This window comes from Marmota flaviventris, chromosome 16, assembly GCF_047511675.1.
Source record: "Marmota flaviventris isolate mMarFla1 chromosome 16, mMarFla1.hap1, whole genome shotgun sequence".
Classification (NCBI taxonomy): Eukaryota; Metazoa; Chordata; class Mammalia; order Rodentia; family Sciuridae; genus Marmota; species Marmota flaviventris.
In genome coordinates, this window is record NC_092513.1 from 72,441,490 (window position 1) to 72,513,578 (window position 72,089).

Here is a 72,089-nt window from a genome sequence, read left to right on the forward strand (position 1 = left end):
ACATAGGCCTATCCACAAGTATGGCTATATGCTGGACCGGTAGTCAGTGACGGGTATGATCTAATTGCAGTGGTATCAACCTAAGACAGGAGGCTGACGCCTAAAAGTCAGTTTTCCGATGACGGGTAAGAACCATATGTTGAATTGGACAAACCTAACAGGCACGGTCCCTAGCCAGATTGCTTGTTACTTAAACAGAAGGGGGGAGATGCTAAGAGCCAAGTATATGATGCATGGCATTTTTAGTCTAAAGGTGACGCCAGCTAGCCATTGAGATGATATGATTATGTTAAGATTTGCATTCATATGGATATTGGACTCCTGCTGTTCACCTAGGCCGGCTACAGGACTCCTGGAGAGTTTCCATTGGTTGGGGAAGTACAGTAGGAGGGAGTTCCGGGGGAGGAGCTCTCTGCGGGTCCGGGAGGAGGCCGCGTGGGTGGAAAAAATCTTCCCGGGCGCGTACCGGACATTGGCGGCAGTTTCAAAAAATAAACTTTGTTCCTGCTTGAGTGGCTCGTGATTTTGTGCCCGGCCAGACTGCGGCAAGCTTCCAAATCAATTAACTAGAAAACAGATCCTGAAGATCAAGGATAAAGAGAAACATGCCAGGAGGATAAAAGGATTAACCTCTGAATTAGACACAACAGTCTAATTCTGGGAAACAGAAAAAAAGGAATCAATAAGTATTCATCAGAAAAATCAATGAAATATTCAATCCTTTGAAAGTATCAATGAATTGAAAAAGCTCTAGCAACACAAGAATCATAAAAAGAGATATGATTCATGAATATCAGGAAAGAAGCAGTGAGGATCCTAAAAGGATCGGGAGAGAACATTACAAATAAACCCACACACATAAATTTGACAGCTTAGGTGAAATGGACTGATTCCTTAAAACACCACTGTTCTGTCCAACTGTACCTTCAGGGAAAGTCTCCCCAAAGGGTCAACGGGGTGTTTCTTGGATTATTAGGGGATCTTATGCACAGAGAATTGCAGCATGTGGGGGGAAGACATCAAGAAGGGAGCCGTTCTGCAGGGTACAACCTGAATGAGGAGGAGTGCTCTGGAGCCCTATGAGGGTTGCCCCTAGCTGGGGCTAGTCCCCTCTGTTGACCTGGCAGTGTTTGGGGCAACCTCTAACCAACTTCATCAGTATCTGACTGTTCAAGGCTCCTGCTTGGGTCCTGGCTTGCACAGGAAACTCGCAGCTGGCTGGGTCACAGTGTGGTCTAGACACTGGGTGTTTTCCAATCAAGACAAAGGAAAAGGAAAGGGGACAGAGGGACCCTAGACCTGCAAACTTGAAAAACTCAAGATAAAACTGAAAATTGGAATGGGAATCTATAACCATTACAGAAATGGGATCTGTGGTTACATCCAACCAAAAAAGGAATCTCTGGTCCCAGATGTTTTCAATGGCAACTTCTACTGAAAAATCTAAAGAAATAGCACTAATTCTACTCAGTTTATTGAATAAAAACAGGACAGGAGGGGACATGTTGGAAGGGTCAGGGAGGGCTGTGGTGACAGGGTGAAAAGACTGGTAGGGACCCAGTCTGGGAACCTCAAGGATATGCCCTGGAGCAGCAGAGTTTGAAGCTGAAGGTGGGCTGGACACTCACTTGTTGCTGGGGGCGGATTTGGGGCCAGGCAAGGAGAATCCCATCTGGAGTCTGTCCCCACAGGTGTCACAGGATGGGGGAGGGGGCAGACTGGGAGAGGGGGCACTGCAGGTGACCCTGAGGTGCATATGGATGAAATAGACCAGGGAATGAAGACCCAGGTGGGGTGGGGCCTGAAGCAATAATTCACTTGGAACATGTGAGGGTCCTCGGCCAGTCCTCCTGACCCTTTCAGAGTCCTGCAGAGATTCTAATCCCTCCTGGGATCAACACTGTGGGCAGAGAGCAGATGAGAGACGCCGAGTCAGAGGCTGGACACTGAGGTGGAGAGCCAAATGTCACGTGTTATGGCCACTGTAGTGGGAAGTGTTCATCTCCACATGCTAGAACTATAGCCACAGGTGTGTCCTGAGGACAGGAGGAGCTGTTGTCACCACTCACTGCCTGATGGCATCTCTCCAGCAGGGATCAGCTGCCCAGTGTAACAGTGGACAAGGCAGATGTTTGCCTGCTCAGCGTTTCTGATATTAGCCTTTGTGGTCTCTCAGGCTGAGCAACCTGGGTCTACCGGCCCCTCCACCATGATGCTTTGCCACACCTTAGGCCCAGAGCCATGGAGCCAGCTGGCTGCAGACCGAGACCTCTGAAACCCTGAGTCCCAAGTAAACTTCTCTAAGTGGCTCTTGTCGGGTGTTTTGGTCACAGTGATGCAAAAACTGATGAAAGCAGATGAGGATTGGCCAGGCTGCTTGGAGAGGGCGAGAGCTCCCAGCCTTGCACAATCTCTGTCCTCACTGCCTTCCTGGGGAGGAGTGCCCCACATCAGGGCTCTGGAGGGAAGGAAATAGCCTGACTCCACTATCCAGGAGGCCAGCGTGTGGAGGGGCAGCTGGGTGTGTGGTTTGTGAGGCAGACAGGACCCAGCTATGGGATCAGATAGTGGTCATTGGGAGCCACATGTGGTCACCAGGAGGAGCTATGGTTTCTGTGGAACCTAACCCAGAACTTTGTCCCAAGAGTTGTTTTACCAACTTACCATTCCTACAACTGCTCACCTGTCTGGGGGGTCACTGGGCTCTTCATGCCAGGACCCTACCTTAATGCTGAAGCCAGATTGGTTCTGTGGCCTGAGGACAGTGTCTCCTGTGATCAAAAAACAGGCCACCAGCACTCACTCAGAGGGTCTCAGGCTTCTTCCTGTTAGTCACATCATGACCTGGAAGAACCGTTATCGAGTGGGCAGCTTGCTAACTCCATCGTTTCTCATTTTCCAGCAAAAAATGTCAGGCGCTCAGCTGCACAGACAAGTAAGTGAACTGCTGGAGAACTTGAATACACACAGGAGCAGTGAGAAGGTAACAAGAGAGTCAGGGGGTCCTTGTCACTGCTCCCTGCAACCTTCTGGAGGCCAGAGCTTCCCTCCTCCCTCTGAAGACCCAGCTCTGAGTACCCCTGAGAACAAGTGAGCTCAGTATGGGAGCCACCGCGGGGGCTGGCATCAGGTCCTTGCTGTCACCCTGGCTGGCTGACATCAGCCACAGGAGGCCCAGGAGTGAGTCATCCTCTCTGGCTCCCCAAGGGCCTGGAGATGGGCTGAGCTGCCCCTGGGAACAGGTCATGGGAGGAACATTCCTAGAGGAACAAGCTCAGCCCCATGGGAACATCCGTTGTCATCCATGAGGACAGGCCCCTTGCACAAGCAGAGGTGAAAAGGGACAGTTGGGGGTGTGGTTGCTGGAGGTGGGGACTCAGCCCCAGGAGAGGAGGGCAGGAGGTCTAAGTGGGGGTGGCTTGGTCTATTTAATGGAGTGGGGTCCTGGAGGGGTCTCAGGTCTGTCCATCAGAAAAGCTAGTCCCCAACAGGCCTCTTGCCAGGACTGCTGGGCACAGGTGGTGACATGGGACCACAGGTGAGCTGGGATCTGGTGGCCCTCCCTGGATTCACTGGGAGGAGTGTTCTCAAGAGACACTCTGTTTCCTGCTGACAGTCTTGTGAGGGTGTTTGTGGCATTAGTTTCGTATGTTCCAAGCTGGTCCTGCCAAGAACTCTGGGGAGCTGGTCTGAGCAGGGCAGAGGGGTCTCTCTGTGGGCACACAGAGGCCCCTGCTGCCACAGTCCCCAGCTGGCCTGACTCCCATGGGCCCACCTCCCTGCATGGCCTCCTGGTGATGGCCAGCCTGACCCCACAAGGTCACCTCCCCCCATCAGGTCACTCCAGACACCCTCCTTCATCCCCCTCATCACACTGTGTCACCCCTCATCACCCTTGCCCTTTCCCCATATAAACTGGAAAAGCTATTATTTGAAAAACAGTGACCCATTGAAAATATAAGGTCAACTTAACATACAATGTATGAGCTAAACACTAAAGAAACCAGAGCCCTGAGAACATGGAACTTATGATTCTGCTCTAAGAAATTTTTAGAAACTGTCTGTAGAGGCAGAAAATTATGATTAATGAACGTCTAGAGCTGGTTTAGGGGGAGAATTCCAATGGGTTGAGGGATGGAAATATCTTAAAGATAGATTGTGATCATGATTACATAGCTCTGCAAATACTCGAAAAAAATCTTGGAATTACAACATGGTATAATTATGTTTTGTGAATTATAAAAAATAAAGACCAAAAATAAACGTGGCAAATGAGGAGTAGCATTATTTCTGGCTTTCAGAAACCCAAGTCACAGACTCTGCAAAACAAAACCTATCACTTGTCCCTTTCAGTGAATGATAAAGGCGGGGAAAGAGGCCAGGACACAGATGCATCTTGAAAGTCTGGTCCCATTTGCAAAACAAAACAGAAGTTTGTGCAGGGCATTTGTGGACAGGAATCTCCTGTCTGGTCCCCAGGCCACAGAGTAAAATAAGTGACCAAGTGACCATATGAAACTGACCCACAGGCTGCAGGGAGCATGCAGTGGTGCCCTCCTGGGGTTACGATGTCCCTGACAGACACCACTCAGGATGAAACAGAATTGCCTCTGTTGCTGAGGGCATTGATGTCTGTGCTGGCAGTTGCTTCTCTATCACCAGTTTAAATTCTCACAGGTGCTGGTCTGTCACCAACTCCACAGCTGCCCTGTCCTCACTCATTCCCAAGCAGGCGCCACACCCCATGATCCTGAACCTGTGAATTCACTACTATCACGTGTGAGGTTTGCCTTTTGTTCATTGCACAACGTGACTAATATCAGACATAAAGGTTTCCATAAAACTCTTTAAATTCTTAATTTAAATGTTATGAAAATATAAAATATTAATGATGCAGGAATAATTAGATAAATTCCATCACATGCTATCACCACAAGCCGCCTGCAATTCCCATTATTTTGCAGCTCATTCTCAAATGTGAACTCCGATTATTCTGGTGGAACTTCAAAGTAAATATAAGATAGCACACCATTAAGTTTATAGGAGTTGTAATGCCTCTAACTGAGGAAGAGAAAAATAATAAAAATACCATGTTTAAAATAAATAAAATAATAAAGTAACATAAATTTTGCACATTGTAGAAAAAATTTCCAGATTTTAGTTGTAGATGGACACAATACCTTTATTTTATTTATTTATTTATGTATTTTTATGTGGTGCTGATAATCCATCCCAGGGCCTCACACATGCAAGGCGAGCACTCTACCACTGAGCCACAATCCTAGCCCGCTTCCAGATTTTTCTATGTACAATAACTTTAGGATCCAACAACTTTCAAAGACTTTTCTTGAAATACCCCCATATTTTAAGTCTAATATTTAACCCGGAGCCCCAGAATGTCAATAGGTGACTATATCTTTGGTTACAGAACCTGAATAAAACCAGGTTTAAATATTTGCAGTGTGTTTGTTGCTGTGACCAATGCTGTCTTGGGGGAGGGGTGTTTTCTCTACCCACAGAGCCCATGGACAGGGGGAGGTGCTTATTGATCCCACCAGCACCCCATGTTCTGTTCAATCTGTGGCTCAGTCTTAGTGTACCAAAGAAAGAAGAGAGAGAGAGGAGAGGGAGTGGGGAGACAGGGAGAATGGAAAGAGGGGGGAAAAAAGATACTGATGGATAGGAGAAAATAGGCCACCATAAAACAAAATGACTTAGAGTAATCTTTTGAGTTCATAGCATCTCCTAAGCCTGACTTGGCTTCAGTGTTGGGTATTTTTCAGCCTTCTTGCATTTATATGCATTGTGCTGAATCATGGTTTAGGAAAAAAAATTGAAAATCCACCAGAATTTACTTATAAGGATGTATGTGCTTCCAGTAGAAATCTATTAAAGGTACTTTTGGTAGAAGGGTGCTTTGCCTTTTGTTTCTGGTTGGTTGGTGCCTAGGAAACTTTACAATCAGGGCCAGCCTACAGGTTTCCTTCTCATCCAATCAGAACAAGCTTTCCAGAAGACCTAATTTGAATAGAGCCTGTGAATGGGCTGCTCAGGCCACGCCTGCCGTTTTGTCTTCCCAGGCCCTGTTCCTTCCTTCTTGCAGACTGGGTTCTGCTCTCCCAAATAGCAGCATCCAGAGCACCCACCGGAATCCCAGAACAAAGAAGTAAGGAGCACAGGGTAACAGGGCAGGAAGGGCGGCTCAGCCTGTGTCTGAGGGGCTGAAGCTGGTTTTCCTCATCCTGTTCCTTTCCTGGTTTTCCTTTCCCTGTTCCCTGCTTCCCCATCATCCTTCAACATCCCATCCCTGCCGAGTCTTGTCCTCAAACTCTGTGAGTATATCACCATGAGTCGGTGACTATAGGTCTGCACTGTCCCCTGCTAGAAGACAAGAGTCAGGATGATGTATGCTTTCCTGGAAAAGGGAGCTGGTTTTTCAGGTTTCCTCTTATAGTAACTTCCTGGCCACTTTGGCCTCTGTAGGTGGAGACAAGAGTCTCAGGCCTGGCAGGGAGAAAGCATGGCTCCACAAGCCATTAACTGTCCCAAGGTTCCAGATGTATCTCCTCTGGACATAGGGAGCCACTTTGTATTTTCAGAGAATCAGGTGATCATGAGCCTACCTGGTCAGGAGCCTTTTGATTTCTGTTGGCCCATGAGTGAAAGAGCAGGAAGGTGTCCTGCTTCTGGGCGTGGGGTTGATGCCAGGCATTGGAAACTCTGGATGAAGACTGAAACAAAACTGAGGCACATGAGCACAAATATACAGTCAAAGCCTTTACTGGACTCTCCACTTGGGAAGGGAAACACAGTTCCCACAAGAAAGTGTCAGTCTGGCTCACTGGAACAAAGAAAGGATCTAGTTTTATTGGCTGCTTGCAGGGATGAGCCGGGCTTAGGAATTTCAATAGGCTTTAGGTGCACTTCAACCTGTGCATGCATTCCCAGGCTCCAAACCACATTTCCCACCAGACTTCACTAGGAACCTGATAACAGACATCCCAACATGTATGAGGTGACAGATCACCATGGCCTTGATTTGCATTTCCTTAATAATTAAAAATATTCAGCATCTTTTCCTCTACAGCTTGGCCACTGGCAATAATATCTGCATGGGTCCTTGCCTTTTTTTTTTTTTTTTTTCAATGTTCTAGGGATGGAACCCAGATCCTTGAGCTGCTAGGTAATTCCTCCACCACTAAACTATGTCTCCAGCCCTTTTGCCTATTTTTAAATCAGGTAATTTGCTTTTTTTCTATTGAACAGTATGTGCTCCTTAAATATTTCGGATATTACTCCCTTATCAGCTAACAGTTTCTCATTCCCAGCTTTGCCTTTTCATTTCATTGAATTTTTTCCCCTTTGCTGTACAGAAACATGTTAGTTTATTGTGGTATGAGTTTGTTTTTGTTTCCTGTGCTTTTGGGGCCACATCCAAAAAAATCATTGTTGAAACCCGTGCCATGGGATTCTCCCTTATGTATTTTTTAGGAGTTTTGTGGTTACAATTCTTATGAACACGTTTTTAACCCATTTTGAGTTTTTTGTTTGTTTGTTTGTTTATGTACGGTGTCAAGTAAGAGTTTAATTCCAATTTGGGGCATGTAGGTTTTCCGGTGGAGAGAGTGCACCTGGCAGCCCCCAGGGCATCAAGCCACACAGTGTGTCCTGCTGAACCCCAAGGCCCAGACACTGTGCCAGATCCTGCCCTAGATAGAAGCTGGCAGAAGCTATCCAGGCCCTTACCCACTGCTGCCCAGTGATTCCACAGCTCCAGAGATCCAGGCCATGCCTGCCCTCTGACCAAGCCAAAGGAGAAGAAAGGGGACAGAGCAGGCAGCAGACCCAGCCCTGTGGGACCAGCAGGGGGAGCAGGGAGCGTGGAACTGGGCAGCTGGGAGGGCTGTGCCCTAGGGTGGTAGTGGTGCACTGCTGGTGTGCCCTGGATGCCAGGGTTGGATTTGTTGGACTTTAGGCTCCTCTCTGACATTTCCAGCTCGGGACCCAACCTGCTGAGCCTCCTCAAGCACATTTTATGTGCACATTCCATACTTCATAGTATATTTGCAGTGTTATGTGATCATCATCATAGGCTAATTTAAGGACATTTCTCTTAATCACAAAATACTTCATGGTATTTGCAGTCCTTCCAGCCCTCGTCTACCTTTGATCTATACCATCCCTGGACATTTGCTTTTGGAATCATGTATGTGGTCTTTTCTTCTGGTCACTTTCTCTCAGCGTTTTTGAGTTTCATTCCTGATGTTGCATGATGTCCAATCACCTAACTCATTTTGATTGCTGAATAATATTCCAGTAAGAAATGCAATGCTACATGTTGTTCCTCCTTTTTCTTATTAACATGGGTTGTTTTCACATTTGTTGGTCATGACTAGTGCAGCAGTGACCCCACCTGTGGACAGGGGTTTTGATAACTTTTGAGAACATCACTGGGAGTGGAATTGCTGGGCTCACATGGTAATTCTATTTAAAGCATTTTGAGAAACAGCCAAATTGCCCTTCAGAGTGGCCACACTATTTTATCCTCCCATGTACTAGCTGTGTATCACATTTCCACATTTGTCCCACCAGCAATTATTTGTTCTTATATGTTGAAGTAGAGTCACTCTCCTCATTGTAAAGTGGTATCTCAATGTTTTGACTCACATTTTTCTTGGGACTAAGATTAAACACATTTTTACAAATTGGCAATTTGTACATGTTTTGGCAATGACAAAATGTCAGTTAAAATCATTACCACATTTTAAGCTGTGTTGTCTTTTTTATTATTATATTTTGTAATTTTCATTATAAGTTTAGAATAGCTTATTTTCTAAATTTCTTTTTTATTTTTTCTCTTTGATGCTTTTTAGAATGGTATTGTTTTCTTAAGTATGTTTTTAGAATGCTAACATACAGAAATAAGATTCATATTTTTATCTTAATCTTATATCCTGTGATTTAACTGAGGTCTTTTATTACTTTGAGTAGGTATTTAGTGGATTCCTCAAGATTTTCTTTATTACACAGGATTACGTGTTGGGCATTACAAGACAATTTTGCTGTTCCCTTCCTCTGCAATCTGAAGTCTTTTCTTCATTTTTCTCTGCATGGTTTTGTTAGCAAAATACTTTGGTACAATGTGGAATTGAAGTGGTAAAAGTGAATATTTTGTGTGGATCCTAAACTTTAGGGGAAAACATTCTTGCCCCACCATGATGTTTATAGTAGGGTTTCTGTAGATGTCCTCTCTCAAGTTGTGGGAATTCTCCTCAATTCTTAGTTCACTTAGAGTTTTTATCATAGTATGGGTTTCTCTCAAGTTGTGGGAATTCTCCTCAATTCTTAGTTCACTTAGAGTTTTTATCATAGTATGGATTTCATCAAATGCTATTGTCTGTATTGATGTAATTATCACATCTTGACTTTTCCATATGGCATGATATACTAATTTACTGCTTTTTGAGATATGATTGACAGGCAGAAAACTGTATGTTTAATATCTTTGGTTTAATAAATTTGGGCACGGACCCATGGTACCACACCACAACAAGGTAATAAGCATATCCCCATTAAGTGTTCTTACCATAAAACACACAGAAACACACAGGGACGGGAGGAAATGTGGAAGTATGGACTTAATGGGTTTTGAGATGTCTCGCCATGTTTTGTGGCACAATCCCAATCTGTCATAGTGTGTGACCCTACTCACATGTTGTTGTATTCCATTTGCTGGTTTGATGTTGAAGATTTCTTTGTCTACATTCCAGGGGGATTTTGTTCTGGTTTCCTTTTGATGCTCTTGTATAGTTTTCATATGACAATGATCCTAGCCTATGGAATGAATTGGGAAGTGTTTTCTTCTATTTTTCTGAAAGTGTTTTGAAGAATTAGTATTAATTTGTTTTTTCACTACTGAGAGTTGAACCCAGGGTGCTCTACCACTGAGCTACATCCCGAGCCCTTTTTATTTTCTATTTTGAGACAGAATCTCACTAAATCAAGCTTATAAGAGATAAAAGTCCAGTCTCTGATACGAAAAATCTTGATTTCGGTGTTTTGCACTTTCCAACTTCCTGTCTTGGTGTGGCTCATGTAAGTGGAATCCTACACCATCTGTCCTCTTATGTCTGACCTATTTCATAAGGCAACACTTAACATACTTAATGTTAATTCATCATGTGGGCTGAATTGGACACTCTTTAAATTCATGTGTTATAGTCCTGCCCCCCTTACCTCAGAATGTGACTTTATTTTGAGATAAAGCTATTAAAGAGATGATCAAAGTAAAATAAGGTCATATGGGCTGGCCTGAAGCCAACAGGACAGGTGTTCTTATAAGAAGAGGATATCAGGACATAGACTTACACAGGAAAGGACCAAGTGAGGACAGGGAAAAGACAGCCACCAATCATCTAGGAACTAAGGAGTCAGAGTTGGGGAGGGACATTTGTTAGCTTGTTACGGACACGAATGTTTCCTCAAATTCTTATGTTTACATCTTGACTTCTGCACCTCAGAATGTGACTATATATTGGAGAAAGAGATTTAAAGAGGTAAAAAGATAAAATAAAGTTATAAAGTGGGCTGTATACCAAAGACAGGCATTGTATTTATCAGAGTAAATGAGGACATAGTCACAGAGGAAAGACAATGTAAGATAGAGGGAGAAGACAGACATTGATAAACCCTGATAATACTTACAAGTTTGAACTTCCAGCCTCAGTCTATTTACAAATTTCTATTGTAGCCAATTGGTCTTTGGTATGTCAATATGACAGCCCTAGCATGAAAATAATTTTTTATAGTTGAATGATATTCCAGTGTGTGTGTGTGTGTGTGTGTGCGCGCGCATCACATTTTGTTTACTCATTCATCCACTAATGGACATGTACTTGTTCCTATTATTGGACACTGTGAATAATGCTGCTTTGAGTATTGGTGTACACCCATCAGAGTCTCCGGTTGTAATTCTTGGGGTATTTACCTAAAGGTAGAATTGCTGGATTATGGTATTCTATGTATAATTTTTGAGAAACCACATGCTATCATCCACAGCAGCTGCTCTGCTGATTTTAATATTCTTTCCTGTTCATCATAGCTGTCTTAGAGGGTTTGAAGTGGTATCTCACAGTGAGTTTGATTTGCATTTCACTAATGATTGGTGATGTGGAACATCTTTCTAAATGTTCTTATGGATTTTTGGTATGTCTATTTAAATCCTTTGCCTATTTTTAAAATTGTGTTGTTTTGTTGTCGAATTGTATGAGCTTTTATGTATCTTGGTATGAATGCTTATCAGTTATTTTCTGTCTGGACATTCCAATATCTTGGTCTTACCTGAGTCAGCTTTTGATGATCCCTTAGTCTCTTGGGACTTTTTTTCTTCTTCTTTTCTTTTGCAGCTGTAGTTGGGATCTGGAATGCCCCAAAGGCCCGTGTGTTAAAGGCTTGGTTCCCATCCTACAGCACTGTAGGGAAGAGGAATCTTTGGGAGTGGGGCCTCGTGGAAGGGAGCTGGGTTAGTGGGGGCATGTCTTGAAGGGGACATGGGACTCCGGCCCCCTCCTCTGCTTCTGGCCACCAGGTGAGCAGCTGTACAGCACCTTGCACTCCTTGCCATGACGTTCTGCCTCACTGCAGGTCCACGGGGGGAGCCAACTATCCATGGACTGAAATCTCTACATCCATGAGTCAAGATAAACCTTTCCTCCTTTTAAGTTGATCTTTCTAAGTATTTATCCCAATTGGTAAGGGACTAACACATATGGTATGCCTTATAATTTTGTTGAAAGACAGACAGGTCTTGGGTAGTAGAAACTGAAAGGCTTGTAATGTGGGAATTTGCAGCTAGGAGTGAAGCTATGTTTAATATTTGCTTTATAAGTACCAAAGCCTGCAAATTCCTCTGGTGTCCATATTTATGTCTCCCCTTGACTTTGGCTCTCTTAATTACTCCTCCTCAGAGTTTGTTCGTTATAACTCTTTGAGCTCATTTCATTATTAGATGGGAACCTGTTGGGGTACTAGTATTATCTAGGACAGGAGGGTGCTCTACAATATTCCAGTGAAATTCATTCTTGTAATGAGCCTATTTCCCAACACCACGAGTATTACAAGTATTTCTGACCCTTCTCCAAGGACACAGTTTTCCTTGTCCCCACCCCTCCAGGCTATAGAATTCCCAATCTATTTCATTAAAGTTCTGACATGATTTTTCTATAATGGTTCCTCTTCCCCTATCCTACTAGATTCATAAGGGATCCTTCTCAATATCCACCATAGGAACCTGTTGGAGTTCCTGGAAGTAAAACATATAAAAGTAGGAAGGTCACCCCAAACTGGGGCCCTTGAAAGTCAGAAGTTTTTCCTGCTCTAAGAAGCCTCCAGTGATTCACCAGGATTACCAGTCAGTGTCTCTACCAGCTCCTGGCTCTTGTAGCCCCTGCTCCAGGCAAGCAGATCTCAGCAGTGTATCTTTGTAAGTGCCTGATCCTCTAGGTTTTGAAGTGACAGTGTACCTGTGACCTCAGTTCTTTGGAAAAAAATTTTTAAAACTTCAATTTTCATTATTCTAGCTTTTCTTATTGAAATAAAGAAGTGACAACTCCTAAAGTCTTTACATATTGGAGCTAAAACAAAAAGTCCTACAATATTTTTTAATGTCCTGGTATACTATCATCTGTGTTATTTATGAGCCTTCGATAGTGATTGACTCTTATCTTCCTGAATCACATTTTTATCTTTCTTGGGATTCCTGGTGATTTTTCACTGGATATCAGACATTTTGAATTTTGGAATCTAGATATTTTTAAGTATTCTTCAATGAAACAGTCATAATTGGTTTAAAATAGCTTTATAAAACTCTTTTTCTTTTTATTAATTTATTTTTGTAACTAGGGATTGAACTCAGGGGTACTCTTATCACTGAGCCACATCCCCAGCCCTTTTTATTTTTTATTTTGAGACAGAATCTCACCAAATTGCCCAGGTTAGCTTGAACTTGAGATCCTCTTGCCTCTGTCTCCTGAGTAGCTGGGAGTATAGGTGTGCATTGCCATACCCAATTTATAAAACCTTTTTTATAAAGTCTCCAGAAATTGTCTTAAGTGTGTAAAGAAAACAGACTTCTTGGATTTCTTCAAGATCTACTAATATTAATAAGATCAGGGTAAGTTTCTGACACTTGGAGGCCCTCCACCTTCAGCTTTCACTTAAGAGTTATGGTATTTCCTTTGAAGGGCCAGGTTACCAGCAGAGCACACGATCCCATGTCCTTGGTATAGAAGTAGTGAAGGTCCAGGTAGGTGTAGCCAAGAGGTCAGGGGCTTCCTTCTGCTCTATCTACAACTCAAAGGACAAAGCCTCTTCCCAAACCTGGTAGGCTGAGGATCCTAGGACCTTGCTCCAGTTTGCTCATGGGCAGAACTAAGCTGAGAAGACCAAAGGCTATGACCTTTACCCAGTACCTTCCACATAAAGCAGAAGGGTCAGTTTGAGAGAAGTGGGCCACTGCCTCCACCCCCAGCTCTAGGGCACAGACCATAGAAACTGAGAGTTCTGTTATTTCTCCAAGAGTTTTGACATTATTTGGAATAGAGTTTAGGAAAATTCAAGCCCAGGAGACTCTTAAAAACAATGCAGCTGGGTGTGGTGGCACACACCTATACCCCAGCAGCTTGGAGGCAGAGGCAGGAGGATCGTGAGTTCAAAGCCAGCCTCAGCACTTAGTAAGGCCCTAAGCAACTTAGCAAGACCCTGTCTCTAGATAAAATATAAAAAAGGTCTGGGGATGTGGCTTAGTGGGTAAGCATTCCTGGGTTCTATTTCCAGTACCAAAAAAAAAAAAAAGGAGATTTTGTTGGTAGGCAGTTATGAAAAGCCTTGTAGATTCATGAAAGCAAAAAACTAAAATATAGGCCATCAGGTCTACCAGAGTGGACCAAGAAAAGAGCCAACCAGGCAGAGCTCTCCTAGAGTCAGAACAAACTTGATAGACTGGCCTCAAGAAAAACGGACAACTTAATTGGATTGAAGTACGGAGCAATTAATACTCAGAGCCACTGTCAAACACAGTCGAGCAATCAGCAGGAAATCAGGGGAAGCTAGTAGCTGTGTATAACCCACGGAGGCAGAAAGAGTAACAGAAAGATCAGGAGGAGACACAGCCTAAGGCTACAATTACTGCCTTCCCAGGGTGACTCTGCATATGCCAAAAGCTGTGCTCTCCAAGGAGTGACATCAGAGACAAATGTGGGGCTAATAGTAGTTAACCAAAATAATCTCTACTATCAAGGGAACAACGAAACTAGCCTCGTGGGTGGAGGAATCAGTATGCAGAGTTGCTAAATTATATCATTAAAATATCCAGTTTCCAATGAAGGGAAGGGAGCGGGGAGAGAAATAGGAAAGACAGTAGACTGAATGGGACCTAACTTTCCTGTGTTCATGTAGAATATACAACCAGTGTAACTCCACACCATATATAACCACAAGAATGGGATACTAATTAGAATAAGTTATATTCCATGTATGTATAATATGTCAAAATACACTCTACCGTCATGTATACCTAAAAAGAACAAATAAAAAATTAAACTGACAAAAACATCCAGTTTCCAACAATAATGACAAAAAGTAAGACATACAAAAAAACAATGAAGTGCTACCCAAACACAGGATGGGGGCTTAGCAGACAAAGATTACAAAGCAGCTATTGTAAACATGCTTAGGAAACTTGAGGTAATCATGCTTAAAGAGATAGAGGGGAAAATGACAGTATCTCATATGAGAATATCAACACAGAGAAATCATAAAAGTGAAACAACTGGGAATTCTGGAGTTGAAACAATACAGAATGAAAAATTCATTTGAGAGTCAACAATAGATCTGAACCGGTGGAAGAATTAGGAAAGATAAATGGACAGGAATTATGCATGTGAGCATGTCATTTTGGGTCCTGTGAGCCTTCCTTAGCAACTGACCTTGGATTAACTGGGCTGAGACAGTGTACACCACCTCCTTTTGTAACATGGCATTCTGTAGCTTTGGGCCTTGTGGCCGTTTCTCATGTGCAGCCTATTCCTCTCTCTTGAGTTATCCGTCCATAAGGCACATATTATTTTGTTACTTTTCATATTCAGTTGTCTTTTTTCCTTCCCTTATTTTCTCAGTTAATAGCCTTCTGTGTGCTTCTTGGTTTCTATTTCTCTTGGGTCCACCTGCACTTTAGTCTCCAGTGACCTCTGGTTTTCAGAGTAGCCTAGCAGTAAAGTCTTTTCCAGTTAATTTTAATAAAGGTGTAATTATATTCTTCCCAAACCGATGATTTATGATCTTCTATGATATCTATGTGCCTCCTGTTTTGAGAGCATATGCTAAATCAACAGTTTCTCACATGTACTCCCATCAGAATAGTTCTCTCCCATGGAAATGTTGCTTTTCTAAGGGTTTATATTAAACTTTGGTCTACATTTTTATCTAACAATGATGTGCATTCTGTGTGTGCAGTAATGTGTGCCCATGTATTCTTGCTTTACTAGTACCTCTTTCACATCTCTAAATTCTTCCATAGTCATCAAACTTTTTTTGTGGAGGGTGTGGCCATTTTCTCTTATATCCTTCATATTTCATGACTATCATTTGCCTATGCCTATATAGTCTAAATTTAACATTCTGTCTAGTGCTATCATATTTCTTTTAAATGCTTTTATTAGTACATAAAACTCATTGGTTTTGAAAATCCATATATAGGCATTTGGCTTCTGATATCCCATCTTTCTTTCATGTCTGACTTACTTCTACCATGGTCACAGATTTGTTAATTATCATAGTTGATCATATTACATACATCTCCTGTTATTTGAGTTATGTAATCCTCTCAGTTGATTGGCTCAGCAAATGCAAACTTTCTTTCATTGCTCAAAGAGCATAAGGATTAAGAGGTATAGAAGAAGAGGGTCTTCCTCTCACAAAGCAAAAATACTAAGTAAAATTATCTAGATAAAATAAATCCCAGGGAGCAAAGACAAAGGCAAGGATTCGTTCATATTCCAATAAACACCAAAAAGCAAAACTATAGATAATAAAATGGGTCAGCTTGAGGCAATTATCAAAATTTTGGGTGCTACAATTTTTAAGCTATCAGCATTAATATTGTTGCCAAAATTAAAATCAGATACTTGTAAGAGGGATATCGTCTTATTTTACAGAAAATTTATTAGACTAACAATTTATAAGTATTTATACCAAGCAGCAAGTACGGTGCTTGCCAACAAATCCTTTCTGAGAGCTAACACAGGGGAACTTTTCTGGTTGGTAAACTCAAGTCAAAAGATAGAGCCAATAGCAGCAGCAGAAAGAGAAGTTGATGTGCTTCTTTGGGAGCTCCTGAGCACAGGGGGCATTAAGGAAGTGATGAGGATACTGTCTGGGACTGAGAAGTAGCCCTGGTGATCCTTACCTTCTTTAGGCACCCACATCATATCTAGCTCTTAATATGGTTTCTAGCTGTCCCTTACTGTACTAAACAGGCTTCGCCAGAGGTTTTCAACTAGTGGAGTCCTAAACCCAAGAGCCCACTATCCTGTGGGGACGGACCTGCTAAGGATCCTTCACATTCCAGTGTTACATGCTCAGATTCCAGAAGTCCTGACCCAATGCTGCATTACTCCATGAAGAGAAGGGTTAGATGCCAGCTTATCAGTGCTATGTACTGATAATAAGGAACAATGGGCAAAATAGGCAAATGGGCAAAATAGGCTTCTATGAGGTTAGGCTCTTTGTGCAACACCACTTCCATGGCCATCAGAGAAGTCTAAATAGTGAATGAGTGTCATATCACACAATCCATTTGTAAAGTAGATACAACTGCTTATATATACAACCTCCCATTTGCAGACACAGTAGCTTGTTGTGTGAGCAAAACCTTTTAAGTGCAAGGAAAAGTTAACTTTACACAGAAAAACCTGGCACACGCTACCCCAAACAGGTGGTCAAGGTTGGTTAGCACCGTGACCCTTCATGTTGACAGCATATGGTCTTGCTGAGAATGACATTTACCTCTGTAGGCTTCTTACCAAAAGCCTGCTGACACCAGTATAACCATGACAAGAAAAAACTCAAGACTCAAATTGAGGGATATTCTACAAAATACCTGGCAAGTACTCCTTAAAAATTGCCAAAGGTAATCAAAAATATATGAGAGGTCAGAGAAATTGTCCCCGAGCAGTAGAGATTAGAGACACAACAGTTAAATACAGGATGGCATCGTGGAAGGGATCAGGGGACAGAAAAGGGATTAGGGAAAAAATAGTGAAAAGCTGAAAAAAAATTTACTTAATATAAATGTATCAGTGTGACTTTGTTATACAAACATACCATAGTAATATATGATGTTAACAGGGGAAACTGGATGAGGAGCATATCTGGGCTATAACTAGATATTCTGTACATCTAAGCTATTCCAAAATGTATTTTAAAAAGGGCTCTGGGACAATTTTCTTTCCGTCTGTGCTTTTCTGAAAAATCAAACATGTAGGAAGAGATGCTTTTTGGCTCTCATTTCCTTCTTGGCACTGTTCAGTAAGCACAAGTTGCATCCAGATGTCAGAGACTAAGGAAGAACAAAACTATTCCCTCAGCTGCTGACACCTCCTGCCAGGGTTAATGATGTATGCCATCAGTGATGGTACCATGACACAACTCTTATCCAATGGTGGGTTTTTATTCTTGCCTCTTGTCTTTGGCAGTGATGCCACTAAATTAACTGAAAACAAGCCAGTATCAAAGAAATACCTATTTCCAATCAAGGTTAAAGATATACCATCATTTTCCCTCACACTATCCTTTTACCCAATATAAACAAGCAATAAGGACTAGAGAAATTTTTCCAAGAGAAACTGACTTACTGTCCTCATGTTCAATCTACCTGATCAAACTTACAAAAAGAAACTTGGCCAGGGTTAAGAGAATTTTTTTATTTTTCCAGGTTTTCAAAATGATTCCACTTTCTTCTTCATGCTAAACAAACCATAAGCCTGAAATATCACAGATTAACCAAATGTTTTATTGGCCAAGACTATATTACATTACATATTTTCCCCCAAATGAGTCTGCTGCTCAGTACCAGTGCTGTGCTTCTGGCATGAAGTAGCCCTTTCCATTGCAATTCTAAAACGTGCTGTCCTAGCTGGTCCAAAACAGCTCTGATTTACAGAAGTGTACAGTGTGAGAAGCCATTATGTTTAAAAATTAAATTAAGAGGATACTCAGGTTATATGTGCACAAGAGGGCTAAGGATATTTGTCTTAAAATCACTCAAAAGTGTAACAACAACACAAGTACTGCTACCACCTACACATACACAATGTTAGATAGACAAAAACATAGAAAAATGCCCAAGAATGTCATGGGCCTTAGCAATGCAGGGCCAGATTAGCAGGAAGGCCAAAAATCAAAAGCACCAAGTTTAAGGAAACCAAGAGAAGAACAGTCACTCATTCTGACAATGGAAGTAGCCATGCGCAGAGCAAGTGTGGCTGGCTCCTACCAGAACTCACCAGCACTGATGAATCATCTGTTTGCATGTCGACTCACGGGTGCTCCACATAGCTCAGAGACAATTCAAACATTTATTAGTACTGTCCACAGAATTCAAGTTATTCTTACACTTTCAAAACTCAACAGTCTACAGTGACTTAGTCTATAGGTAAATACTATCTTATATATTATAAAATTTTTAATATTACACAAAAAACGCAGGTTTTGATGTCTCAGTTCTAGGTAAGGATGTTAACCTCAGTTCTGAAACTCATGTATTTCCTCAGAATAAATTATCTGAAGACAAACTTTCAATATTTGTTGAAAAATGCTACTTACTCAAAATACAAAATTTTAACCAAGTTATTTGATGTTTAATGCAGTTCTCTTTGTGGTAAAGGCTTTTTTTCCCCTGAGATTTCTCTGGCTCTTAATAAAGGCTTCTGGTTATTAAGATGTTGATGACAGTATTGTCCTGAGACAGCTCTGATATGCAGTAAGTTGAATTTGTATAGGTCTTCAGACATTTAATATGTTCATAGGGTTTCACTCCACGCTAACAAGAGAGTAGGCCCAACGATGTGCATTTAACAACAGACCAAACCTGTAAGAGCCTAACATAACACACTAATCTTTATTTAAAAAAAAAAAAAAAGGAAAGTCAAGTACTGAAGACCTGGAAGTGGAGAGTTGTCCCAGGCACTCTTGTTTCCTTTCCCTGTCTGCCACGTCCCAACGCGGCACTCAGGTTTGCTGTGGCAGTCGTCTCCACCCCACTAACCATGGACCAGGGAGAATGCAAGGTGATTTTTAAAGGACTGGGCTTAAATGTGATATTTGGTGTCACATTCCCTGGCCAGCCCCACCTGGACCAACACTATAGGGAAATCTCATCAAGCTATACCTTACTGTGCGTCATGCAGTAAGGCAGGAGTTCCCTGAGGGCTTTCCAAACTCATTCCACACTGGGGCTTTTGCTCTGGTGTGCATCCTGGTGCGATGGACCCTAAGAGCTGCCTTACGGACAAAAGTTTTTCCACACTCATCACATTCATAGGGTTTGTCCCCTGTGTGAATCCTCTGGTGCACCCTGAGAGTTGAATTCTGGGCAAAAGCCTTCCCACATTCATTGCACTCGTAGGGCTTCTCCCCTGTGTGAATTCTCTGGTGTGCACCAAGGTGCGATTTCTGGGAGAACGCTTTCCCACACTCACCACACTCGTAGGGTCTCACACCTGTGTGAACCCTCTGGTGCACCCTGAGAGTTGAGTTCTGGGCAAAAGCCTTCCCACAGTCGCTGCACTTGTAGGGCTTCTCCCCCGTGTGCACCCTCTGGTGGGCACTAACATACGACTTCTCGGAAAAGCTTTTCCCACACTGGCGACACTCGTACGGCTTCTCCCCCATGCGCGTCCTCAGGTGTGCTCTGAGGTGTGACGTCTTGGAGAAAGCCTTCCCACACTCAGTACACTCGTAGGGTTTCTCCCCTGTGTGAGTCCTGTGATGTGCTCGGAGGGCTGAACTATCAGCAAACGTTTTCCCACACTGACTGCACCCGTAGGGTTTCTCCCCCGTGTGCGTTCTCTGGTGGGCGCAGAGGTGTGTCCTTTGAGAGAAGGTTTTCCCACATTCGCTGCACTCATAGGGCTTCTCCCCTCTGTGAATTCTCTGGTGCACGATGAGGGCTGCCTTGTAGACAAAACGTTTCCCGCATATGTTACACCCATAGGGCTTTTCCCCTGTGTGGGTCCTCTCGTGTCCACTGAGGTACGATTTCTGGGAGAAAGTTTTTCCACATTCACTACACTCATAGGGTTTCTCCCCTGTGTGAATTCTTTGATGTGTGCTGAGGTGTGTTTTCTGAGAAAAGGTTTTCCCACACTCATTACATTCATAGAGTTTCTCCCCTGTGTGGATTTTCTGATGTGCTCTGAGGGCTGAATTGTGGGCAAAAGTTTTCTCACAGTCACTGCATTCGTAGGGTTTCTCCCCTGTGTGAGTCCTCTGATGCACTCTGAGGGCTGAATTATGGGCAAAGGTTTTCTCACAGTCATTACACCCATAGGGCTTCTCCCCCGTGTGAATTCTCTGATGGGCTCTGAAGGCTGAGTTATAGGTAAAGGATCTGCCACATTCATTACACCCGTAGGGCTTCTCCCCTGTGTGAATTCTCTCATGGGCTCTGAGAACAGAAACATGGGCAAAAGATCTCCCACACACATGACACGCATAGGGCTTCTCGCCTGTGTGAATTCTCTGATGTGCCCTGAGGGTTGAAGTGTCAGCAAAAGCTTTCCCACACTGGCTACATTCATAGGGTTTTTCCCCAGTATGAGTTCTCTGATGTGCACTGAGATGTGTCTTGTGAGAGAAAGTCTTCCCACATTCAATGCATGCATAGGGTCTTTCACCCCTGTGAGTTCTCTGATGTGCTGTCAGATGTGACGTTTTGGAGAACGTTTTCCCACAGTCAGCACATTCATAGGGTTTCCCACCCGGGTGAACTTTCTGATATTCCTTGAGATGTCCCATCACGGAGGTTTTCGCATACTCACGGCTGTGGCAGATCTTCATCTCTGTGTCTGTTCTCTGCTGTCCAATGGGGGGTGGTGTGTGACATTTCCTGCAGTCGTTGTTACCATAAGGTTTCTCCTTTGTGTGAAGCCTCAGATGTTCACTGAGGTTTGACTTCTCACAGAAAGTGTTCCCACATTTATTGCATTCAGAGAGTTTGGACGCCATATGAGTTCCAGGATGCTGACTAGGGTGTGAATGTGAACAAAAGAATTTCCCACATTCCTCACATTTGTAAGGGTTCTCCCCTGAGTGAGTCTTCTGATCCTGAATGGGGTGTGCTTTCTGGTAAAAGGATTCCCTGCATTTCCCGTACAGACCTGACTGAGTTTGCTGATGTGTGATAAGGCCTAATTTCCGGAAGAAGGTATTAGTACATTCAGGACATTCACAGAAGTTATCTCCAATTGGCTTCTCCTGATGTACTATGTGGGCCGGACTTTGGCTCAAGTTTTCTTCACATGGATTGCTTTCAAGAGCACTCTGTCCTGTAACAGGTCTCTGAGCTTGAATTAGGGGTAACTTCCCACATAAATTAATACCATTTTTATTACATTCCTGGTGTGTTACAGCCAGGTAAACTTTACTGTATTCCTCGATGGTGGATTCGCAGCAGAATTCCCCACAGTCACTAACATCAGAGCACTTCTCCCTTGGGTCAGCTCTCGTGTGGCTAAACAGAGTTGTCCTATCACAGTTTTTCCCAAGCTCATCATCCTGACAGCACTGCTCTTCTGTTGGAGAACTCTCAACTGTAAGGCAGACAGTTTTTTCATACAAAATTTTCCCAAACTCACTGCATTCAAACAATTGCTCCAATGTTTGAAATCTCTGATCCTTATCTTTCTTAACACTAACAGTTTTCACATTTTTATTATATTCATGAGATTTCTCTCCAGTATGAGTGTCCCTGTGTTTAATAGAAAGCTGCAAATTTTCACATACAGTCATGTAATCAGCCTTCTCTCTTGAATAGTCTCCTTCACTAATAATTAATTCAGAAATAACTGGAAAATTCATTTGACATGAATCATGTTTATAGGTTATTTTTCCTGAAAAACCTGAAGCTATGCCCAAATTAAATGGTTTTTCTAGAACATTCTGTCCTTCTTTACTCAGTGTTTTATCACCAATGAATATTACTTGCCACAGAGGCTTCCCTTGTTTGTCTTGATTTCCCTTGATGTGGACGTCTACTTTGTAATAACCTAAAATGAGAAAAAAATGGAAACATAAATCTTACATTTCTTATGTAAAGGAACTTTAACTATTTTGTGTTACATATTTTATTCTGATGTTTCTGGTCATGCATCCAAGATCAATTCACACACACAGAGACAGCCATTCTCCTCCCTCATCCATGGATGTTGGTTTTTTTTAAAAGCACGTATTACTTTCAGTGAGAGCCAAAACAGAATAGCCTCATTCCTCCAAGGTTCTTCCTTCTGACAACTGAAAACCCAACAAAAGAAAAGTAACTACATGTGAAAATGCTTCAAAAAATGTAAAGAAAGTGGACCTCAGAACTTAAGAAAATGACACAATGGAGAATTCCAAGGCTTTTTTTCCTACTTCTTAGATGTACTATACTGTACACTGAAGAAGCCAATGATATGAAGATAACAAAGATACAGACAAAAATATGCTCTAAGAAAAGTCTATTCATTCTAGTCAATGGTCTCAAAAGGTCTAATGAAATAGAAACTTTTTTGGACAAACTCCACCTACTCAAGCCAAACAAAACTACAGTTCCACAGAGGCTGAGCAGGAAGCAAAATCTTCCAGGGCCAGAGACACAGAAGACAGGCAGTTTTGTATTTCCCTTCGTGAGCCAAATGACGAGTTTATAGGAAAGATGATGAAGGATACAAAGAAAGTTCCATTTTGGGAATATGCTGGGAGATGGTGATAGCAGCCACTGACAAACCCCACCTGCAGCCATATTCTTACTAATTTATAAAATAAAGAATCTCAAGAACAACAAATATTTTGTTTTAGGGCACCAGTGGCAATTCACAAAAGATAGAGGAAAGAAAGAACAAAGAAAACTTAAAGCACAGAAACAACAGGAAGAAGTACATGGTAAGCGTGACCCCACAGGTAGGAAGATGAGGTTGCACTTAGATAACCACACTTTCAAGACCTGATGACACAATGCGTTCAATAACAGCTGGATTCACATTCTTCTCAAATGACATGAAACATCCTAGGATAAAAGAAAAACCTTCACAAATATAAAAGAATGGAAATTATACAAGGATGATTTCAACCTCCAGAGAAATTATACTAGGAATCAGTAAACAAAGGTATACGGAGAAATAAAAATATTTGTAAACTAGGCACTTTTGAATAACTCAGGAGTGAAAGTGGAAGCTTACAGAAAACATTTCTGAAGTGAATAGAAACACAAACAAAACATAGGAATTTGTGGGCTGCAGCTAAAGCAGTGCTCAGAAGTAAACTCATGGCTTAAAATGTTTCACATTAGAAAAGAAAGATCTACAGTCAGTTACCTAAGCATCTCCTCTAAGAAACTAAATAAAAAGAGGAAATTAAATCCAAAGAACAAAGAAGGAAGAAAATAGCAAAGATTAGAGAAGATATTGCAATTGAAAACAGAAAATAACACAGAAGGTTAATCAAACCAAACTTAGTTCTTTGAAAAGATTTTAAAGTTTTGATTAAAATTAATAGGAAAATCAAAAGATACAAATTATCAACATCAGAAAAACAAGAGGGAGATGTGCTTACTGACACAACAGACATTGAAGAGATCATAAAGGAAGGTTAGCAAAAACTCTTATATTAGTTCAGGTTACTATTACAAATCGCCATAAACTAGGTGACTTAAACAACAAATATTTATCACAGTTCTGGAAGCTGGAAGTCCAAAAAGAGTGCTAGCCTGGTCATGTTCTGTCAGCACTCTCGTGCACTAGACCACTGACTTCCTGTTATTTATTCACACAGTGCAAAGAGGTACTAGTTGCCTGGACTCTTCTTGTAAGAGCACTCTAAACTCTTCATGGAAGCTCCACCTGCATGACTTAACTACCTTCCAAAAGTTGCACCTCTAAATGGAGACATCAGGATCAGAGTTTCAACATATGACTGGAGGAAAGGGAACAAATATTCAGTCCACTGCAAACTCTATGCCCACAAACAATTCACATAAATAATAAGCAAATTCCTTAGAAAAAAACAAACTTCTAAATTCACTTAAGAAGAAAGATAACCTAACCTAAATAATTATACACACAAATGCAGAATATATATATAAAATATGCAGTTTACATATTATACTATATATACACATATGTAATAAACTACATAATACATATATGTAGCATGATACATAAATAAAGGAAATAAACAAAAAGTCTATAACATCAGGCTTGAGAGTAAGAGACTGAATGATTTCTAAAATTGGGAAAAATAAGAGTGGCATCCATACTCACCACCTTTACTCAAGACTGTACTAGAATTATCAGCTAGTGCAATATGACAAGAATAAAAACAAAAAGATGTGGAGTAGTTCTATTAAAAAAAAATCCACACAAACAAAATAATCTACAAACAAGTTCTCTGAACTAATAAGAATTTTAGCAAAATCAAAATACAAGGCCTGTATACAATCCTATGCCTATAAACAAACAATAATTAATGGGTTGGAATTTGAAATTACAGCAACAATATTATTTAGCATGTCATCAAAACTATTTTTAAAAATCTTGATATTGATAACCTGAAAGCTGCAAAACACTGAAGAAGGAAATCCTAAATAAATGAGGAGAGACACTGGTAATTCTCTTCAAGTAAATATAGAGATTCAACACAATTCCAGTTGAAATGCCAGCATGCTTGTCTTCCTTTCTCTTTTTCTTTTAATAAGGAAAGGAGATCATTTTAAATTCATAGAGAAGATGAAAATTAGAAAACTACCTGATTTCAAAAACTTCTTTCATGTGTGTGTGGTGCTTGGGATCTAAGCCAGGGTAGGCAAACACTCTACCACTGAATGCTTCTCTGGTCTTCTATACAGTAATCAAGATAATACAATGCTGGCATAGGACAGACATGTAGATGAATAAAATAGAACAGAGACTCCAGAAACACACTCACAAGTATACATTCACTAATATTTCTGTTTGTTTACTTGTGGTGCTGGGGATTGAACCAGGGCCTTGTGCATGCAAGGCAAGCACTCTACCAACTGAGCTACATCCCCAGCCCATTTTTATTTCTAAGTAATGCAAAGACACAATTTGATGGAAAAACAGCCTTTTCAACAAATAGAACTAGAATAACTGGACTCCCTATTTTAAAAGTTTAAAACGTGACATACAACTCATATTTTCTATGTAAGTTAATAATCAATGGATCATAATCTAAGTGTAGAAAGTTAAACTTTAAAATTTCTAAAAGAGAGCAAGAATAAATCTGTGTTACTTTTAAGTTCTGAAGGTTATAGACAGAAAAAACAAACCATGATCCATAAGATAAAATAATTGGACCTTATCAAGATTAATGCTCAGTTTTAGCCAGCCACTTTTGAAACCATACCAATAGGAGAAACAGGTGGCAACATCATTACCTGCCAAGTGGGAACAGACGTCCAGACTCCTGGCCGATCTCCACTGGCACCCTGGGTTAGGAGACAGCCTCCACATTAACACCAGGCAGAGGTGGGAGATCAGGCATCCCACAGGCATCTGCTGACACTAACTGTCTTCCATTTCATCAGGTGCCAAGGCCCCTAGTTCATCATCCTTCTCTCCACTTTGCAGGATTTCTGTGTGTGTGTGTGTGTGTGTGTGTGTGTGTGTGTGTTTTCACATAAATACATACATCTGAACTCGGGGTACAGTAGGAAGGAAAATGCTTACTCTACTTTTCCTCAATCCTTTCCTAAGAATAATCATGAACCTATTGTATATAGTCTTGTAGGACATTTCTAATTTACTTTGATAACCAGCTATTTAAGTCATTTGGATCCATTTTTTTGTGTTACTTTTAAGTTATTTCAAGATCCTATCCCCAATGTCCTAGAGTGCCACTTGAGACCAACTGTCTTAAAGCACGTGTTTGCTTGAGCTTTCCACCCTGTTTCTCTAATTTATTAGACGATCTAACTCCTGACCCAAGTACTCCACTGCTCAGAGCTTTGCCTAAGTCTCCATATCTGGTAGACCAAGCCCTCCTGTATCATTCTTCTTTATGAATGGGATCTTGTCTAGTATGGCATTAAATCTATACATATATATCCCCACTTGAGTTTACCATGTAGGTATTCCTTCTCTTTATCTTTATTAGGGTTACCTAAAGTTTGACCCATTCTGTTGTTTTTTATTCTAAGAAATTGTCCATTCCTTGGTTTTATAGTTTATTAATTTCTGATTTTACTTTTAAATTCTTCTACTTTCATTAGTGTATTTTTGTTACTCTTTTTGCTTAATTTATTAAGCAAACTTACTCCTGTTAACTAATTTAGCTATAGTTGAAGGTTCCTAATATACAACCACATATATTCAAAAGTATGCAATTTTGGATTTCCTTTTATATACATTGATTAATAAAGATAATTTTTTTAGTTTTCGTGTAGCACTTTTGTTTATTCATTTTATTAATTTCTAGATTTATCACACTATATTCAGAGAATATTTGTGGCGATTCTAATTAGTTAGAATAATATTACATTTTCATTTTCTTATGATTATTTCATGGGAATAATCTTTGCATTCAGCATCCATAAATTTATGGTTCACTTGAGTACAATGCTATTTATATTTCCTACAGTAGTACTACTGTTTAATCAGATGACATATATTATGATGTCCTAATTCTAATGAGTTTTAGTTTCTTAGGACTCCACTATTTGGTGATTTTTTGAATACTGATATTATTTTATTTGGTATAATCATTCAGATGCTTAAAACTTTTTTTAACCCATGTTTTTGAGCAAGAGAGGTTTCCTTTCTTTTTCAAGTCCAATGACCAAACGCACAGCCTTGCCAGTGCTAAGCAAAGGTCTGCCACTGAGCTAAATACCCAACCCCAAGGGGCTTCTTTTAATTCAATGTACTTTAACTTGCTAATGCCAAATCTGAATAACAATGGGAGATGAAACCTACATTATTTTATTCTTATTGACTTAACAACTTTACCATTCTTTTATGCTCCATCTAAATTAGGCCAACCTTTATGTTATTTGTTTACAGTCTTCTCTTTATAAGTTATTTTTCTGAGACATTTGTTACAGTGACAGATAGCTGGATTAGTATCCCACTCAGGGTTTAAGGACCCCAATTCTCTGATAATGCTCACTCACCTGGGTACTTGTGGCTTAGGAATCTGTCCTCTAAAGACCACGGTTCTTCTCCTTGCTCCAATTTGAATATCACCTTGGGCTTGGTAATGCAATACCCTATAAATAGAATAATTGAGGGTGCTTATGTACCAGATCCTCAGTCTTTTGGGTTTGCAAAAAATGGGTTAAAAAAAAACAGGCAAGTAAAGGTGCTCAAGTAAATGTGCTCAACTAAAGTGTACTATTTCTGTTTTGCTACAGGTTTCAATTACTTTAGACCTCTTAATCCAAAGCTTGATTACCAATGTTCATCTCGATAGAGTCCATGTGTTTTGATAATTAGAAAACAAAAAGGAAATATATTCTAGAGGGAGTCACATGGTCAGGTCTGCTCACCCACGGAGACCAGGTGGCTGTAGTTCTCCAGCATCACCTCTCTGTACAGGGTCCTCTGAGCAGGGCCCATGTGCCGCCACTCCTCCGGGGAGAGTTCCACAGTCACATCCTCGAATGACACTGATCCCTGTGTCAAACATTTTGTTCAAGGGCTCAGAATTAGATAACAGAAAAAAAAAAAAATGCCTTTGAGAACTACTTTTTCTATCTGTTCTGGAGCTCAAAACTGAATGGTTTTATAAAAGGCCTACCCTGGACCTAATTTTGTTGTAAACTTTGGTATTACTCAATTAGTTAGATAAGCTTTTAGTGTACTGTAATTCATTTATATACATAAATGAATTACAGATTTTCAAAGACCAAAAAAAAAAAAAAAAAAAAAGCCAATGTAGATAGACATTCTACAATTATTCATTCACATCCCAATGGGTCACCCTAGGTATTCTCTAGGATGTTCACATTTTCCTTGGACAGCATCATATAACTAATGGAAGCCAACAAAGAGATCCATATATGCTCTGTAGACCTTGCACCTGACAGAACTCAAGTAGAAAGATATATAAATCTAGAGCACCCGAAGAGGAAAGAACAGTTTACAAAGGAGTTGGAACCAGAGTTGGAACACTACCTATACTAAAATAATAGTAATGTGATAATAGGAATAGATCACACAGGAGGAAAAAAATCACCATGTGGTTAACAACGTTCTCATGTAGCTACCCGGTCCAGATGCTTAACCAGCTTTTAAATTTTTTAATTTTATTTAAAAAAATAGTGCCAAAAATTGATATGGTGGTGCAAAAAACTTGGTATCGGAGAAACAAAAGTAAAAAATGCATTAGAAGTTGTAGTGAAACGGATCTGTTCATGCAGCTACTAAGGGTCCATAGAACATAAAGACAGAAAGGTCTCTTAAATAAGTATGCACTTGATTTTAGGGCAGAGAACAGATAGCTAACTTGAAGGTGGTATTTTTAGAGTTACTAACAATTTAAGTGCTATCATCAGACAGCTCCCAGAGCACATAGGGATTAAGGAAGAAAAAATACAAAAATAACAGCTAAAGAACCAGGGTTATTAAAAAGGCTGGTAGAAAATGTACAGGTCACAAAGCCAGAAGAGTTTCCTGCAAACTAATAACAGAATTAGGAGAGGGTATCTTAGAAGCCAAGAAAAGGGAAATTTCCCACAACAAAAAACTTCAAATTCAAGCTAACAAGTGTTAAGAGTGAAATAGTAAAGATCCAAGAATATTCTCTCTTCACAAAAGCAATAAAAATCTAGTAAAAAGTGAAGAATCAACTTTTTCAGACCTCTGTAAGCTAATCCAAAATTCACAGCAATCTGAAGAGCTGTTATAAAAGAAAAACAGCAGCATCATACTAAGAACTGTGATCTTGGGACATTTTAACTTGTCCATCTCCATGTCTTTCCCCTCAATTCTGCAGTAGCTTCAACTGAGAACCAATGCTCTGAAATACAGTGAAAAATAGCAGTCTGGCAACTAGGAGGAGGCAGATCTGGGTTCACGTTCAAAGCCTCACTCCCAGACACTCACTCATCATTTGACCTGTCTGATAGTTCCCTGCAGAACACACTTGCAAAGCTCAGCTAGTTAAAAAAAAAAAAAAAAAAAAAAAAAGCCTTATCCTCAAAGGCCTTAGTCAAAGGCATTTAAAGCAATTGTTTAACTTAGCAGTGCCCTGGAATGGTGAGAAACAGTGGGAACGTCAGTTTCAGTTTTCAAAAAACTAAAAAAGAAAAAAAGAAGAATGACTTGTGCACAAAAGTCTTGAAAAGTTCCCTTATATTCCTGAGACTCTAGAAGGCTGCCAACATAGAACTGAGCAGCCGGTCGGGATTGTGAGCATGCTTAGGACAGACAGGAGAAGGCCCAAGGCTACCGTCTCTGCATGACCTGGAAGTCTACAGTAAGCAGAGCATGAAGGCTGGTGCAGAGGTGGAAATGGCCTGATGCTCCTAAAGGAGCAGAACCCTTTGGCAAAACCCGGAAGACATACTGATTTCAGGAATTAAAGAAATTTCTGCAGAGACTTCAGCTGCCTACCACTCACAACAAAAACACAGGCTCTTCAAAACTAGTTGTTAAAGTCACTGAATAAATAAATTTCAACCCTCACTCCTGTGGAGGGGAGAAATTCTTGATTTCTACAGTTGCCACAGTGTTTTATTTAAAATATCCAGTTTTCAACAAAAAAATTACAAAAGATAAAAATTAAAAAGAAAGTAATATCCATGTGGAAGGGGAAAAGTGCAATAAATAGGAATAACTCCTGAGGAAACAGATACTGGATTAACCAGACAAATGACTTCAAATCAGCTATTTTAAATCTGGTCAAAGACCCAGTGAAAGATGATGTCTAAGGACCAAAATAAAACATGAAAATCACATTTCACCCAATAAAGTATATGAACAAAGTGATAAATGTTATAAAAAGGAATCAAATAGAAACTCTACAGTTGAAAAGTACAATAACTGAAAAAAAATTCATATAAAAATTTGTTCAACAGTAGATGTGAGCAAGTGTGGGGGGGAGCAAAGGACGACATACATGTCTCTTAAGAGTATGCAATGAGGGAAACAAAGAAATAATGACAGAAAATGAGCTGTGGGACAGCATCAAGCTTGTTCTCAGGCAGGATGAGAGTGCCAGACAGAAAGAAGAGTGGGCCTGAAAAGAAATTAAAGAAAACAATAGCAATGAAGTCCCAAAATTCATGATTAGTCTACACCCTGAAGCAGCTCAAAAAACTTCAAATAGGATAAACTTGGAGTAAGAGGCCACAGCTGGACCCTTGATAATCAAAGTGTTAAAAAGCCAAAGACAGACAATCTTTTTTTTTTTTTTTTTTTTTTTTTTTGTGGTACTGGGGACTGAACCAGGGACATTCTACCACTGAGCCCCATCCCCAACTCTGTTTATTTTTATTTTGAAACAAATTCTCACTAAGTTGCCCAGGTTGGCACTGAACCTGCCTCAGCCTCCTGAGTAGCTGGGATTACCTGCCTAGGTCACTATAGGCAGTAACAAAGAGATAATTTTAAAATCAGCAAGAGAGAAATGACTAGTCATATTAAAGGTGATTTCTAATGAGAAACCATGAAGACAGAAGTTAATGGGATGACACATTCAAAGTACTCAAAGAAAAAAACTGTCAACCAAGAATCATCAACAGGCAACCAAAACCTCCCCAGAGAAACAAAAACTAAGAAAATTCATCAAAGGCAAAACTGCCCTATGAGAAATAAAAAGGGTGTGGTCCAGACAGAAAGTAGATTAAAGTTGCTTGGGACTTGGAAAGAACACAGTGAGAGTTGGGGGTTTGAAGGCAATGAAGATGTTCTAAAACTAATTGTGGTGATTCATTCATGAACCTGAGAACACAGTGAAAAATTCCTGAATTCTGCATTTAATTGGGTGAGCAGTATAATACATGAACTAAATCTCAACAAAGCTGAAAAATAAGAGAGGATGAAGTCATCAGAGACAACAAAGAAGACCAAAGGGTCAGGGATGGAGTACAGAGATGAGCCGCGTGAAAGGACAAGAGACGATGACTCCCTGAAGACACCGGCAGGGAAAGGACAGGACAGTGCAGAGAAACTTTCCAGGACAGAGTGAGAAGTAGAGGCAAGTGTTGCACAAAAGTTAAGTAAGGAACGGAGGAGGGCCACTGGATATATTACAACCCACAGGGCCCTGAGATCACAGGCAATCTTCTATGTTTTTAGCAAGTTATTAACTAAATCACCAACTTGAACCTTCCACAAGGAAGCAGTCTGCTTTACATTTCTCATCAATGTAAATCTTTAAGTATTATCTGTCTGACACTCTGCCATGACTATCAGAAACCTCAGAGAAGTATTGCAGCTCTTTTAGAATTTGTCTAGCAGGTTTTCTGGCTATTGCTGGAAGGCCCCCCACCAAAAAAAAAAAAAAAAAAAAAACCTCAGAAATAAACTGTAACTTGGCTTGGTAAATTTACAATATTTAAGGACCTGTGTCTATCCATGTGCTACTTTTGACTCTACTGTTGATCAATATTTCCATACCTTCTATGAAAGTCTTTCTACTTTTTCCACGTTAATGTACAGACACAGAAACCTTTATAAAATCAATTGTAAAACAAACTGGTTATTACAAACCAAACTCACCGGATATGTGTTCATTTTCTGCAGCTCCTGGAAGAGTGGAGGAAAATGAAGATTCAGCTGGAGATAAGAGAAACAGGGGTCATCAGAGACGTAGTTTGCCTTAAAACTGTAAAAATCTCATCATATCAGCTGTATAAAAGGGTTCCTGATGAGGAATAGCCCTTTGACTCTTAAAAGGGACAAGAAAGACTACATAGAGGCAGCAAGAACTAAACACGTGCATCTCGATATGATCATATGTCACCAAGGTGAAAATCGTTTTTTGTTGATATATCAAAAAAGTTAAAATAAAAGAACAGGATTGGCTAACAAAGCTCAACCACATAAGAAATGAAACTCTATCTTCATTAAAACTAGTGTCACAAAAACTATACGGGCTGGCTTATTAAATTCTTACTGTCTTTCCAAAGTTAGAATACACACAGAAAATTCCGAAATAAAGATGGGATGTTTTATGCAATATATTTTTAAACTTTCAATTCTAAATTGGTTGTTGACTTTTTAAAGAAAGACCTTTTGATAAGTTGCTATGGCACTCATCTGTGTAAGTGAACAGCACTCTGCTTGGCTCCTGGTTCTGCCCTGGGTAACTTTAAGACTCAGGATTTTTGAGCTTCCAATATAGAAAACTTCCTCTACTATCATTTTGTTATTCTCTATGTTCAGGAAAGAGGGAGCATCACATAACTCTACATGCCACATGAGATGACAGGCATGGTATGAGACAGCTCAGGATCTGGAAAGGCTGAGGGGAGGATGAAGGAAATGGGATGTTGAAGATTTTGACAGTTGGTTGTCTCCCCCAGATATCAAGCCCTCACCAGCCCTCCAGGAAGTGCCTTTTGCTTTGCAGCCTGGTGGCCATCCATTCCTTTCAACACCAAGTTGAAAACTAGTTCACAGCATCCATGATCACAAAGCCTGTGATGCCACTGGAAGTGGTGGCTTCACCAAGTCTGACTCATGCTGTGTAGGGAATCAAGAACTGCCTCTAACAGAGCAAAGCAGTACCTTCTCCTTTCTAGAATCTTCTGTGTTTGCTCTGAAGCTCTGGGAGGAATCTCGATCAAACTAGCTCTTCTTGTTAGTGGCAGTAGTCACTAGGACTCCCTCTTCCCTGCTTATAAAAGCTGCTTTGCTCCATGGTTCCAGGACCAGACCTGAGGAGCAAATTTGAACCCTCACCTAACACCCTAAACCTGATTCTTCTGGAATTCACTAGAAGTATGCTATCCTTTATTGTAGCCTTATCCACATGCAATTACTGAACACCTTAAATTTGGCTCATGTCCCAAGCCAAAATAATATATTGGATGTACTGAGTTAAATGAAATACATCAGTGAAATTGGCTTTGTCTGATGATTTTTTTTTTTTCCTGTAGTCACTGAAAACTTCCAAATTTCGTGCATGTTTTGCATTATCTCTCTACTGGACAGCACTGCACGGCAACATCGATCTGTGCCTTTGAGGGCACAGATAGCCTGAAACGTGCAGAGAGGTTCAGGAGCTGAGATCCTTCTGACCCAAGCGCTCTGTGGAGATCCCACAAATCCCAGGATCTGTTTCGCACATGGTGAGATTCTCTCCACAATCTATCACAGTCATCATCCTTGGAGACTTGGGAACAGCCGCTCCACCTAAGTCCTCTGAAGGTTTCAGGCAGGTAGGATGTAAAGAAGAGCCAGTGACAGGGGGTAAAACTGTGTTGGAGGGGTGGGTCCTCTCTCACCTACTTAAGGTGTCCTGGGGCACCCACCCCCATGAATACCTTCCATGTTTTAAAATGGCTTGTTTAATAAACACGTCCCGAAGGTGCAATAAATGCCAAACCAAGAAAACAAGCGTCTCCTGCTCAGGACTACACTTGCTCGGTGCTTGTGACCCGCATTTGACAAAACGTCCTACAGGCAGCTAAGTGGGGTGGAGCTGGCGGTCACAGCCTCCCGCCGGTCACCAAGGCTACCACCGCGCATCCCCCTCTCCGCACCGCAGACCCCGGGCCGCGCGGGGACCTGCGCGCTCGGTCCCCCGCACACGCCCACCTGTCCCGAGGGCCCCACGCCGCGCGGAGCCGTCGCCGGCGCTCTCACCCGGGGGCACAGCGTCTGCTCTCGCACAGAAGCCAAGCGGCGGAGGCAGCATCCCGTGCCGGGCGGGGCCTGCGCGTGTGCAGACGGAGCTCCGACCGCCGTTCCCAGAGTGCAGCGCGGGAAGCCCGTGACGTCAGAAACTACACTTCCCATGAGCCTCTGCGCCCCGGGCGCGATTTCGCTCGGCTTCCTTAGACCAGAGGGAGAGTTTGGCCTGAGGTTTGCAGCCTGGGTGTTTCCAGAATATGGGCCTAACAAGCTGCAATGCGTGGTTCCCAATTGGATGCTCTTTGGGAGGAAAAAACAGCTGCAAACAGATGTTAACAGCCGGGGGCATGAATATGGCTGGACATTAAAAGTACTAAGAAAAATTACCGTTACTTGGTGTGATGATATTGAGAAATTGTACAGTTGTGTGTTTGAAGATTAAAGTATTACTTTAAAATGATGCAACGAAACAGAAAGCAATTACGGCAGAATTGTTAAATGCTGCATGTTAATTGTTAAAGATTCAGAATTGTTAAATCTGTATGTGCAATGCTCTTTTACCATTTTCAACTGTTCTCGGTATTTGACTGTTTATGACGTACATAGGAAAAGACCTGGAGAGAGGGAAATTGGGGGTAGGAAAGTGAGAAGACCATCCTATCCGTATGGAAGTATGCCTTTAAACTCAAAACTGCCAAGAGAAATAAAGGTACATTCAAATATATCTTGTAAAGAGAACTATGAAATAGTACACCTACTAGCAGTGTTTACCTGGAAGGTGGGCGGAGGGAAGCTAGCTGATCAAACTTACCCAGTCATGCGTGAAAACACATGCAACCCAAAATAAGAAAATGATCATTTCCTCAACCTTGCATTTCCATGAGGAAATCTTCCTTGAAACTTAACGTGTGCATTATGACATTAAAAAAAAAAAAAAAAAAAAAAAAAACCCTTAAGGACATGTGATACAATAATAGTTTTGTTTTTTTTTTAATTAATAAGCTTTTTTAGAGCAGCTTTCCATATACAGAAAAATCAAGCAGAAAGCCAAAGTCCCCACATACTCACTCTTGTCAGCCTACACTCAGGTTCCCCTACTATTAACATCTTGTATAGAATAGGATGTTTTGTACGATTAGTGAAATTCATAGCTTATGTTACCTTTCACTCTTCGTTTCCTATAGTTCTTTGGGTTTTTTCAAATGCAAAATGGGGTGGAGCATGACTTCCACCGATACAATAACGTAACATTCATTAAAGTTATTTATATAGGGTCTCAGAATCAATGGGGCCTTCGGGTCATTATAGTAATCATCCAAAATTATTTCACATCCCTAAAAATCCTCTATGCTCTACCAATTCACCCTCCCATATATTTTCCTTTGGCTGAATGTTATTTAGTTGGACAGTTGGAATCACACAGTATGTTGCCTTTTCATACTAGCTTCCTTAAAACAGACATGTGAATAATCATTTTCCATATCTTTCCACAGCTTGATATCTCATTTAAAAAAAATCTCTGGATAATACATTCCAGAGTATGGATATACCACAGTTTATCCACTTACATATATAAAGACATCTTTGATGCTTTCAAGTGTTTGCAGTTATGAATAAAACTGCTATAAACTTTTGTACGCAGGCTTTTGTGTGGACCTAGTTTTTCAAACCTGCTAGGTAATTATTAAGGAACACAATTACTAGACTGTGTAGTGAAACTACATTTAGGTTTATTGTTTAAAAATCTGCCAGGCTGTCTTCAGAAGTATCTTTCATTTTATATTCTCACCAGCAATTGCTCCACATCCTTACTAGCATTTAATGTTGTCAGTCTTTCAGATTTTGGACATTTTAATAGGTATGTAGTGATGTGTTCCTGTAAGACTCATAATTTGCAATTCTCTCATAACATGATTCCAGGCTTCTTTTAATATGCTTATTTGCCATAAGCATGTCTTCTTGGGCAAGGTGTCTGTTCAACTTTTTCACTCACTTTTTATTGTCCTATGATTGAATTTTAAGAGTTATTTTTGTATTAGAAATAAAATTATTCAGCCCGCCCGCTGTGGAAGCGGCTGCGGCCGAGCGGCGAGCAGCGTCGCGATGTCGGGGCTGCCCACTAGCCTGGAGCCCCTGCGCCCAGAGCAGAGCGCGCTGGAGGCGTCGCGCGCTCGCTTCGTGCTGGGGCTGGACGTGGGCAGCTCTATGATCCGCTGCCACGTCTATGACCGGACGGCGCGGGTCTGCGGCTCCAGCGCGCAGAAGGTAGAAAATCTTTATCCTCGAGTTGGCTGGGTTGAAATTGATCCTGACATTCTCTGGACTCAATTTGTTGCTGTAATAAAAGATGCTATCAAAGCTGCAGGAGCACAGACGAACCAGATTGTTGGTCTTGGTATATCCACACAGAGAGCAACTTTCATTACGTGGAACAGGAAATCATTTTCACAACTTTATTAGTTGGCAAGACCTAAGAGCAATTGAACTTGTAAAATCCTGGAATAATTCTCTTGTAATGAAGTTCCTGCACAGTTCCTGCTGCACTTCTTCACTAGAAGTAAGCGACTCCTAGCAGCCAGTCGGTTCACCTTCACCACCCAGCAGGCTTCTTTGCGATTGGCCTGGATTTTACAGAACCTGACAGAGGTACAGAAGGCAGTTGAAGAAGAAAATTGTTGCTTTGGGACTATTGATACCTGGTTGCTATACAAGCTCACAAAAGGTTCTCAGTATGCCACGGATTTTTCAAATGCCAGTACAACTGGACTTTTTGATCCATATGAGATGTGTTGGAGCAGGCTCATTACCTCCATGATTTCCGTACCACTCTCTCTCCTGCCTCCCGTGAAGGACACCAGCCACAATTTTGGATCAGTGGATGAAGAGATATTTGGTGTGCCTATACCAATAGTTGCCTTGGTCGGCGACCAGCAATCAGCCATGTTCGGAGAGTGCTGCTTCCAGACAGGAGATGTAAAATTAACCATGGGAACTGGGACTTTTTTGGATATTAATACTGGAAACGACCCTCAACATACTGTTGGAGGCTTTTATCCATTGATCAGGTGGAAAATTGGACAAGAAGTTGCATGCTTAGCTGAAGGCAATGCAGGAGACACTGGAAGTGCCATAAAATGGGCTCAGCAATTAGATCTTTTCACAGATGCTGCTGAGACTGAAAAAATGGCCAAAAGTTTGGAAGATTCTGAAGGAGTTTATTTTGTTCCATCTTTTAGTGGATTACAGGCTCCATTAAATGACCCCTGTGCATGTGCTTCTTTTATGGGTTTGAAGCCTTCTACCAATAAACACCATCTTGTCTGAGCAATACTGGAGTCAATAGCTTTCAGAAACAAACAATTATATGAGATGATGCAGAAAGAGATCCATATTCCTGTTACAAATGTCCGGGCAGATGGAGGAGTTTGTAAGAACGGTTTTGTCATGCAGATGACTTCAGACCTGATTAATGAGAATATGGACAGACCAGCCCACTTTGACATATCCTGTTTGGGTGCTGCTTCTCTTGCTGGCCTTGCTGTTGGGTTTTGGACTGACAAGGAGGAACTAAAGAAATTGAAGCAAAGTGAAATGGTTTTCAAGCCGCAGAAGAAATGTCAAGAATATGAAATGAATATGGAAAACTGGGTCAAAGCAGTGAAACGCCCCATGAATTGGTATAACAAGACATAACACTAAATGAAACAGTCAAGACTGTAGCCGGCTGGTGGATGCCACCTGCAGATTACAGTGCTCAGGGAGGACTGGTACAACAGGGACCACAGAGAAGATTCAAAATGAGCTTCGCAACCTGGGAGAAAAAGTGTTGCTCTTAAAAAACAAAAACAAAACTAACTAAAAAACACTAACTTTTTTTTAATCTTGGTAAAATTATAAGGCGGCAGCAATACCTCAAAACTTCGTCTTCAATTTTCTAGCAAATTCCACAGGATATCAGCCATTTCCAACTGGATTTTGACAGTTATGAGCCCTCCTCTTTTTTAAACTGGGTCAGTGGTACATGGAACATAATTGTTTAGCATCCGAGAGCTAATAATTCTAGGTGAAACACCATTCACATTTTGCTCCAAATTATTGGAAAAATATTTCTTTAATTCTTTACAACTAAGTGGGCCAAACCAGGCATAGTGGAGCATACTTGCAATCCTGTCTATTTGGGAGGCTGAGGCAGAAGGATCAAGGCCAGCCTCAGCAATTTAGAGAGACCCTATCTCAAAATGAAAAGGGCTGGGATGTAGCTCAATAGCAGAGCACCCCTGGGTTCAATCCCCAGTACCAACAAAAAGAAAGAAAGAGAAAATTAAGTGGGATATTTGAAATCCATATAGCTAAAAAGAAAGAGTAACTGAGAAAATATGGAAGTTTAAAATAATAAAAATTCAAATGTAAAGCCATAATTTTTCAATGTCATATCCAAATATGAGCTCAATGTGCCCTTCTCAGAAAAGCTTATTATTGAGTCAATTTTTTCCTTTTTTGGGCGTAAAGATACTGCCTTAATTTTCCCTTGTCCAGCCAAAATCTAAGCATTCTTTATATGTGGAAAAGCACTGGAAAACTAATTTTAGTTAATGGACTGAAATATATAATGATTTTTAAGGAACACAAAAATATCTTTTAGTTTCTTTCTCAAATAACATTTCTTTCAAAAATTCTGGATGAAGTATAACATTCTATTTTTTTACAAAATGCAGGCAGTTAAAATACATCTTGCCTTTCTTCTCCTGTTCTTTATCTCTCTTAGTTATTGAGATGCTTACATAAGTGTCTTTTGGTTTTATTAAGTGCCTAATTGATAGATTTTAGTTTTAAAAAGGTGCCCTAGTTTATTGGCAATTTAAGACTTGCCTTCATGGTGGTATTTCACTTGTTGGTGTCTCATTCTAATGTTTGTCCAGCCTACTCATCTCTCTGAGCTACATGCAGTGGCACGTAGAATTGACAGGAGTGCATTCACAGTCACAGTTGCCCTTCTAGCCACAGAGCTGGAGATCCACAGAGAGGAGCCGAGTTCATTCATTACTCCCACTGTCAGATTTCATTGCTAGAATCAATGTAAAGGAGAAACCCCAGGCTGAGTATGAAATTGTCGTAAGGCAGCTGACCAGCCCCCAAATCGTTTTTATGTTATTTGTCCCTGCCTGCATTTGGGGATTTGAATTTGCAAGAAAGAATGAATGAATTTCCCTTTTTATCAAGATTTATCACATACAAGTCCTGCATGGTAGAATTGGCTATTGTGTAATAATGAAAGTGGGGGAGGAACTGTTCGGGGAATCTTCTTATTGATGCCATTTTTCTCCATTTGAGAATCCAGTTGATAGACCAACAGTTAAAGTGCATTTCTGCAGATTCCATTTCCATGACCTTCAAGTGTCTCTTTCAATGACTAAATGTTACCTGATGGAGGCATTGTAGTAAATACAAGGTATCATTAGCTCCATGAAGATTTGGATATTTTTTTGTTAAACAAAGATGGTTTGGGGGCTGGGGTTGTGGCTCAGTGGTAGAGTGCTCGCCTAGCACGTGCAGGGTGCCATGTTCAATCCTCAGCCCCACATAAAAATAAAACAAAGATATTGTGTCCAACTACAACTAAAAGAACAAAAACAATATTTTTTAAAAAGGATGGTTTGGTTTACTGTAACAAGTCATAGCTCTTTATGTAGATAATATCTTATTATTTTTGTTCTCTCTTTATATCCTTTTTACAAAGTTTAGTGGCCAATTAAAGGCTTCTCTACCAAAATTACATGAAAACTGCTCTTGTTGTGTTAATATTTCTTTTGGCTTCTGCTTCTCAGTGGGTGTGATTTCACGGAAATGATTCTGTCTTTTGGATTAGAATATACTGAATTGTAATATTATTCCTAAAAATTTGTTTCATTTCTTCTGTACATTCTTCTTTCTCAACATTCAATTACAAAACAAAGGAGAAATACCTTTTAGATAATATAGGAAAATAATTTTGAATATCTCTTACTAGAATTGAACTACTCCTTGAAGAGCAGTTGCTAATTTTTTTTTCTTCTGAGAATCTAGAAACTAATCTTTTATTTGTAGTGTTTCTGGCTGTTTTTAGTGACATGATTTAGTAAATCTTTTGTCATATTTAACCAAATTCAGTAATAAGGTGATATTTGCTTTTGTGGTTATAAAAACAATTGATAATGAAAGTCAGTTGAGTGGGAAAAAATCACTTTTTCCATCTGTCAAGTTTACTTTCCATTTTTATGCTAATATTTGAAAAGAATTAAATGTGCTAATGTTCCTCAGCATGTTTTATTTTCCCATTATGGATCTATCAGATAGTTTTAGTTCTTAAGCAGTCTCTTAAGTTCTTAAGGAGGAGAGTTTTCCAAGTTCTTAAGGAGGAGAATGTTCCTGTACAGTCCATGTTAAAGTGGTTCTAATTGCTTTTATACTATAGAATTACTGAGTTTTAAATCCTTTTTATCCACCCATGACCTGGGCTTGCACTCTCAGCATTAACACTTTGGACTGGATAGTCTTTGTTCTGGGGTACAGTGCTGTGCATCAGAAGAGTATCCCCAACCTCCACCCTGTCGCTTCCAGCATCCTCCTCATAGTTGTTATGGCCAAAAAATGTCTCCAAACACTGCCACCATGGGAGGCAAAATCACCCCCATTGAGAACCACCAATGTGGGCTAGGAGAAGAAAATTGAAGACTCAGGAATAGAGTATCATACTCCTGTTCTGACGCTTAGGGGACCCTCACAATATAATGATTGTCCTTTAAAAAAATTTTTTGGTGGTACTGGGGGATCAAACCCAGGGCCTCCATCCTGCTAGGCAAGGACTCTACCCGGAGCTTCATCTCCAGCTGGTAATTGTCTAATATTTTTACCCGCTCATCACAACCACAACCTTTGCAGTCTTTGTCATCTTAATCAGTAGGTCTAGGACTTCAGTTTAGAATTAATGTATTCTACAGACCATCTGCTACTTGATCTGCTTTTTTGCCTCCCTTTCATCTCCGAGCAAGAGATGACCACTCTCTTTTTCTGCCTTCTGTGGAAACCTCCAGACTGGAAGCTCCCTGAAAGCAGGAGCCAAATCTGTTTCTTTCTCCAGAGCTTAACACTGTGCCTTCTTGTTTGTGGGATGAATTTTTGCTTTGTTTTAAAGTGCAACTTTGATTGTATACATATTTTATCTTTGATATTACATACTTTTGTTGATATGGAACCGTTTATATTTGTTAAAAGTAAAATATGTCTCTGTTGAATTGATAACTTTGTTATAAGAGCTAGAATCCTTGTATTGTTTATTTAAAAATACTTCATATGTCCGTGTATTTGCAAATGTATTTTTATATAGATGTACACCCATAAATACAATTATATTTACTCTTTTTTTTTTGGGGGGGGGGTGTTGGGTATTGACCCCAGGGCCTCATGGGTGCTAAGCAATACCCTACCACTCAGCTGCTCTCTCAGCTCTATTAACTTTTAAAGGTATAATTGAAGCCTTTCTAGTCACAGGGTTTATATGTTTGACTGCAGATGACTAACAGAGATTAAATCAGAACATTGCCAAACACTTAAGTGCTATAGGAAAGGAACTTCAGACATAGCCCTTTCTGCAAGACACACTGGGAACTAGTCTTTAAAATAGTACAGCCCAGGAGGCTGTCAGGAATTTTATAATTCTTTAAGGTGAGAGAAAGCTGTGCTCCAGGGTCCTTCAGATTTAAGTGATTCTAGAGTCATCCTAGAGATAGCCTAAAGAATGCTTGAATATACCCGGAAGGAGTCTGAATCCCTTTGGGAAATTTAAATCATGTTTTTTCAAAGAAGAGTTAAAACCCCCAAACATACCTTGGATCTTTAAGACCTACCCGATTCCAGAATCATCATCTCAAATTCCCAAAGCCAGGCCATCTGGTTCACAGTAGTCAAAAATGGGTAACTCTAAACTGGTGGGCAGGGTGGTGCATACCTGTAATCTCAGTGGCTAGAGAGGCTGAGGCAGGAGAATCATGAGTTCAAAGCCAGCCTCAGCAAGGATGAGATGCTAAGCAAGTCATAAGACCCTATCTCTAAATAAATAGAGTACAAAGTAGGGCTGGGGATGTGGCTCAGGAGTTTAGTGCTCCTAAATTCAATCCCCAGTACCCCCTCAAAATGGGTTACCCCCCAAAATAAAGTAGGTAACCCAGAATTGTGGGTTTTTTAAGTTTTGGAGCCTCGTAACCATAAATATTTTGGTGCCAGCATCTAAATCACAGGCTATACTGTCACTATATTCCCATAGAATCCTTGGCCCAAGAAGAATTCAAGAATGATCTTGGGTATAGAAAGGATAGAGACATGAGCCTGCAGAATCAAATGTTTCTGAAATTCTGTTCTTTTTCTACTGTTGTACCTCCTTTTGTTATTAAAATATTATTAAAATGGCTACGTCTAGATAGATATCTATACTGTATAGAGGAAAAATGTTAGAGGGACCCCACCCTAACTAATTCTTGGGCTGAGGGTATAGCTCAGTGGTAGAATGCTTTCCTAGCATGTACAAGGTCCTGGGCTCAATTCCCAGCACTGCAGAATCTTTATGAGAGACACCAAACTTTTCCAGTATGACTGTACCATTTTATATTCTCACCCATAACATGTGAGTGATCCAGTGTCTCCACATTCTTACCAGCATTTGTAATTGTCACTTTTTAAAATTCAGCTATCCTCATAGGTATATAGTGATATTTCATTAAGGTTTTAATTTGCAGTTCCCTAATTTGAAATGCGGTTGAATATCTTTTTATGTGATTTTTTGCCATCTTTGTATCCTGTTCTGTGAAATTTCTGTTCGTATCTTTTGCCCATTTGTCAATTGGATTGTTTACTAAATGAGCCATATCTTTAAATATCTTTTTTAAAGTATTTTAAAAATCAGTCCAGTGACTTAAGAAGCCACTAAGTGGATTTTTTTTAAAAAAATAATCCAAGGCAAAGTGTATATAACATTTTGAACATGATTTTATAATATCCTGAGCAAAAGCTCTGGATATAAGTTCTGTTCTGTACTCATTAGAGTGTGGTACTAATACTGTGAGATAGCAGAAACATTTCAAAGATACCTTTACTTAAAATGTTCTGTGGAGTGTACAGGTACATACTTTCTACATAGCTACCATCATGTTTCTAACCTTTTATACATAAAATCAACTGATTTGTGTAAAGATTTCATAATGACTTTGTAGAAAGTTAATTAGAAGTTTTCCTATTTGTGCAAGATAGTAAATATAAATCCCAATTCATATGCATCAGTAAATTTATATTATTTTTCTGGTATTCTTTATGAATTCATGGTTTTATTAAATAGTCATTGAGAATCTCAAACCATTTTTAAGATCAACAGACAAAAAATCAAGGGATGCATGGTAATACAGATATTTTTCATATGCACGTAAAATTTACCTTTTGTTTATTTTAACTTGTAGATTTAAAAAAATTACCTGGGCTTTTTAAAAAATATTTATTTATTTTTTTAGTTATCGGCAGACACAACATCTTTGTTGGTCTGTGGTGCTGAGGATCGAACCCGGGCCGCACACATGCCAGACAAGCGCGCTACCGCTTGAGCCACATCCCCAGCCCCCTGGGCGTTTTTATTAAATATTTTTTCCCACTTTGGTTTCTACACATTAAGAAAGTCACAGAGGGAAGCCCTGGGTTTAATCCCCACCAATGTGAAAAAGAAAGTGACAGAAATAAGTACATTAACTACAGCAGTAATTCTAAATAAATATAGGCTTCATGTGGTTAGGGAAAAAAGGGGTTTATGAACTCTTGCTTCTTTAGGTCCTCTTTAGACTTATTATTATATGTTCTACCTTCTCACATAAAGGAAATTACTAGAGGAGAGGGTTAATTCTTTGTGATGGGGGAAACATAATTTGTTGTGAAATTATACTGTATTTTTAAATATCTAGAAAATTTTTAAATAACTGGGGGGACTGGGGATATAGCTCAGTGTTACAGTGATTGCCTAGCATGCCTAAAGACCTGGGTTCAATTCTTCAGTGCTGCCAAAATGTAGCAAAGATTAAAAATAATTAGACGAAAGGCAATTCATATACTAATGTGATGGGATTAGCCCACTAGTTGTTGAAATCCTTTCTGAAAATTATAATCTAAAATGATTTGGGAAACTGCAATGAAAAAGTGAATGATTGATCTATACATGTTGGAATATTAAAGCCATTTTAATTTTGAAAAAAAAAAGAAATAAAATTATTTTGTCATATGAATGGTTTGCAAGTATTTTTGATCTGAAGCTTGTCTTTTCATTCTCTTGACAGTCTTTCATAGAGAGATTTTTAAAATTTTCATGGAGTTTGGAGTGCAATGACTGAGACTGCAGTTCCCTGATTGCTTCATGGCTGTGGCGCACCTGCTGCCATGGAATGTTTCTGTGCAAGGGCACAGAATGACCAGTTGCTCTGGTGCACCCTGCCAGAAGAGGTTCTGTGCAAGAATCTTATTAATCTCCATCTTGATCTTAGGCACATAGCTCCCTGAGAGAGAGAAATTCTGAGCATAACAAGACAACTACAATGTTTCACTAGTGCAGCTACTTCTGAGCCTGCCCACTTAACAGTAACTTTAGACAGTGGGCTTCCTGAGTGCTGCAGGAAGCTCCAAGCATTGCAACAGTAAAATAGCTAGAAAAATGTTTCTAGCTCTGTAACTTTCTAGTGCACTAAGAAGAATGCCTCTGTAGTCCTTTACTTCTTGATTCTGAGACCCTATATAAATAAACTTGCTGGGCCAACTCTTCACTATTTATTCATCAGAGAGCAGTGCCCCACCTGATCCCAGCCTTTAATCTTCATATCTGTGTGTATGTTTTTCTTAATCCCCCATGACTCTTCACTGGTACCTCAGGTTCAGCTGTCACAGCAGTGGAGTCAACTGATCAACTTGTTATTTTTCTGGATCATGCTTGTAGTATTATCTAAAAACTAATTACTAGACTTAGGGGCATCTAGGTTTTCCTCCCATTTATCACCTAGATGTTTTATAGCTTTATGTTCACATTGTTCCTTTGCCAAAAATCAGTCAGTGATATTTATATGGGTCTATAGGCTATTGGGGGCTCTCTGCTCTCCCGCATTGGTCATTCACTAACACTAGTTGTCTTCATCGCTGTAGCTTTACAGCAATTCTTAAAACCAGATAGTGTCAATCTTCTGACTTGTTCTTCATTGATATTGAGATGGCTATTCTGGGACACACGCATTTCCACATAAACTTTAGAATTAGGTTGCCAGTATGTGCAAAATAACTTCATGAGATTTTGTTTGCAATTATTTTGAATCTATTAATGGAGTTGGTAGGAATTAGCATCTTCACAATATTAAATCTTTCCATCCATTAACATGAAATATGTCTCCATTTGTTTAGATAATATTATTCCTTCTGAGTTTTCCAATTTTCCTCATGTACATCTTGTATGTATTTTGTTAGATCCATACCTATGTATTTCATGGTTTGGGTGCTACTGTAAAATGGTGTGTGTGTTTCATTTCAGCCTCCAATTACTTATTGATGATTTGTAGAAATGTGACTGACTTTTTCATGATAACTTTGCATCCTGCAACTTGGCTTACAGTCACTTATTAGTTATAGGTGTTTTTAATTTGTTTTTGTCAGTTTGTTAGGGAACAGACAGATGGAAATGGTGGTAACATGAGGTTATCAGAATAATTCTATGAAGTGGGTCTGCTTTGCTGATCCTCACATGCTTTCTTTCCAAGAAGAAATTTACTTGCAGCCCTGCCTGGCCTAGGTGGACAGGATATGTCACATCCCTCAATAAACGATCTCTTAACTGCAGGAGAAATACAAGCCCAAGATAATGTTCTCCTGGGGAACCAAGGAGACTTTTGTGACCTGATTCCAAAACTCAGAGAAATAAGAATAATTTTACTAACCATAAAATCTATAAGAACTTGTGGTGAAGAAGTTAATTAGAGGGCTGGAGTTGTGGCTCAGTGGTGGAGCACTTGCCTAGCATATGTGAGGCCCTGGGTTCGATTCTCAGCACCACATATAAATAAATGAATAAAATAAAGGTCCATCAACATCTAAAAAAATATTTTAAAAAAAGAAGTTAATTAGAACTGGTCACTATGGGCAAAGCAGACCTAGAGTTGCTATGGCGATGGGTACTTAAAAAGTATGATGTCATCTTGTTGTCTGTCAAAAATCAGGAAGTGGATCTGGGTGGGACTATCTGGATATTTCTCTGTGATCCCCAATGAAACTGGAGTGCAGGAGAGTCACATTGTCCCTATCCTCTCTGAGAGGACTCTCTCTCCCTTGAGTGTCTCCCCTTCCCTTTTCCTATCTTTTCAATAAACTCATTCCTGTTACTGTGACAAATTTTTCTGATTTGATTGCAAGAATTAGGGTTTGAAGAGGGGGTCTTCAGGTTGCCTCAGTTTCCAGGAAGGCCCCATCTCTGTTACAGATTCTTTGGAGTTTTCTACATACACAACCATGTCATCTGCAAACAAAAGTAGTTTTATTTCTTCCTTCCTAATCTGTACTTTTTAATTTTATTTTCTTAATTTGTTCCATTAGCTATGGTTTTCAGTATGATGTTGAATAGTAGTGTTGGGAGGGGATACTCTTTGATGTTTTTCTATCTTAGAACAAAAATATGTTTTTTTGGCATTCAGGTATGATGTTAGATTTTAGTTTTCTATAGATGCTCTTTCTCAAGTTGAAGAAGCCCCCTTTATTCCTTTTGCTGAGAAGTTCTTAAATGAATTTTGGATTTTTTCAAATTCATTTTCTGCATCTATTGATATGATCATTGATTTTTCTCCTTTGGCCAGTAGATGTGATACATTATGTTGATTGATTTTCAATGTTTAAATAATCTTGGATGCTCAATTTGCAAACCCCACTGGGTGATAGTGTATAATTCAGTCCATGCATATATTGTTGGGTTCTACTTGCTAACACTGTGTTGAAGGTTTCTGAACACACAGTCATGTAAAGAATTGGTCTATGGTTTCTCTGCCCTGTAATATCTGTGTCTAGTTTTAGACTTGGTGAATTTCTGGCTTGTGAATGACTTAAAAATCAATTGTCCTCTCCACTCTGTTTAATAGGACAGATCATAGTGAAGTACTATTATTTCTATTTTGAATGTTTGATAGAATTCCCACCAAAACTTTATGGACTTAGAGCTTTTCAAAGGGAAGTTATTAGTTATTGAATCAATTTCTTTAACTGCTCTGGTAGTCTATTTCTTATAAGTGTGAGTTTTGAGAAATTGTGACTTCCAATATATTGGGCTATTTCATCTAGGTTATCAAATTTGTGGGCAGAGACTTGTTCATTGGATGCAGAATTCTAGGATAGTGTTTTATTCTTTCAGTATACAGTCCACTCTTTTCTTCTTTCCACAATTTCTGAATAACAATTTTGATCTAATTCTTATTCTGTTTCCTGAATGTAACCCCTGTGCCACTGGCTTTTTCCAAAATTCATATTCATTCTCTCTCTCTCTCTCTCTCTCTCTCTCTCTCTCTCTCTCTCTCTCTCACACACACACACACACACACACACACAGGCTTAGGTGTAAATTCTCTGTCATATATCCTGATAGGTGTTTTTTAGTCTTCTGGATCTGAAGGCTTGTGCCTGTTGTTAATTTTGAAAAATTCATATAATTTTTCCTTCTCTTTTTTGTATTTCCATTATGTTAATGTTATATTGTTTGTAATTGCCCCACAGTTCTTGAGTGTCCTGTTCCCTCTTTAAAAATTATTTTATTTCTTTGTATTTAATGTTTTGAAGATGATATTGACATATTTTCACTGATTCTTTCCCTAATTCTCTTGTAAGGCATATGGAAAATTCTGTGCCAGACAGAAAAGAGAGTTCTAGGTGGGCTCCTACTGGTAACTAAATCTCACTTCTACTCCCAACACATTAGGCAAAATAAATCACATAACTCTGTCCCCAGTGGACAAGAATCACATTCATACCACATACCTGAGAAGGGAGAAACACAACGATTGTGTGGATCTCCCGCACAAACTGAAGTAGGGGCTAAATGGATGTCCTCATCTCTTCTTGGCCTGTCCTCTGTGGAGTGTATCTAACGTGCCTTGACTTTGGGGACTCCAGCTCTCATGGAGAAGCTACCCTTTCTACTTCCATACGCTCTTTCTTATAATCTGCCATGACCAAGAAGAGCTTCCTCTTCCAGTCTGATGGGGAATTACCAGGCCTCTTGTTCTTTTTAATTTGAAGTCGGTGTTAGCAATGCCTTGCTTCTTCTTTCCTTCTTCTTTTATTCTTCTAATTTTATTTTAACCAAAGGATGCTTAGCCACTGAGCCACATCCATTTTTATGTTTTATAAGGGTCTTGCTAAGTTGCTTAGGGCCTTGCTAAGTTTCTGGGACTTTGAAATCATGATCCTCCTGCCCCAGCCTCCTAAATTGCTGGGATTACAGGCATGTGCCGCCAAACCTGGTGATGCCCTGCTTCTTTAAGACAATAGATGTAAAGTTATTGCTAGGGAACATGATTTACTAAGGAGAGGGATTAAAAAAACTTATGTAATATTTGCAAAGTGTTATCCCATCAATTCTGAGTTCATAATCTGTACAACATTGAGTGTGTAAGACATTTGTCACAATTGAGTCACAGGCATTACTAATTTAACAACGTGATTTCACTCATTTGATGGTTCTTTCTCACTCTCTAGGGGAAGGTTCTCCTTGGCACCCTGTGAAATGAGTTGTGTGCTGCTTCTGTCTTTGATCCTTTCTAATTTGTATGTGAACACCTTTCCAAGGTGTAATCCAAGTTCTAAAGTGTTTGTATTTAGATTTCTATGATTTTTTTTAAAAAAATTTATGTCATGAATAATAGATGAATAAATCATAAAAGTTATTAACTCAACAGTAAACTATGAGTCTATGTCCGAAAGACTAACATTGTAGATTATCTTTGTTAAAGCATAAGGGCCCAGTAAATTGCTGGTTCCTCTTTGGTCTTCAAGTCAGTGTTAATGAAGAGGGTTTCTGCTTGAAAACCTGCTTCTATCTGATGATTTAACTTGAAGATGAACTTTTGAGGGAGTTTTCTGAGATCTTTTCACAGTGATCTTTACAACTGTACTCAAAACATTTGAAATTCTTCCTAAAAATACAAGTAGCAGAAACAATGGAACAGCCTTAACTATGAAAGTCTACTGCCACTCTTCATTCATCATATATGTGCACCATTAAAAATGTTTATTTGGCAAAACTAGGAATAGAGTGAACCAACATAACATCATAAAGGAGGCCTTACATTAAAAAAAAAAAAAGCCAACATCATAGTGAACGGGGAAAAATTGAAAGCATTTTCTTTAAAATGTGGAACAAGACAAGGTTTTCCACTCTCATAACTCATATTCAGTATAATACTAGAAATTCTAGTCAGAGCAGAATTAGGCAAAATAAGGAAACAAAAGTGTAAAAAGTAGGAAAAGAAGAACTCTAATTATTACCGTTTGCAAATGATATGATCCTATACTAGAAGATCCAAAAAACTCTTCCAAAAGATTGTTAGAGCTAGTGAACAAATTCAGCTAAATAGGAAGTTACAAAAAACAACACACAAAAATGAATAACTTTTCTATGTACCAAGTACTGATCTGCTGAGAAAGAAAGCATGAAAATAATACCATTCATAATAACCTCAAAAAATACCTAGGAATAAGTCTAACAAAGAGGTGAAAGACCCCTATGATGAAAACTTCAGAACATTGAAGAAAGAAATTGAAGAACACCTCAGAAGATGGAAAGAACTACCACATTTATGGACAGGCAGAATTAACATTGTCAAAATGTCACACTATCAAAAGCAATGTGCAGATCCACCCCAATCCCTGACAAAATACCAATGGTACTCTTCACAGATATGGAAAAAAACAGTCCTAAAATTAATTTGGAAGAAGAAAAGACCAAGAATAGCCAAAGCAATTCTAAAAACCAAAAAAGAAATGTTGAAGGCATCACAATACATGGCTCTAAATTATAGTGCAGGTTATAGTAACAAAAACTGCATGGTACTGGCATAAAAACAGACACATAGACCAATGGTACAGAATAGAAGGCAAACCCACACATCTGTAGTCATGTGATCCTTGACAAAGGTGCCACAAACATACATGGAAGAAAAGACAGTCTCTTTAACAAATGGTTCTGGAAAATGGTCATCTGTAGGTAGAAGAATGAGACTAGACCCTTTTCTCTCACCCTGCACAAAAATCAACTCAAAATGCATCAAAGACCTCAAAATTAGTCCAGAAACTATGCAACTCCTAGAAGAACATGTATGGTCAACACTCTAAAATATAGGTACAGGAAATGACTTTCTCAATTTGACCCCAAAGCTCAGAAAATAATGCCAAGCGTTAGTAAATCAGATGGCATCAAATTAAAAAAAAAAAAACTCTGCATAGCAAAGGAAACAAGAATATGAAGAAAGAACCTACAAAATGGGAAAAATATCTTTGCTAGCTACTCATCTGACAGAAGATGAATATCTGAAATACATAAAAAACTAAAAAAAAATTAACACCAAAACCCCGGACTTAATAAATGGGCAAATTAACTAAATGGGCATTTCTCAAAAGGAGAAATTGAATGGGAAAAATACAAAAAAAATGTTCAACATCATTAGCATTAGGGAAATGTTGAGAGCCACAGCCAAGTCAGGATGGCGCCTGGCATTTTGCCAGAAGGAGTGGTTGAGAAGTAACGCCAGCGAGCCATTAAGATGATAATAATTAAGTTAAGCTGTGTATAATTATTAAGATAATGACTGATTGCTGTAACTGGATGATGCTGAATTGAAAAGCTGTGTATTCAGTTGTGTATGTGGACCTCTGCTGTCCGGCAATGGGGCGGCTCCTGCTACCTTGGGTGCCCGCTACTTTTGAGTTCTCGCGGAGTTCCCATTGGTTCTCGCGGAGTTTCCGGGGAGTTCTGGAGAGTTCCCGTTGGATTCGGGCAATAAAGTAGTTCCTGTTTGAACCTACAAGCGGCTCGTGACCATCCGGTTATTTTGTGCCCAGCCAGACTGCGGCAGGGAAACACAATCAAAACTATGCTGAGATTTCATCTCACCCCAGTCATAATGGCAGACATCAAGAATACAAACAATAACAAGTGCTGGAGAGGATATTGAGAAAAAGGAACACTTTTACACTGTTAGTGGGTTGGAAATAGGCACAACCACTAAGGAAATCAGCATGGAGTTTCCTCAAAAGACTAGGCATGGAACCACCATATGACCCCTCTATACCACTTTTTGGTATTTATCCTAAAAATTTAAAGTCATCATACTATACCCGTATCTGCACATCCATGTTTATAGCAGCACAATTCACAATAGCCAAACTATGGAACCAGCTTAGGTATTCATTAATGGATAAATGGATCAAGAAGCCTAGGTATCCATTAATGGATCAATAGATAAACAAAATGTGGTATATGTACGCAATTGAGTTTATTCAGTCATAAAAAAGAATTAAATGATGTCATTTGTAGGAAAATGGATGGAACTTGAAAGCACTATATCAAAAGCAAAATAAGCCAAATCAGAAGGTCAAGGGTCATACACCTTCTCCCATATGTGAAAGCCAGAATGGAAACAGGAAAAGAAAGGCATTGGGGTCAGTACAGTAGAGGAAAGGGACCAGGGGGAGGGAGGAGGAGAGAGAAAGGGAATCATATTGGCCAAATTGTGTTGTTATATTGTGTACAACTATAATGCACCAATAAAAAAAAATGAGAAAATGTTTAACAATGCGGTAAGATTTTTCCAGTGCCTATATGACATACTATCGTCGCCTCTGTTACAATACATACTGTTTAATGCAATGAAAAATTAATACATGTTTCTTTTCTTCAGTGGATTCCATATCACTTATTCAAGTCTCTTTCACAGAATACCTGCAGTGGAACATTCGTGTCTCTTAAAATTCCTATGTTGAAATCCTAACTCCCAGGGTGTTGTCATTGGAAGATGTTGGAGGTAAGTAGGTTGTGAATGTAGAACCCTCTTGAATGGGATCAGTGCCCTGATCAAAGGAACCCAGCAACCTCTCATGCTCTCTTTCCACTGCATGAAGATACAGCAGGAAGCAGGTAGTCTGCAACCAGAAGAGGGCTCTCACCAAAACCAAACTAGGCTGGCACCCTCATCTCAGACTCCTAGCCTTCAGAACTGTGAGAAACAAACTTCTGTTGTTTATAAGCTACCCAGTCTCAAGTACTTGGTTATAAGCACTTATTCTCATCTGATCACCTTAGGGATGATACTACATAGATTTTGACCTCTTTTTTTGCCCCCTCAGTTGATAGTAATGCCTTTCCCACTGCTTCATAGAAAGTTCTTTGATTAGATTTTTAGGTGAATGGCTATATTTGTCTTTAAGGCTATAAGAGCTGCTGAGATATCTCGGGTTTGGGACTCAGGCCCCTCAATTCTTCAGCACCCTCTGCATTTTATAAGTGGGGAAACTGAGCCAAACTGCTGTGACTCAGCACTAACGACCCCGGTGAAACAACTGGTCGGCCCTTCTGAACTTACGGAGGTAAAAGCCAACCGAGCCTTCATAGGCAGTGGCCACAGGATTGAAACGGGGCTTGGGAGAGACAGTCAGGACCCACCCGTTGCATTCGTCACCCAGCAAAGGGAACGAACTGTCGCCATTTGCATGGGATACCACCATGGCAGAGAACTGACGTCACCAGAACGCGGCGGAGGAGATAACTTCATTGAAACCAGCAGCAACAGGTGTGTAATCCCCTAGCTTTCCCTCTCCACACAGCAGGGAAACCTTAAGGGCCCCTCCCAGCTCTCCCGTGAGCGCGATAGCCAGACCTAGGGAATCAGGAGTGGCGCAGGACTCGCGGCGCGGAACTCTCGGCTACCGCTCCCACCAGTGCTGACAACTGAGGTCTCTTGCACCAGCTACCGGGGGCGTGGCTACCAGAGGGCAAGCAAATTCGCTGGGGGTTCTCAGCCCCAAGCTCTACAAACTTAGGGTCTGAGGGAGGCAAACAGGGAGAGTGTGCCCAGGCGTTCATGAAAACAGGGCTCCCAGGAGCAGCAGACCTGGCGTGTAGCCAGTATTGTGGTGAGTGTCACCGGTGAGCGGGGCCTGGCTTGAGGAAAAGTGGGGAAGTGACTAGACACAAGAGAAGGCCCTAGGCACTCAGGATTGGAGATCCGCCCAGTCTGGGAGGAAGAGCTGCTGCACAGTGATTGGTTCCTGCGTATTGAGAGGAGAAGCTTGGCCCAGTGGGCACAGCTCCACCTACTGGAAGAGAAGTTAATCGAACTCTAAGACTGCATTTATTAATTTTTTTTTTATTTGGGGTTTTTTTTTCATTTTCATTTTGTTGTTGTTGTATAAAAAAAAATTTTAATTTTTTAAATTTTTTTAATTTTATTATTTTTTTTAAATTTTTAATTTTCTTTTATTATTATTATTATTATTATTATTTTTTAAAAATTTCTTTTTTATTTTCTATTTTTTTTCTTTTGTCTTTTCTTTTCTTTTCAATTTTCTTATTCCCCTTCCTTGAATTCTACCTGCTTACTCTCATTCTCTTTAGTGACTTCTTCCCTTCCCTTCTAATATCTTTCCTCCCAAGCATCAAATAAATTTATAGGAGTAAACAGTAACTCAGCAGTCAAACAGAACAAGAAGTAACATGAGCAGCATGAAAAATCAAGGAAGAAAAGGAGTACAAACAATGCAGGACAGCCTAAATATTCAGGAGGAACTAGAGTCATCAGAAAAATGGTCATATAAAGAACTCAAGGAATACCTTAGACAGATGGAATGGAACCTTAAAGAGGATATGAGACAGCAAATTCAAACAGTGAAAGAACACATTGAAAATGAATTACATAAACAGATAAAAGAAGAAGTTAATCATCTTTATCAGGAGATAGAGATAATAAAAAAAAATCAAACAATAATTCTAGAAATGAAGGAAATTATAAACCAAATTAAAAACTCAAATGAGAGTATCACTAACAGAGTGGAGAAAGTAGAAGCCAGAACGTCAGATAATGAAGACCAAATATATCATCTTGAAAAGAGTCTAGCCAACTCAGAAAGGCTGGTAAAAAATCACAAGAAAAGCATCCAAGAGATATGGGATAATATAAAAAAACCAAACTTACGAGTCATCGGGATAGAGGAAGGTATAGAGATTCAAACCAAGGGAATGAGTAACCTGCTGAATGAAATAATTACAGAAAACTTTCCAGAAATAAAAAAGGAAACGGATATACAAATTGTAGATGCATACAGGACACCGAGCACACAAAATCACAGTAGACCAATGCCAAGACACATTGTTATGAAGATATCCAATATACAGAACAAAGAGAAAATATTAAAAGCTACAAGAGAAAGGAGGCAGATTACATTCAGGGGTAAACCAATAAGGTTAACAAGGGATTTTTCATCACAGACGCTGAAAGCGAGAAGATCCTGGAACAACGTATTTCAAACACTGAAAGAAAATGGATGCCAACCAAGAATTCTGTATCCAGCAAAATTAAGCTTCAGGTACGACAACGAAATAAAAATCTTTCATGATAAACAAAAGCTAAAAGAATTTGCAGCAAGAAAACCAGCATTGCAAAGCGTCTTGAGCAAAACACTACACGAGGAAGAAATGAAAAACAATAACCAAAACCATCAGTGGGAAGTGCCTATATAAAAATAGAGGGCGGGGGGAAAGCTAACCATGGAGAAACAAACTAAATTAAATTAAAAAAAAAAAGAAGATAAATAATCAAACATGGCTGGAAGTACAAACCATATATCAATAGTAACTCTAAACGTTAATGGCTTAAACTCTCCAATAAAGCGATATAGGCTGGTAACATGGATTAAAAAAACAAATCCAACAATATGCTGCCTCCAGGAGACACATCTGATTGCAAAATACATACACAGGCTGAAGGTGAAAGGTTGGGAAAAAATATACCACGCACACGGTCCTCGTAAGCAAGCAGGGGTGGCCATCCTCATAGCGAATAAAATCGACTTCAAGACTAAGTTGATCAAAAGGGATAAGGAAGGACATTATATACTGTTAAAAGGAACCATTCACCAGCAAGACATAACAATTATCAATATTTATGCACCAAATAATGGTGCTGCGACGTTCATAAAACAAATTCTCCTCAAGTTCAAGAATCAAATAGACCACAACACAATAATCATGGGTGACTTCAACACACCTCTCTCACCATTGGACACATCCTCCAAACAAAAGTTGAATAAAGAAACTATAGAACTCAATATCACAATCAATAACCTTGACTTAACTGACATATATAGAATATATCAACCATCATCAAGTGGATATACTTTTTTCTGAGCAGTACATGGATCCTTCTCAAAAATAGACCATATATTATGCCATAGGGCAACCCTCAGTAAATATAAAGGGGTGGAGATAATACCATGCATTTTATCTGATCATAATGGAATGAAACTGGAAATCAATGATAAAAGAAGGAAGGAAAAATCCTACATCACATGGAAAATGAACAATATGTTACTGAATGATCAATGGGTTACAGAAGACATAAAGGAGGAAATCAAAAAATTCTTAGAGATAAATGAAAATACAGACACAACATATCGGAATCTATGGGACACAATGAAAGCAGTTTTAAGAGGGAAATTCATCGCCTGGAGGTCATTCCTCAAAAAAAGGAAAAACCAACAAATAAATGAGCTCACACTTTATCTCAAAGCCCTAGAAAAGGAAGAGCAAAACAACAGCAAATGTAGCAGAAGGCAAGAAATAATTAAAATCAGAGCGGAAATCAACGAAATTGAAACAAAAGAAACTATTGAAAAAATTAACAAAACTAAAAGTTGGTTCTTTGAAAAAATAAATAAGATCGACAGACCCTTAGCCATGCTAACGAAGAGAAGAAGAGAGAGAACTCAAATTACTAACATACAGGATGAAAAAGGCAATATCACAACAGATGCTACAGAAATGCAGAAGATAATTAGAAATTATTTTGAAAACCTATATTCCAATAAAATAGAAGATAGTGAAGACATCGATAAATTTCTTAAGTCATATGATTTGCCCAACTGAGTCAGGAGGATACTCACAACTTAAACAGACCTATAACAATGGATGAAATAGAAGAAGCAATCAAAAGACTACCAACCAAGAAAAGCCCAGGACCAGATGGGTATACAGCGGAGTTTTACAAAACCTTTAAAGAAGAACTAATACCAATAGTTTTCAAGCTATTTCAGGAAATAGAGAAAGAGGGAGAACTTCCAAATTCATTCTACGAGGCCAACATCACCCTGATTCCTAAACCAGACAAAGACACTTCAAAGAAAGAAAACTACAGACCAATATCTCTAATGAACCTAGATGCAAAAATCCTCAATAAAATTCTGGCGAATCGGATACAAAAACATATCAAAAAATTGTGCACCATGATCAAGTAGGATTCATCCCTGGGATGCAAGGCTGGTTCAATATATGGAAATCAATAAATGTTATTCACCACATCAATAGACTTAAAGATAAGAACCATATGATCATCTCGATAGATGCGGAAAAAGCATTCGAGAAAGTACAGCATCCCTTTATGTTCAAAACTCTAGAAAAACTAGGGATAACAGGAACATACCTCAATATTGTAAAAGCAATCTATGCTAAGCCTCAGGCTAGCATCATTCTGAATGGAGAAAAATTGAAGGCATTCCCTCTAAAATCTGGAACAAGACAGGGATGCCCTCTCTCACCACTTCTGTTCAACATAGTTCTCGAAACACTGGCCAGAGCAATTAGACAGACGAAAGAAATTAAAGGCATAAAAATAGGAAAAGAAGAACTTAAATTATCACTATTTGCAGGTGACATGATTCTATACCTAGCAGACCCAAAAGGGTCTACAAAGAAACTATTAGAGCTAATAAATGAATTCAGCAAAGTGGCAGGATATAAAATCAACATGCATAAATCAAAAGCATTCCTGTATGTCAGCGACAAACCCTCTGAAATGGAAATGAGGACAACCACTCCATTCACAATATCTTCAAAAAAAATAAAATACTTGGGAATCAACCTAACAAAAGAGGTGAAAGACTTATACAATGAAAACTACAGAACCCTAAAGAGAGAAATAGAAGAAGATCTTAGAAGATGGAAAAATATACCCTGTTCATGGATAGGCAGAACTAACATCATCAAAATGGTGATATTACCAAAAGTTCTCTATAGGTTTAATGCAATGCCAATCAAAATCCCAATGGCATTTCTTGTAGAAATAGAGAAAGCAATCATGAAATTCATATGGAAAAATAAAAGACCCAGAATAGCAAAAACAATGCTAAGCAGGAAGTGTGAATCAGGCGGTATAGCGATACCAGACTTCAAACTATACTACAGAGCAATAGTAACAAAAACAGCATGGTACTGGTACCAAAACAGGCGGGTGGACCAATGGTACAGAATAGAGGACACAGAAACCAATCCACAAAACTACAGCTATCTTATATTTGATAAAGGGGCTAAAAGCATGCAATGGAGGAAGGATAGCACCTTCAACAAATGGTGCTGGGAAAACTGGAAATCCATATGCAACAAAATGAAACTGAATCCCTTTCTCTCGCCATGCACAAAAGTTAACTCAAAATGGATCAAGGAGCTTGATATCAAATCAGAGACACGCCGTCTGATAGAGGAAAAAGTTGGCTACGATCTACATACGGTGGGGTCGGGCTCCAAATTCCTCAATAGGACACCCATAGCACAAAAGTTAATAACTAGAATCAATAAATGGGATTTACTCAAACTAAAAAGTTTTTTCTCAGCAAAAGAAACAATACGAGAGGTAAATAGGGAGCCTACATCCTGGGAACAAATCTTTACTCCTCACACTTCAGATAGAGCCCTAATATCCAGAGTATACAAAGAACTCAAAAAATTAGACAATAAGATAACAAACAACCCAATCAACAAATGGGCCAAGGACCTGAACAGACACTTCTCAGAGGAGGATATACAGTCAATCAACAAGTACATGAAAAAATGCTCACCATCTCTAGCAGTCAGAGAAATGCAAATCAAAACCACCCTAAGATACCATCTCACTCCAGTAAGATTGGCAGCCATTATGAAGTCAAACAACAACAAGTGCTGGCGAGGATGTGGGGAAAAGGGTACACTTGTACATTGCTGGTGGGACTGCAAATTGGTGCAGCCAATTTGGAAAGCAGTATGGAGATTTCTTGGAAAGCTGGGAATGGAGCCACCATTTGACCCAGCTATTCCCCTTCTCGGTCTATTCTCTAAAGACCTAAAAAGAGCATGCTACAGGGACACTGCTACATCGATGTTCATAGCAGCACAATTCACAATAGCTAGACTGTGGAACCAACCCAGATGCCCTTCAATAGATGAATGGATAAAAAAAATGTGGCATTTATACACCATGGAGTGTTACGCAGCACTAAAAAATGACAAAATCTTGGAATTTGCAGGGAAATGGATGGCACTAGAGCAGATTATGCTTAGTGAAGCTAGCCAATCCCTAAAAAACAAATACCAAATGTCTTCTTTGATATAATGAGAGCAACTAAGAACAAAGCAGGGAGGAAGAGCAGGAAGAAAAGATTAACATTAAACAGATACATGAGGTGGGAGGGAAAGGGAGAGAAAAGGGAAATTGCATGGTAATGGAGGGAGATCCTCATTGTTATACAAAATTACATATAAGAGGTTGTGAGGGGAATGGGGAAATAAACAAGGAGAGAAATGAATTACAGTAGATGGGGTAGAGGGAGAAGATGGGAGGGGAGGAGAGGGGGGATAGTAGAGGATAGGAAAGGTAGCAGAATACAACAGTCACTAATAGGGCATTATGTAAAAATGTGGATGTGTAACCGATGTGATTCTGCAATCTGTATTTGGGGTCAAAATGGGAGTTCATAACCCACTTGAATCTAATGTATGAAATATGATATGTCAAGAGCTTTGTAATGTTTTGAACAACCAATTAAAAAAAAGACTATAAGAGGTACATAGTAGTGCCCACATGAATGTAGACAGGCCCACAATGCTGGACGACTCTACTCCTTATACTATATACAAATCAATGCAGTCATATGTCGTATTCTGCTTCTTATTTATTTGTTTGTTTGTTTGTTTAGTGATACTGTGAGATCAAGCCCAGGGCCTTGTGCTTGCTAGTCAGGTGCTCTACCACTGAGCTACACCCCAGCCCTCCTCATCCAATTTCAATGAGCTATTTACTTCATGTCCAGATTGTACACAGGCCTGAAGCATAACTGATCATACAGAGGCCTATAGGGTAATTCATGTTTTATAACTAATATGAGTTATTAAACTGAGTTTCGCTGTTGTAAGACTTCAAAAGTTATGTTTGCAAAATTGGAATTGAACAGAGATAAGCAATGCAGATCCGATTACTATATATGTCCTTTCTATTATAGGTATCTTTCAAATTGGAGCTCATGAGGGAAAAAGGAGTAATACATACAAATTTAATGAATTCTTCCATTTTTCTCTGTAAAGAAACAACTGCCATGGGTATAATGTAAAGTTGTCATACAATATTATATGGTGTCCCTGGGGACATTTGAACACAGTTTAAAGGGAGATCAGATATGATTTTTTAAAAAAAAATATCTGTTTTCTTATCCTCCATATTGTTGCAATTTAATGTCAATACAAAAGTACTGATGTAAATTTATAAGCCACTTATTTTCAAATTACCAATTATCAAAGTATTGAAGGGTTTAGATGCATTTCCGATGCACCTGAAATATGGAATTTTTTCCATATTTTAATTGGTGCACTATGGTTGTATCTAATGTGGGATTTGCTGTTACATATTTGCACATGCACACAACATAAGAATATTATTTAGCCAGTGTCATTTCCCAGTATTTTCCCTTTCTCATGGAATTTATTTATTTATTTATTTATTTTCATTTATTTATTTATTTTGAGGGTGATGGTGCTAGTGATTGAACCCTGGGGCCTTGTGCATGCTAGGCAAGCACTCTACCAACTGAGTTATACCCACAACCTCCCATGGAATATATTTTATAAATGAATATGATATGCAACAGCAAGGTGTGTAGGTGTGTGCAAAGATGACCAGAAGCATGACTGAAGCCCTGTTGGTTTTTTTAAATCTCAGAATCATGTGATAAAATGGCAGGAAGTGCACATACACACACACACACACACAAACACACCTCAGAAAATCAGCTTACTTCTCTCCAACTGAGTAGTTCAACATTTTCTCAACAGAAATCACTTGACTTTGACAGAAGCTCATCTCTGTAGTTGATGCTCACTAGTGTATATATATATGACATTATAGTTGACATTATAGTTCGCATTTCAATGACAGAAGTGGGTTCATTCTGCCTCCTACGTTCACAAGAAAACTGAAACTGACAGTTTCACCAGTTTTCATCCCACAGCCTGAGCCACCTCTCCCTCAGGAGAAATATTCTTTCTTTATGGAAGGCCTCCTTCTTTTACTATCAAAAAAGGGTGACTGTAAAAATTCATTCTCTATTCTTATACATGTACTCTGCCCTTCTCCTGCCCTACTTTATAAATTACTTTTATATTGCTTGAAATTGGGTTATCTAAAAATCCATGATAACTGTATTTACTACTCACATCACTCAACAAAACTGGGCTATCTAAATTGATTATTATTAAATCCATGTTTTAGCCATATGTTTCATTGATTTTTTTCTAAATGAGTGACTTTTTTGAGAGCTATCCTTGATTTGCTCAGAAACAAAAAATTAGATAAGAAACAAGTTATAAAATTTTTGCTCAAAAAAAGACAAGGTAGTTTGACCTCGTGATAGAATGGTTTTCTGAAGGACAGAAAAGATTTTGCTCTTATATACTGTATTTCAAGTGAAACATTATTTCAGGATTCAAGTTTCATTTGATATACATATCAATTATCTTTACTGGAAACAGCTAGAAAAAGATAGCATTGTTCAAAATGCAAGGAACGAGGCGGATTCATGGTGATAGTATAAGTTCTGTGCCACAGTGATTTTTCTGAACCACCCTGTGCGTTAGGTACACATGGTGAGAGATGAGTTAGAGATGAGTGGGGTGGTGAGTACCAGCAGCTCAGAGTCCTGTTGTTTATGCAGTGACATTCAGTTTGCCTAAAGAGGAGAAAGAATACTGATTGCACCTGTTAAAAAATGACAAAGTGGCTCACGCCTGTAATCCCAGTGGCTCAGTGGAGCTGAGGCAGGAAGTTCAAGGCCAGCCTCAGCAACTTAGTGAGGCTCTGTCAATAAAAAGGGCTGGGGATGTTGTTCAGTGGTTAAGCACCTCTGGGTTCAATCCCCAGTACCAAAAAAAGAGAGAGAGAGAAAAATTGACAAAAAGTCTTTCTGATATCTATTTTTTCCTTGTTTCAATGAAAATAAAGAATTGACGAGATTTTCTTGAGGCTGCCCTACTAGAATCTAAACTTCAGCTCCAAGTCCCTACTACTCTAACACTCAAAACGGAGTGTGAGAGCTGGGCCCAGCGCCTCCTGCTTCAGAGCCCTCTGCTCCAGGCTGGGGAGGCGGTTACCTAGCCCAGGTCCCTGGTCTTTGCGAGACAAGCTGTTAGGTGAGTTCCAACACCCATGTGGTGGTGTGCACCTGCGCCTCATTACACCCCAAAGCAAACTGAGCGCTCACTGTGGGCCCTATTTAGCCTCCTCAGCTGCCCACCACTCTCTATCAATGTTTAGCTGTCCACATCTGCTTGTTCAGGAACATGGCCAGGGTTAGCGTGGGCACTGGGAGAGCCAGGCCCATAAACTCCCTTGTCCTCTGAGGTGTCCAATCAGCTGAGGCTTCGTCCCCAGAGCCCTTCTGGCCACCAGCGCTGATGTGAGGCAGCTGCTGAGAGGCTAGGGGAAGTATTGGCAGAGACCTGCTTTGGAGCATCCAGGAGGATGAGAGGGGAGGAACTTTGTCCAGCATGAAGCTGACTGTTATCCCCTAAGGTTTATTTACATTATAATTTCTACAACCAACATCTTTTTGTTTGCTTGTTTTCTTTTCTGGTGGAAAAAAAAAAAACATCTGAGTTGTCTAATTTGGGACAAGCAGCCCCTTCAGGACTCAGTACAGGGGACGCTCAGCTCAGTTCAGGACACTCCTGACCCAAGCATCTGTGACCATTGCCTGGAGTCTGGTAAACTGGAGATAACTCCCACTGTGGTCTAGGATGGGGCAGAGTGGCCATCTAAGAAGGCCCCAGAGGCCTGCCTGCAGGTCTCCTGCCTTCTCTCCCACCCCTAATAACAGACCCTTTGCTTGCCTCGATATCACCCTCGCCAGGTGGCTTCTCCTTCAGTTTCTCACCTGCCTTCTACCAAAGAAAAGCAGATGATCACAACTCTGCACCTTAGGTACTTGGGGAGAAGCAAAGTGGAATTGGTGACTCTCTCTCAACCTTGTACCTCTTGGACACCCCTCAGATACCAAGAAGAAAATCCCTCCCATGGAATAGAGTGTTTTCATTGGGCCTTTTAATTCACCGTTCAGCTTCCCGGGGTTGTGCATACTCATCCAGCCTGGCTGAGAACGGCTGCACCACGTGCATGTGTCCTCCTGAGCCACATCCTCTCCACAGTTGGATGGGCCTGAGGAGCTGGCTCCAGGCAGCTGCTTCCTGAGGTCTTTTCCTCTAGGGAGGCAGCTTCTCCTTGGTAGCCATCACCCCAGTGGGAAAAAGCACCAGGTTTCTTACTTGATTCTTTTTACCAATCAATCATTTCCAGGCACTTAATGTTTAGATGTAGTTATGGGTTTTTTTAATATTTTTTTTAGTTGTTGTTGGACACAATATCTTTATTTTACTTTTTTATTTTTCTGTGGTGCTGAGGATGGAACCCAGGGCCTCACGCATACTAGGCGTGTGCTCTACCACTGAGCCACAACCCCAGTCCCAATGTAGCCCCAAATGTAGTTATGTTTCTGAGGACCATAATTTCCCCCATCTTTGCTTTCTGTAATAATAGTTGGGAATTTATTACTTGAAAACTCATCCAAATTCAAATTCAAAGGTAATTGGCCTTAGGATTTCAAGTTGAAAATGGCCAAATTCACTGACAAGTTAAAATTTAGAATATTTTTTTTCTTTTCTATCATGAAGTTTCTTTAAGGGAAGAATTTTATTTTTGCTAAAACAGATTCCTAAACATCGTGGGAATATGTTTTAGAAGTAAAATAAGAAGAAACTACTTAAAGCAAATTTGACAGATGTAATTAAAGAGTGTTTCATTTTGTTGATACGTATTTTGTTTTCGTATGTTGCACATAAATATTCATTTAGTTCACAGAAAAGTCCTCTGGAGATTCTAACATGATATGATCATGTAATTGTGCCTGGTTTACCATCAGGAAACTGAGTCACTGAGAGGCTGTCAGATGCACAACAACACATTGCTATTAAGATGCAGCAGGGATTGAAACCCAGGCTGCATTTACAATTACATCAGTGTGGAGACAGGTGTCATTATATGTTTGCAGATGACATTGTGAAGGTAGAATTCTTTCAGTTCCAAACCAGGTATAGCTGCCTTAGGGTCTAGGGAGGAGGCGACAGTCACTTACACTGCTGGTGAGAATTTTAAAAAATAACAAGAGACAGATTGTGTTAGTCAGCTCTCTGCTACTATTACCAATACCTGAGATCATCAGCTTGCAAAGAGGAAAGGTTTAGTTTGTCTCACTATTTCAGAGGTTTCCATCCATGGTCCCTTGGCCTCATTGCTTTTGGGCCTGGGGCCAGGCAGTACCCTGCAGTGAGACCTGTAGTAGAAGAAACCATTCGCCTTATGGAGGCCAGGGAGTGAGAAGAGAGAAGGCAGGGGACAGGGTCCCAGTGCCCTTTCAAGAGTACACCACCAATAATCTAACCACCTCCTACTAGGTCCCACCTACTGAGGGATCTGTCACCTTCCAAAAATGCCACAGCCTCCAAACACGAGCCTTAGGGGAAGTTCAAGAACCAAATGATAGCAGGGATGATTGGCAATGCTCATACAAATAAATTTCAAATGTTCGGAATCCCCAAGGAGGCTGGAGGGAGGCTCTAAGTCCCGCTTTGTATTAATTTTTCTCTAAATGGTGATTCCTAGGAGTATCCAGACTCATATCCAACCCTAGATGAGGACATTAACTACTGATATCTTAACACTAGATAACATGGGTCCAGTCTTCTATCAATAGGTGACTGATTTAACAAATAGTAGTGCCTCTATGCAAAAACAAATAATAATATCCAGACATAAAAATGAAGTATTTACTGATTTTTTCTTTTTTAGTATCAGGGATTGAACCTGGGTGCTTAACCACTGAGCCACATCTCCAGCCCTTTCTTATATTTTATTTACAGACAGGGTCTCACTGAGTTGCTTAGGGCCTTACTAAATTGCTGAGACTGGCTTTGAACTTGCGATCCTCCTGCCTCAGCCTCCCAAGCCACTGGGATTACAGGCACCACTGTGCCAAGCTTTTATTAATACAAATTTTTAATAGAAAGGCAAAGTACAGAGTAGTGTGTATATTATGCTCCATGAGAGAACAATCTAACAAGTTTGTTTTACTCCATTTTTTATTATCTCTGGGAGATCCTGGAGCTGCAGTGAGAAGAACTCAAGTCCTGGTCGTTGATCAGGATGTTCTTGTGCATGGCCCAGGATGTACTGAGATGCCGGCATTGTTTAAATGGAAGGTACCTGGGCTAATGGGTGTGGCTCAGTGGTAGAGTGCTCGCCTAACATGTGCAGGTGCTGGGTTCGATCCTCAGCACCATATAAAAATTTTAAAAATAAAATAAAGGTATTGTGTCCAAATACAACTAAATATATATATATAAATAAATAAATGGAAGGTTCCTGCTGTCTACCTAATCGTGAATACCGCCCACAGCTCAAGCAAAGCATTCCTCAATGACTTTCTTCTTGGTCAAAGAAGACAATCTAGTTGCAATTCTGCAGGACTATTATACAGAGCTGGGTGCATCCACTGAGCAGCGGTATAAACACAGGGAAAGTTTGTCTGCAAATACACACCAGAGGGAAAGACAGAGTTGCCTGGGGAGCTAGCTATGTTCTTGGACTAAAGGAAGTGACAAAGATGGCGGAGATGAGAAGCGTCAAATGTGGGGAAGTGGTGGAGTTGCAGGCCCTGAGCTTCTGAGTGGACCACAGCAGAAACATGGTTACAATCTCAGCCCCTGACCATGCCCTTGCTTCCTGGATGCTTATCAAAAGCTTCACTCTGGCTACCTCCAGAAAACATGAATTTCAGAATTTTTATGCTTCTGGGAGCCTGTCTACTGAGTGGGAATGTAGATGTGGCACAGCCATTGTTCCCCCAGTTTGAAAGCCAGAAAAGACGTTCAGTTTCCCTGCAAAGTTAGTATCCCAGATTCCTGGACAGATGTTGATGTTTCTTAAATTAAGGAAACTGAGGCATTTTTATGTAGTGAAATGTTGAAAACATGGGTTCTTGCTTTGGTGCTCCTAATGTGCTGGGTGATCTTGGGCAGTTTGCAGCTTCTTTGAGCAAAGGTTTCCCTTTTATGAACCCAGAAACCCAGTTTTGTGACCTGTGAGATCCCCCAATCCATACGCATCTCTGTTCCAGGTCTCTAGCTCTGCATGCAAAAACAACCTCATAACTCAGTGACTTAACAAGCCGCAGTGGCGTGGCGGGAGGTGTGGGGTCGGCTCCAAGGGGCAGTTCTCACTAGCAGACCTCCGACGGCAGCCGGTGATGGAGAGGTGGGAACCCTCCTAGGTCTGTGCCTGGCACCTGGCATGGGATGGATTGGATGGCCAGGGGATGGTCGGTGTTTTACTTACCCCCTACACAACCTCTTCACGTGGCTAGTTTGGGATTTTTCATAGCATGACAGTCTCAGGCTAGACAAGGGTTTTTGTGTGGAGCCAAATTTCCTAAGATATTCCTGTATTTCATGAGAAAAAGCTTCAAGGCTCCTAATGACCCAGACTTGGAAATCACAAAGGACCACCACCATATTCTGCAGGCAAACCCATATTAATTGGGGTGGAGGGACAGATGCCACCTCACAATGGGGGGACGGCTTTCCTGAGAAAGCAAGTGGCCACCTTAAAGGTAAATTCATTCATTCTGTGGAAAGAAGTCTCAGCCCAAGTTGCAAACCTAACAAACACCCAAGATCTAAAGATTCAAAAAGGAAAGAGAAGAAAGCAGTTTACCATTCAAAAATGGCTTGAAATTAACATGGAGACTTCTGTCTTATTTTCATTCTATGTCTGGAGTTGAAATAATTTGCTGAGCCAATTAATCTTTAAATTTATGTTCCCATTTAATTTTTCTTCAGGGTTTGGACTTGTTTGGTTTTCTGCTTCTGATTACCTTGTTTTCAGCCATATTCAAAGCAAATTAAAATTTTCTTTCCATTTTTACTTTCCTTATTATCAACATTTTCATTTGCAGCTTCTCTGTACAATTGAAGACAAATTTCCTACCCCTACTGCAAGAATGTTTAATTAGAAGCTACTTGAGACGTAACCACTATTTTTTTTCCTTCAGCCCAGTAGTCAGTCTAAGAAACATTCTCTTGTCAGATTCAGCTTCATCGACTGCTTCCACTAGGTAGATGCATAATTTTCTAGATTCCCATTCTCCATTTGGATTAATGATATGAAGAAGATTCTGGTAGCTTAAGTGTAGTTAAAAGAAATTTATGGGCAAGCTGTGGGTAATGATGGGCTTTTTGAGGCTCACACTGTGGGGATTTGACAATGAATAATCTTCTCTAACTAGTGTGGTCTCAAAAGTCAAGGAAAACAAATTAGAATTAAAAATCCATCTGACACGTTTCTGGATAAGATGGGTAACCAATTGGTTTTCTATCACTTGATAGAAAAATGGGGTGTTAGTTTGGAAGAGACAGTGGATACCTCATGAGTATTCAGAAAGTCTACCTTCTGCATCATGACTAAGAAACCTCCAGGAATTTTTATCTTATGGGATGAATCTGAGCCTTAGTGGAAACTGGAGTAGGCAGAATTATCAAAATGACCATGAGGTGCCCTTGAGATGGAGTGTGGTCCATTTACCAGCTTTTTTATAATTGGCAATGGTTCTATAAAAGCTCAGCTTTCTCCTACCAGTAAATGGTGTGTGTTTCTCTAGGTGGTGCTTAGAGAAAGACCATGTGTAACATTGCACAATATTGGTAAATACTGCCAAGCAGACTTCTCCCATGCCACAAAAAAAAAAGAAAAGAAAAGAAAAAAAGAATTGAACCTTAGAAAGCTCATGTCCTTATTAGGGTTCATCATAGAATAATTTCTGCTCTGCAACTCTGTCACTTAGCTCTGCAGCTTCCCAGCCCCAGGGTCTCCCTTTCTTCTGTTTCTTCATCAGTCATCCAAAGTACATCCTGTAAGACTTTCCTTAGGATCATCTAGAAACTTCTAGTGATCCAAAGTACATACTTCATGCTGAGCTTTGGATGCCACTTCATGTCCTTCCCAAAAGGAATCACCACTGCTTGGTTTGGTATTCAAAACCCAGCCATCAGGGGTGGGGGCGTAGCTCAGTGGCAGAGCACTTGCCTACCATGCACAAGGCACTGGGTTCAATCTCCAGCACCACAAAACAAAGTAAAATAAACACAGCGGTCCTTAGAAGCTCTCTGTAGCATCCACTGGAAGTGAGTTGTGAGGGCAGCCTCTCAGGCCCCTATGCCCAGATCCTCTGCAGGAGACTTGCTCAAGTGGACAGTTTGCCCCAGAGGAACTGGGAACAGCCCAACACACTCTGACCTCAGGGCAATGGAAGGAGGACCTTGGCAAGCAGCAGGCCTTGAGGAATCTGTTCTGAGAGGGTTCATAGATCGAGTCTAGCTCTCCGGAACTCTCTTCCTTGGTTTGCAGTGAGTCCTGGGTGAGTCTGGTCTGTATAAGGAGATCAACGTTTGTTACCTGAACCCTTCACACATGTGAAAACTACTACTACAGATTTATCACAGCTTTTATTTAATTATATCTATTTAGAAAAGGAGTGTGTGTGTGTGTGTGTGTGTGTGTGTGTGTTTGGGGTTTGGGGGCTCTTTGTTTTGTACCAGGAGATAAAATAATTTGCAGCTTTAGTATCTTGAGAGAATTATTAATCTCTGATTCTCAATGCATTGGACTCTCTTGGCCATTCAGTTTTTATTTATTAACTACCTTCATCTCATATACAAGATACAAAACAGAGCGATCCTGTGGACACTTGTTCCTATGCTGTTTTTTTTTAAAGTAAAACCTGTCTTGTCCTCCTGCTAGCACCCTTGCCTATTCTAGAACACCTTCCATACTCTATCCAGATCATCTTCACAGAAAGCAAATCTCAGCATGCTCTGTCAAAGCCACAGAGCCTGGTGTGGTAGACAGAACAGTGCCCCCCACCTCTGTCACAAAGATGTCCATGTCCTAATCCCCAGAAACTGTGAATATGTCACCCCATATGGCAAAAGGGAATGAAGGGTACAGATGGAATTTATATGGTTAATCAATTGACTTTACATGAGGCTGATTATCCAGAATTATTCTGGTGGGCCCAAGGTAATTACAAGAGCTCTTAAAAGTAGAAGAGAAGCCACGCATGATGGCATGTGAAATTCAAGCTTTTAGAAGGCTAAGGCAGGAAGATCACTTGAGTCTGAGAGTTTGAAACAAGCCGGGCAACAATGAGACCCTGTCTAAAGGAGGAGGAGGAGGAGGAGGAGGAAGGGAGGGGAGGAGGAGGAGGAGGAGGAAGAGGGGAGGAGGAGGGGAGGAGGAGGAGGAGGAGGAGGGGGAGAGAAAGAAAGATACGTGAGGATAGAAGCAGAGGTCAAAGTGATGTGATTGCTTTGAAAATGGAGATTGGCCGTTGAAAGCAAATGAAAGAAAGAGAGAGAGAGAGACAGAGAGAAAGAGAGAAAGGGAGGGAGGGAGGGAGGGAGACAGATCCATGATCAGTGGTGCTTTATTCAGCAGCGGAGGGGCACAGTTTCAAGAGGGAAAATGATGATGGGCTACAACAAAGGTCCGGGCCTTATAGGGTCAGCAGAGCCAGGTCAGAGGAGGAATATCGGTGATGGGCTCATTTAGGGCGGGGCAGGAGGGCAGGCAGGGAAAGAGCTGTAGGTAAGGGAAGTTCCCTGGGGCCTACTGTCCATATCCTTCAGCCATGAGTGGGCAGTTTTTAGAATCCAGAAAAGGCAAGGATAGGGGTTCTCCCCCAAAGTCTCCAAAGGGAACATGATCTGGCTGACACATTGACTTGAGCCCAATAAAACCCAGGTCTGAAGAAAATGTGGTATGTGTGCACAATGGAGTACTACTCAGCCATGAAGAAGAACCACTTTATGACAGGTGCTGGTAAATGGATGGATCTGGAGACTACCATGCCAGGTGAAATAAGTCAGTCCCCAAAAACCAAAGGTCAAATGTCTCCTCTGATATGTAGAAGCTAAATCACAATAAGGGAATGGGGGCGCCGAAATTCAGTGAATTAGACAAATGGGGAGTGAAGGAAAGGAAGGAGGGATAGCAAAAGAAAAGACAATGAATGACTCTGCCCTAGCTTTCCCATGGACATATATGAATGCACCACAGTGACTCCCACCATCATGTACATCCACAAGAAATTAATTTTAAAAATAAAAATAACTGGGCTGGGGCTGCAGCTCAGTGGCAGACCACTTGCCTTGTATGTGTGAGGCGCTGGATTTGATACTCAGCACCACATAAAAATAGACAAATGAAATAAAGTCATGTTGTCCATGTACAACCACCAAAAAATTAAAAAAGAAAAAAAAATAACTATGAATAAATGGCAGAAAGATCAATAGAGGGAAGGGAACAGGGTGGTAAAGGGAAGGAGAAGGAGAGGCATTTGGGGTCCTAATTAGAATAAGATATATTTTATGCTTGTATAAATACATCAAAAATGGGTTCTACTGTATGACTAAAAGAATCAATAATAACAACAACAGACCTGGGCCTGATTTCTGACCTACAGAAATCAGCTGCAGCGCCTCCTAGTCTCCGCCCACCCCACCCACACCACCCCTCTGATTGTCTCTGGGGACAAGGATTTGCCTATCAAGTGAAATCTTCAAAGGAGCAGATCAGTGTGAGCAGAGCACGTGGCAGCTGAGATGAAGGATGTCCCTGGCTCTGAACTAGGAATTATCTCCTGAACCTAACCTCAAAGGGCGACACCTAAAGTCACACACTACTCCTTACTTCTTGCAAACTAATTTTTATTCACCACAAAACATTCATTATGAGGCTGCAGAGTTAAGCGTGAGCTATCCCTGTGATGAAATCTGTAAACAGGCAAATCTTTATAGTTGCTAAGGGCTTAGGGATGCATATAATCCTCTTTGAGCAGACTGGCATTTAAGCTGCGTTCATCACGGCTGAATAGCTGACACTGTGACCTGCCGTAGCTCATCCAGCTTAGTGAAATGAAACTTAAAACCCACATTGATTTGAATCTGCAAAACCTTGATTTTTTTTTTCCTTTGTGGAATGCCACACTGTCTCCCTCGGCTAAGATTGGTCAAGTGTAGGCAGAGAGATTCTGAGCTGCGCTTCTCTGCCTCCAAAGTGGCAGCCCTGTGTGGGCTGGGCATGTGAGTGGAGGGAGTCCCAGGGTACCCTGCCAGTGGGGAGGAAGCAAGAGGCAGTGGCTGTGGAACAGAGAAGAGCAGAGAATTCCACTGCCCTGGAGAGTTCCATGACACGTGGGCGATGACAAGAAGACCCATGTGGAGCAAGTCATTCGGCCACCTGGGCTCTCCTTGTTGGTCTGACTTTGAAGCCAGAACCCACAAACATGCTGTCCAGGGTCTGTGTACCCCAAGGACGGGAGGCAGGTGGGTGGTAGGAAAGGGGACCCCTGTGCCAAAGCAACTGGGCATGTTGGCTGTTTAACTGGATCTTTGAGAAATGAGTGTTGAGCCATCAATTTTTAAGAAACATAGTCCCAGTCAGGAATAGAATAGAGATCACACACATTCCTGAATGTAGCTGACTCCCGACAAACCCAGCCCATCAGGCATGACAGCTGAGATGTTAAGAGGGTAATTAAAAATGGACAAAGCACCCATATTATCGCACTGGTAATTTTTACTGCTTTCCTTAAGTGTTTGATCAAGGTTCCCCCCTGGAATGTCCTTTTTAACAACAAAAGTAAGTAAATCATGAAACCTTAGCATGTCCATGGGCCCCTCTCTCCAGCATAATTATTCTGTTCCAGACTCCAAAAAAAGAAAAAAAAAAAAAAGCAAAGTGGGCAAAATTAGATTTTTATCATTTCCTTCTCACCTTCTTACTGATCTTTATTTTAAAACTAACTCCATGGCAGCTGTTCTCAATCAGATATTTAAAAAAGCTAAAATGTAAGTGCCCCAGAGACAGGGCTACTGCCAGCCGTCCTCCCCTCTCACTTCCAGAGCCCAGTACCACGCCTTAGGAGCTAAGAACATGTTGAAATGAAGCAATGGATGAACAGCAGCCAACAATAAGAATCCCTGCAAAAGGTATTTACATTTTAATGTGGGATTTATTTGTAAAGAGTATAATTAAATGCAATCTTCATTGCTGAAATTTCTATCACCAAGTTTTATTGTACAATAAGAAGACCAACCCTTCCATTTGAAAACAAGAATTTACTTTTTTTTCTTTTTAAATTTTTCTTTTAATTTTAGAATTTGTTCTAATTACTTGTACATGACAGTAGTGAAAACAAGAATCGACTCTAGACTGTAGATCTAATGCTGTGAAATAATCCAGTAGAGGAGTAATGAGAGCCAGTTTG

The 72,089-nt window shown here is 40.2% G+C and overlaps 1 protein-coding gene, 2 non-coding genes and 1 pseudogene across 3 annotated transcripts; 2 read left to right on the forward strand and 2 right to left on the reverse strand.

Annotated features, from left to right (window-relative positions):
- Positions 1–19,455: 19,455 nt before the first annotated feature.
- Znf658 (zinc finger protein 658) lies at positions 19,456–34,116 on the reverse strand. Its single transcript, XM_071602614.1, has 5 exons — positions 34,086–34,116; positions 31,995–32,051; positions 27,818–27,944; positions 27,443–27,538; positions 19,456–22,322 (listed from the first exon to the last, which is right to left on the reverse strand). The coding sequence occupies exons 2-5, from the start codon at positions 32,007–32,009 to the stop codon at positions 19,456–19,458; spliced, it is 3,105 nt and encodes a 1,034-aa protein (XP_071458715.1). The 5' UTR covers positions 32,010–32,051; positions 34,086–34,116.
- LOC114104773 (U7 small nuclear RNA) lies at positions 31,700–31,761 on the forward strand. Its single transcript, XR_003584892.1, has one exon. It is a non-coding gene; the product is annotated as a U7 small nuclear RNA (small nuclear RNA).
- Positions 34,117–36,176: 2,060 nt separating the features above from the next.
- Positions 36,177–38,181, forward strand: LOC114104759 (glycerol kinase 5 pseudogene; annotated as a pseudogene).
- Positions 38,182–63,098: 24,917 nt separating this feature from the next.
- Trnat-agu (transfer RNA threonine (anticodon AGU)) lies at positions 63,099–63,171 on the reverse strand. Its single transcript has one exon. It is a non-coding gene; the product is annotated as a tRNA-Thr (tRNA).
- Positions 63,172–72,089: the final 8,918 nt, after the last annotated feature.

Bases quoted from the DNA above. Each gene is read 5' to 3' on its own strand.
- Znf658 (XM_071602614.1), bottom strand. The intron at 27,539-27,817 runs GTGAGCAGACCT...TTCTATTTATAG, and splicing joins CAGCCACCTGGTCTCCGTGG to GGTATTGCATTACCAAGCCC. The intron at 22,323-27,442 runs GTGAGTGAGCAT...TTCTCATTTTAG, and splicing joins CCTAAGCCACAAGTACCCAG to GTTATTACAAAGTAGACGTC.